At 42.9% G+C, this 71910-nt stretch overlaps 7 protein-coding genes across 7 annotated transcripts; all 7 read right to left on the bottom strand.

Annotated features, from left to right (window-relative positions):
- Positions 1-7346: 7346 nt before the first annotated feature.
- LOC132582971 (olfactory receptor 6X1-like) lies at positions 7347-8324 on the bottom strand. Its single transcript, XM_060254636.1, has one exon. The coding sequence runs from the start codon at positions 8322-8324 to the stop codon at positions 7347-7349; it is 978 nt and encodes a 325-aa protein (XP_060110619.1).
- Positions 8325-20211: 11887 nt separating this feature from the next.
- Positions 20212-21189, bottom strand: LOC132582970 (olfactory receptor 6X1-like). The gene has a single exon (XM_060254635.1). It carries the CDS (start codon positions 21187-21189, stop codon positions 20212-20214), a length of 978 nt encoding a protein of 325 aa, XP_060110618.1.
- Positions 21190-26921: 5732 nt separating this feature from the next.
- Positions 26922-27872, bottom strand: LOC132582969 (olfactory receptor 6M1). Its single transcript, XM_060254634.1, has one exon. It carries the CDS (start codon positions 27870-27872, stop codon positions 26922-26924), a length of 951 nt encoding a protein of 316 aa, XP_060110617.1.
- A 5915-nt stretch (positions 27873-33787) lies between these two features.
- On the bottom strand, positions 33788-34738 carry LOC132582967 (olfactory receptor 6M1-like). Its single transcript, XM_060254632.1, has one exon. The coding sequence runs from the start codon at positions 34736-34738 to the stop codon at positions 33788-33790; it is 951 nt and encodes a 316-aa protein (XP_060110615.1).
- Positions 34739-42468: 7730 nt separating this feature from the next.
- Positions 42469-43425, bottom strand: LOC132582966 (olfactory receptor 6X1-like). Its single transcript, XM_060254631.1, has one exon. It carries the CDS (start codon positions 43423-43425, stop codon positions 42469-42471), a length of 957 nt encoding a protein of 318 aa, XP_060110614.1.
- Positions 43426-55316: 11891 nt separating this feature from the next.
- Positions 55317-56399, bottom strand: LOC132582965 (olfactory receptor 6M1-like). The gene is made up of 2 exons (XM_060254630.1): positions 56390-56399; positions 55317-56278 (listed from the first exon to the last, which is right to left on the bottom strand). Exons 1-2 carry the CDS (start codon positions 56397-56399, stop codon positions 55317-55319), a joined length of 972 nt encoding a protein of 323 aa, XP_060110613.1.
- Positions 56400-62508: 6109 nt separating this feature from the next.
- On the bottom strand, positions 62509-63435 carry LOC132582964 (olfactory receptor 6X1-like). Its single transcript, XM_060254629.1, has one exon. It carries the CDS (start codon positions 63433-63435, stop codon positions 62509-62511), a length of 927 nt encoding a protein of 308 aa, XP_060110612.1.
- Between the last annotated feature and the right edge of the window lie 8475 nt (positions 63436-71910).

The following is a 71910-nucleotide window of genomic DNA, read 5'->3' as shown; positions in this document are numbered from 1 at the left end:
TACAGGGCTCTTCTTACAGGGCATACTGTAAGCTCCAGGAGGACTGGCTACATCAGGGGAGTGTGGCGTAATATGCAAAGGAGTTCCTGCTACAAAAAAAGCCCTTCTTGTCTGTGTTACTACTACTTTCTATTTCTCCCTCTCTTGCTACTTCTGAATAGGGCTGCCAAGCCGCTGGTCTGGGCAGGGGTTTTCCGACCCAGGAGATTCCCAACACACCAGCCCATATTGGGCTGGTAGGGGAAACCTCCCCCAATGTCACTGGCACAATGATGTCACCCGCAAGTGATGTCATCACAATGGCAACATCCCACACCAGCCACTCTAGGTGTTTCCGGGAAAACTCTATGGTTTTCCTTGATGCGCTATCATTTTAGAAAACACATACAGGAACATCCCAAAATATGCCTGGGAGCCCCCTGCTGGAAGTCAGGTAAGACTTGGAAATCCAATATGGCTATCAGTTTTAGCCTTGACGCATACTTCAAAATGGGAAATTTGTGATTTAATTTTCTGAACAGACAAAATTAACTTGGCAAAATGCCTTCTTTATTTGAGATAGAACACAGTTTCAAAAGGTGAATTAAAGTTTAAAGTTCCCCTATGCTACTTATAGCCCATAATGTTTTAATATTAGTTAAGAAATCTGTTGCTTATAGTTTAGATTCTGAGAAAGTTCATAAAATAATAGTTTTGAGCATTATGGATTTAAAAAAGTTATAATTCAATTAAAGGGTTTCTGAATAGGCAGACAACAGGTGAGGCTTTGTTAGTTAATATGATTTATTAGCACTCAAATGTGGAATAGCTTTCCTCTACTGTATGTTTATCACAAGGATTTTAAATGTTTAATACTGTGTTAAATTGAATTGTTCGCGGATTATTATATTTAGCTAAGGAAATGCATGAAGTTTAAGCAGTTTGATCATTTAATCTGCAAGACTCTATGCTGGTAGCAAGGAATTAAGTAGCACCTGTTGCAATCAGCATTATTATTTTTAGCAAGCAAAGGTAAACCTTGTTATTGGAAAATATTTTCAGCCAATTAGACTGGGATCAGAGCCAAGAGATAGCCATCTAAGACACTTCTAGCAGAACAGATGTTTTGATATTTTTGATTCCTGTCTAGAACCTTTATTTATTTATTATTATTTATTTATTACTTTAAATTTCTATCTCGCCCTCTCCGCAAGTGAACTCAGGGCAGCTGACAACATTCATATTCACAAGTTAAAACCAATAAAACCCAATAAAACATAATTACAATTTAAAATTTAAAAACCATTTTGTGGTACTGTATCACTACACTTTGAACTAGGTGAAAGTAAATCAAATTTTGAAGGCTAATTAAAATAGTAATTAGAACATCAGAAATGATTTCTATACAAAGAGCACCCTTAAGTGGTTAAGAAGAAAAGTGTTTTGTTTACAGTTTTTGCAGAAAATATAAATATCTTGAAAAATCAGATAAAAGCCTCCTGATCAATTAGAGAATAAACAAGAACATGTATTCAAGAGAGGTAAGTTAGTTCTTTCAGCATATGATATTTGAAGCTGAAAAGTCCATATAAAAGTTCAATTTTTCTAAGAAATGGCTGATGTGGTATTATTATCAATTGTTTTCATATATTTGTAGGAATGCTTAATGAACAAGTGTTTAAATATGTCTTTGTGTATGTAGAAGCAAGATTATACAATATAAAGTTAAGTTTTGCTTGTGATACGAATTTAAGGTTGTAAGTTCATGAAAGATGGAAAGTCTGAGAAAGTAGCCAACTGAAGGCAGCAGGAAGGTGAGTGTCTAGAAAGATGTTATATTTCATTTTTAATGAGGAAGTCTTGACAACACACCTGTGGATGAAAAGAACAGTAAAGTGGAAAATAAGCCAGGAACATCTTGTTTTTCAAATATAATATTTATGAATGTTAGAGACGAAGAAAATGCATGAGTGCATGCATGTTGATGACAGATTAATAATGAAAATGAAGAAGTGATGAAGAGTATAAAAGTTTGAACACAACTGGATCTCAGTGAACAACTGAACTGAACCTTGGGCTGTATGTTGTTCCTTATTTGAATAAAACTTTCGTTGCCTCTTTTTGCTGTCTGGATTTTGTCTCACTGTGTGACTTTAATTGGCTAGTCCCACAAGTGAAAGAACCCTGGTGCCCTGAGGGTGTTGCTTTCATACTGGCCTTGATAAAAGGTCTCAGAATATGAATCATTAATGAAAACACAACATTCTTGGTCAATTAAGGCACATGTCCCCCTTCTCCATCAAGGCTAGGATAATATCAAGTGCCCAGTGAATTTGAAGAGCCAATTTTTCTAATCTCATGTTGTTCCTGAGACAATGAACTTGGGAGGCCACTTTCCAAACAGAGGCCTTGCTGCAGCTATGGTGAGAGGCCAAGAAAGGGGGAAAGACTGTGATATATCACCATGAAAATTTTTAATACTGCAATATTAAAACAAAAAACTTTCATTATGTGGATCTAATAAACACTTTTCATTATTCTATTCTTTGTGTGTTTTCTAAGTATCAACAAATACTCACTTTGGAATGAAAGAGCTTGACTACCTATAAATGGTATGTGACAACATTTCCTCCTCCCACATTCTTAATTCATCATTACACTTCAATCATCAAAGGAGAATAATTACCTATTTATTCCAATAGCCAGAAATTATCCTCCATGATTCTGAAGAGTGGGTTAGGAAAAAGGTGCAGGTGGGGATACTTTAAAAAGCAGTCTTCATTAAGTCACTATGGATACAAATTTCCACAATGAGATTATGATGAAATAATTCCACCACAATGTTGGGATTGTACAGATTTTTTCATGATGCTGTGCTCTTCACCTTGTCTTCAGCCTGTTTTCAGCACAATCTGAAGAAGCATTGGCTAGAGACTATCTATACTGAATGCTAAGAACAGCCTTCATTTGTCCCTGTCCGTTTTTTGTAAACCAGATGGAGAAGAAAGCAAAATCCTTTTTAGAAATGAAGTCAATTGAGGGATTATTGTAAATTGAGCATTCGATTGCTCTGTAAAACTGTTAAGTGCTCACAAGCTTTTAACATTACCCATGCTATTAAAAGTGGGTTTGACTCAGTAAGTCTCCAGTCTCTTCACTTGCTAGCAGTTTCTCACGGGAATGTCTTTCCAAAAGTCAATTTCTTCCATGCTAATTCAGATTGATAAACCCGTGAGCCTGATTTATCAAGCACACCTGAGATTAGTTGTAGCAGGGAGAATTATTTTGCTTCAGAAGGTCTGCCTTGTGTATTTTAAATTTTTCATCCTAGAGATCAAATAAAAACTGAACAATTACAAAACCACGAAGTATGCTTCAAAACCGACTTCTAGCAGGGAGCTCCCAGGTCTATTCTGGGATGTTCTTGCACATGTGCTTTGTGCACCTGGCATGATGAGATCATCTGGAAGTGACATCATCATGCCAGGCATGTTGTGTGTGGACACTCTAGCATTTTGACCCAGAGCTCTATGGTAACCAAAAACTGTTGGCCAAAATGCTAGAGTGTTAGTGTACAATGTGCCTGGCATCACTTCCAGGTGACATAATTGCACCAATTATGTCAACATGGGAGGGGGCTGTTTGGAGGTGGGGCTTCCCCACCGGTCAGCTGCACACCAACATGAAATTACTGTGTTTAGTCACACTTGTGTGTGTTACTACTACTTTCTATATCTCCCTCTCTTGCTATCTCCAGATCATGCAGTCTTGCCTGTTTTTCAGGGGGTTCAACCAAATATCGTCTCCTGGAAGAGTGGTCCAAACTCACAAAAAATAAATAATTTATGTAAAGGAACTGCACATATAGAAAAAAAAATGGGGAATTGTTATCCAATTGGCCTATATGTATGTAGCCTTATTATAGGACTGTGCCCTTTCAACATGTCAAGAGCTGATACACATGTGCACCTGGAATTATCATTGGGCCCTTCTGCCCGGGGAATACTTGGTCCAAGATTTGGACCTCATATAAAGTGTGCATATTCATGGAAATGAATAGCCATAGGTTCAAAGCAGTGTCACTGTTGCCCTGATGGCCATCCACCTCTGCTTCAGAAGCTCTCTGGACTACTTTGCCCGAGTATTTCCTCCCTGCACCCCTCAAGAATGTATGGGAAGAACTGCTACATTCTTTGCTCTTTATTTTACTGCTACAAATTCTGTTAATTGCTTTTCTCAGGAAGCACCTCCTTGGTGCATCTCCCCAATATTTATTAGTTGAGCAACATATGAGGTGAAGGAGATGGGGCTCTGACACCTCTCAACACAGGTTTCCGTGTGGGTGATGACAAAGAAAATGAGTGATTCTTTTGGAGAAATTCAGATATAGGGTTATTGCCCAGAGTGTTTATACCCACTAGCACCTGTGTGTGAGCAGAAACCCACAGGGGAAAAAGGAAGACTTGGAATACTCCTTGATTCTTTATACCAGTCTTAAGTAAAACTGAGTTTAATGCATACATTTGGACTTTGTTCTGATTTTTGTACACAGTGTCTACTTCACTGAGAATACGTACGTATGCAGATGCCGTCAAGTTGCAATCATTTTATGGTGACCTCAACGAGGCCCTTTCAAGGCCTGTGAGAGACAGAAATGGTTTTTCATTGCCTTCATCTGCAGAGTTTTCCTTAGTGGTCTCCCAATCAATTACCAGCCCTCTTAGTTTCCATGATCTGATGAGATCAGGCTATACTATGCCACCTTCCTGCATTATTGAAGTAAGCATGAAAGCGAATAGTGATTGACATATTCCAGTGGAAAGTTAGCTTGGGCTCTCAGTCTTCATCTTGCCTATTTTGAATTCCTTTCCTATGCCTCAGAGTCTTCCAACTATCTACATCTTTTCAACAATCACCAAATCCCTTGAACGTTTTTAGGTATCTTTTCACATGCCCCACAAAACATTAAAAAATTACAAAGTAATTTATTGATCACTGAGGATTGTCAGGGAAATTATGACTCCCTAGCTGCAAATTAGGGTATTTCTTCTAAGTGAAAGGATACAAACACAAAACAGATTATATAGTGAGAATCATTTCACACACACACACACAGAGTTTAAAATACAGGACATCTACAAAATAGAATAATATGATTTGTCCGGTTTCCCCAGAAAGTGGAATAATTCAGAAGACTTAGTTCCTGCCCCCAGGAATGTATGTGAAAAATCACTAAGTTTATTTGTGCTTTTTAAATTATTATCTTATTTTACTGTTACAAGTTCAGTACATTGCTTCTCTTGGGAGGTACTATACAGATACGGTTGCATCCCAATTTAATCATACCATCACAGGAAGAAGGGCTTTTTTTGTAGAAAAAGCCCAGTAGGAACTCATTTGCATTTTAGGACACACCCCCTGACATCACCATTGTTTTGCACAGGGTTTTTTTTTGTATATGAAACACAGCAGGAACTCATTTGCATGTTAGGCTATACCCCCTGACATCACCATTGTTTTGCACAGTTTTTTTGTAGAAGAAATTCAGCAGGAACTCATTGGAATATTAGACCATACTTCCTAACCACCATTGTTTTTCACAGGGTTTTTTTGTAGAAGAAATCAAGTAGGAACTCATTTGAATATTAGGCCACTCCCTCTGACATCATCATTGTTTTGCACAGGTTTTTTTGTAGAATAAACCCAGCAGGAACTCATTTGAATATTAGGTCACACCCCTGACAACACCATTGTTTTGCACAGGGGTTTTTTGTAGAAGAAACCCAGCAGGAACTCATTTGCATATTAGGCCACACCCTCTGATGCCAAGCCAACTGGAACTAGGCTCTTGTATGTTCCTGCTAAAAAAAACCCCTGAAAGGAAGCAATGCCAACAGCAGGTGTTCAGAAAACAATGCATTAAAATGTACTGTTTAACATGTTTAGATTTTTCATTTTACCTGTCTACATTATCTTTACCAGCATATCATAAGAAACATAAAAAATCTGTTTTATATATATATATATATATATATATATATATATATATATATATATATACCCCAAAACAATAAAATCTGTCTCATTCACTCAGTTTCCAGGGGTGCTGTTTAGAGAAATCCCCATCATCAAATAGCACATAAATATTCTTTCCCAGCATTTCTGCTTCTGGCCTTTCACTAATAATGTATCTTGATTGTGTCAAGCAGAAAGGAATACATAATTTTAAGCACTAGATATTAGGGTGGGCACAACCCCCCAAAAAAGATGGTTTTATTTGCTTTAGGGTTCAGAACAGCCCCTGAACCAACCCCAAAAGACCCCACTTAAACTGTGCTCGTCTGGCAAATTGGTTTTCCCCTTACTCCTAGGCACAGCAAGTCACTGCTGGGAGACATGGGGAGGGACCACCTTGGAAGGGATTTCTCTTCCACATTTCTGCCAGTCGTGGCTTGCCAGGGCCAGAAGAAAGAGGGGGGGATGCTCAAGAAGGGTTAAATGGCTGGCAGCCATTTGACCAGCTGGCTTTACTTCCCGGCACTTCAAAGTGGGGGTTAATGCTCATAACCATTTAAATCCAACAGGTCCACCAGACAGTTGTTAGGTTTAAATGACTCTGAACCATTTAACCCATCAGCTTCACATATGTTCTGAGTATATGCCAGACTTAAGAATGCTGCAGACCAGAAATGAGTAGTCACAACCCAAAGTGAGCTGATATCAAACGATAAATGACCTGAAGAAATCAATTGCTTTTGAGCATATTTCAACAGCAGTGTCATATTTAGCCACCAACACTGAATATGCTGATACACAACTTAACAACATGCTACTAATTTCCAATTACAAACAACCCAGCAAGGAAGTAATGAACATATGAACATATGAAGCTGCCTTATACTGAATCAGACCCTTAGTCCATCAAAGTCAGTATTGTCTACTCAAACTGGCAGCGGCTCTCCAGGGTCTAAGGCTGAGGTTTTTCTCACCTATTTGCCTGGACCCTTTTAGTTGGAAATGCCGGGGATTGAACCTGGGACCTTCTGCTTACCAAGCAAATGCTCTACCACTGAGCCACCATCCCTCCCCTATGAGGTTCTTCACTTGACAACAATAGTTTACTCTATGCATGGTATAGTCCATGCTGATATTTATAACAATGAAACAGTGCTGAAGTTTCTAATTTAATATTCAAGTTGCAAAGAAGATACAGACATCAGGAGAATCTTATACCCTCCAGCAGAATATGAGAAGTTCCAACTGGTTCCACTTACTGTGCCACCTTCCTGCATTATTGGTTCCACATACTGTGCTGTTTATCAGGAATCGTTTATATCTCCATGTATGCCGATCTCAGAGTTCTCAGATCACTCGTATTTGCCCACTTTATTGGACACGTCCAAGAACTCTTCATTCGACAACTGTCTCTTCTTACAGATTGCATTTCTGACAGCGGCCTTCACTTCCGCATTCCTTATTGTGTAAATGAAAGGGTTCAGCACTGGGGTCACGGCTGTGTTCAGCACCGCTAGTACCCTGGTTAAGCGAGATGAGGAATGCAGTGTGGGCCTCACGTACATGACCATCAGTGCCCCATACAATATAGATATCACGATCAGGTGAGACGAACAGGTGGAAAAAGCCTTTTTGCGTCCCTTGGCTGAAGGAATGTGCACGATGGTAGAAATAATGTAGATGTATGTCACCAAGGTGAAGATCAAGGTCAAAATAACCAGTAAAATGGCACAGAGCAATCCCACAATCTCATTGAGGAAGGTATCAGTACATGCGATGCTAAACAGGGGAGCGGCGTCGCACAAGAAATGATCAACAACGTTGGAAGCACAGAAAGACATTCTCCATATAGGGAGACACTGGAAGAAAAAGAGTATGAATGACGAGCACCAAGTGGCCAAGGACAACTGCTTGCAAACATTCTTGGTCATGATCATTGGGTATTGGAGTGGTTTGCATATGGCCATATACCGGTCGAAGGACATCACTGTAAGGATTAAAAGCTCTGTACCTCCAAATGTGAAGTAGAATAAGTTCTGGGCCATGCAGCAATGGAAACAAATTGTGGTCCGTGTTTCTATCAGTGTTTGTAGCAGCTTGGGTACTACGGTCGTGGTGTAGCAGATCTCCAAAAAAGCCAGGTTGCTCAGGAAGAAGTACATGGGAGTCTGAAGTCTTGGCTCGATAGCCACAATGGCAAGGATGAATCCATTCCCTAGGATGGCTACAATGTACAGGAATAAACCTATGAAAAAGAAAATCCTGTGTAGGTCGTAGAAAAAAGGAATCCCTACTAGGATAAATTCAGTCACTGTTGATGTATTTAGCATCGTTTCAATTGATGCGGAATGACAGTTGTCCCTCTCGAATGGCTCAGAATGCAGACAAACAAAATGTTCTAGCTTCGTATGAAATGAACACTGCAGGACCAATATTCTTTAGGTCTCCAAGTTCAGTGTGGTACAGCAGTCAGAATGTTGGACGACAAGTTCAGAGATTCAGATTCAAAACCATGTTCATACATCTATCCCATAATTGGTAAGTCACATCAATTGCTGTCAGAGAAGAATATGAAATCCTTTAGGAAAGGTGCTGTTAGCAGCCAGCAAAATTCCATTGGTGCATCAATCTGCCCCGTGGCACAGAGCGGTCGGAGCCCTCTGCTCATGACCTGAATTCGATCCCAACAGAAGCTGGTTCAGGTAGCCGGCTCCAGGTCGACTCAGCCTTCCATCCTTCCGAGGTCGGTGAAATGAGTACCCAGCTTACTGGAGGGAAAGGGTAGATCGCTGGGAAAGGCAATGGCAAACCACCCCATAAAAAGCCTGCCGTGAAAACGTTGTGAAAGCAGCGTCACCCCAGAGTCGAAAATGACTGGTGCTTGCACAGGGGGGACTACCTTTACCTTTTTATCAATTATAACTTGTCTGTCAAAGGATTATTACTTAATTGGTCCAACAGTAGGAAAAGGTATTTGGTGTTTCTGTAAAAGGGGTTGTTACCAGGCCTCGGATTCCACAGGAGGTCACAGGAGCACAGCTCCTGAACCTTTCTGAGGGTTCCCCCTCCTCCTCTCCACCTTGTCCATTGAATAATAGGTGCAGCTGCACAACAATCCCAGGATGAGCTCCACCACCTATTTTTCTACAAAGCAATCCCTGGTTGTTACAAAGGACTGTATTTCCACACTGAGATTCTGTTCAGTTCACCTGAAGTAATAATGAATATTGACCAACGAGTTACATAAATGTAATTGTTATAAACATTCTGCCTTTGTTCTTCTACATTCTTAGCACAGAAATGGAGGAAGAGAAACACCTTTAGAAATGCTGGTGTTGGGAAAAAAATCAAGGCACTTTCCCCTTTTGATAGTTGAAGCACTCAGTTTGCCTGAAATGTTCCAGATGAGAATTGTGACGCTATCTACCCAACTCTCTGAACAGGAAGGACATTGGTATAATTTCAGTCGAGTGCAAGTCATAAAAAAGAAGCATCTTGACTGATGCAATTTTCTCAGATGGGAATAACTTTGAAGAAGGTAACATTTACCCAGGCTAATTAGCAAGATTAATTAAGAAGTTACCGACCTAACTTTGCAAACAAACTTGAGAATAGTAGAATAGATTGCTTTTCTATATAGAAATGCCTATTTATTTATTTTTTTTTTAAAAAAAAATTCAGACATTTTTAATAGCTGCATTTTATTACCCCGAGGTGCAGAGTGGTAAGCTGCAGTACTGCAGTCCAAATTTTGCTCACGACTTGAGTTCGATCCCGGTGGAAGCTGGGTTCAGGTAGCCAGCTCAAGGTTGACTCAGCCTTCCATCCTTCTGAGGTCAGTAAAAGGAGTACCCAGCTTCCTGGGGGTAAAATGTAGATGACTGGGTAAACCAATGGCAAACCACCCAGTAAAAAGTCTGCCATGAAAATGTCACCCCAGAGTCAGAAACCACTGGTGCTTGCACAGAGGACTAGCTTTACCTTTTTATTTTCCCCTTCCCCACTATTTCCTCTATTTTTGTCCTGGCATGCCCCATGTCTGTTAGCCGCCCTGAGCCCGCCTGGCGGGGAGGGCGGGATATAAAAATAAAATATTATTATTATTATTATTATAGATTCCTGTTTCCTTTTCTCTTCACCACCCACCAGCTAACCTATCTTTACCTGTCCCCATCTTCAGATTTTCCTTCAGCTGGCAGCTTCTTCCTGGGTGAGGGGGAAACCTCTGCATGGTGCCAGTCACCAGGCTGGGCCCAGCGGTACATCTGTTAGAAGAAGAGCTGGGTTTTATACTCTTCTTTTCTCTACCCAAAGGAGTCTCAAACTGGAGGCCAGTTTGGTGTAGTAGTTAAGTGTGCGGACTCTTATCTGGGAGAACCGGGTTTGATTCCCCACTCCTCCCCTTGCAGCTGCTGGAATGGCTTGGGTCAGCCATAACTCTGGCAGAGGTTGTCCTTGAAAGGGCAGCTGCTGTGAGAGCCCTCTTAGCCCCACCCACCTCACAGGGTGTCTGTTGTGGGGGCGGAAAGTAAAGGAGATTGTGAGCCTCTCTGAGACTCTTCGAAGTGGAGAACAGGATATAAATCCAATATCTTCTTCTTTAAAGCAGCTTGCAATCGCATTCCCATCCTCTCCCCGGAATAGACACCCTGCGAGTTACAGAATAAACCCATGCCAAGTAACAAACCTCATTAAAAAGTTACAGAATAAACATTGCCTATAAACATTAGAATAATACCATGAATTGCTTTTCTATGTGGAAATGCCTACAACTAGTATTTTTTTTAAAAAAATCTTTGTTTTGAAAGTAACGATTTCTTAGTAGCATTCATATGGAAAATAGAAAGAGCAATCAAAACACCTTTTAGGAATACTCCAGAACTAGAATTGACAGCAATCAAATTAATGGTAGACAACTCATTCATGGAGGGAAGATCAATAGCTATTAGCATGAGACCTCCTTTCCAGAGGGAATATACCTGTCAATACAAGTGGCTGCTGGGAACAGGACAGGAGGGAGGAGAAAGTTTGCCTCTGAACTCTATTTCCAGGGCTTTTAGTGGGCCAGTTTGAGGTTCCTGTAGTTTCTCTAAGGAACCTGGTGTGTCTCATGATTTCTCTTCTTCTGAAGCAAAATCTCAGTTAACATTCTGAGCAGCTGGCTCGTGGAATCTAGTGTTATCACATTTATTGGCCCTGCAGTGTCTTGATATACTTCTGAACACCAACATAAAATTCTTATGTTTAGGCAAACACTGTGTGTAAACACTTTGTAGCAGGAACTCCTTTGCATATTAGGCCACACACCCATGATGTAGCCAATCCTCCAAGAGCTTACAGGGCTCTTCTTACAGGGCATACTGTAAGCTCCAGGAGGACTGGCTACATCAGGGGAGTGTGGCGTAATATGCAAAGGAGTTCCTGCTACAAAAAAAGCCCTTCTTGTCTGTGTTACTACTACTTTCTATTTCTCCCTCTCTTGCTACTTCTGAATAGGGCTGCCAAGCCGCTGGTCTGGGCAGGGGTTTTCCGACCCAGGAGATTCCCAACACACCAGCCCATATTGGGCTGGTAGGGGAAACCTCCCCCAATGTCACTGGCACAATGATGTCACCCGCAAGTGATGTCATCACAATGGCAACATCCCACACCAGCCACTCTAGGTGTTTCCGGGAAAATTCTATGGTTTTCCTCAATGCGCTATCATTTTAGAAAACACATACAGGAACATCCCAAAATATGCCTGGGAGCCCCCTGCTGGAAGTCAGGGAAGACCTGGAAATCCAATATGGCTATCAGTTTTAGCCTTGACGCATACTTCAAAATGGGAAATTTGTGATTTAATTTTCTGAACAGACAAAATTAACTTGGCAAAATGCCTTCTTTATTTGAGATAGAACACAGTTTCAAAAGGTGAATTAAAGTTTAAAGTTCCCCTATGCTGCTTATAGCCCATAATGTTTTAATATTAGTTAAGAAATCTGTTGCTTATAGTTTAGATTCTGAGAAAGTTCATAAAATAATAGTTTTGAGCATTATGGATTTTAAAAAGTTATAATTCAATTAAAGGCTTTCTGAATAGGCAGACAACAGGTGAGGCTTTGTTAGTTAATATGATTTATTAGGACTCAAATGTGGAATAGCTTTCCTCTACTGTATGTTTATCACAAGGATTTTAAATGTTTAATACTGTGTTAAATTGAATTGTTCGCGGATTATTATATTTAGCTAAGGAAATGCATGACGTTTAAGCAGTTTGATCATTTAATCCACAAGACTCTATGCTGGTAGCAAGGAATTAAGTAGCACCTGTTGCAATCAGCATTATTATTTTTAGCAAGCAAAGGTAAACCTTGTTATTGGAAAATATTTTCAGCCAATTAGACTGGGATCAGAGCCAAGAGATAGCCATCTAAGACACTTCTAGCAGAACAGATGTTTTGTTATTTTTGATTCCTGTCTAGAACCTTTATTTATTTATTATTATTTATTTATTACTTTAAATTTCTATCTCGCCCTCTCCGCAAGTGAACTCAGGGCAGCTGACAACATTCATATTCACAAGTTAAAACCAATAAAACCCAATAAAACATAATTACAATTTAAAATTTAAAAACCATTTTGTGGTACTGCATCACTACACTTTGAACTAGGTGAAAGTAAATCAAATTTTGAAGGCTAATTAAAATAGTAATTAGAACATCAGAAATGATTTCTATACAAAGAGCACCCTTAAGTAGTTAAGAAGAAAAGTGTTTTGTTTACAGTTTTTGCAGAAAATATAAATATCTTGAAAAATCAGATAAAAGCCTCCTGATCAATTAGAGAATAAACAAGAACATGTATTCAAGAGAGGTAAGTTAGTTCTTTCAGCATATGATATTTGAAGCTGAAAAGTCCGTATAAAAGTTCAATTTTTCTAAGAAATGGCTGATGTGGTATTATTATCAATTGTTTTCATATATTTGTAGGAATGCTTAATGAACAAGTGTTTTAATATGTCTTTGTGTATGTAGAAGCAAGATTATACAATATAAAGTTAAGTTTTGCTTGTGATACGAATTTAAGGTTGTAAGTTCATGAAAGATGGAAAGTATGAGAAAGTAGCCAACTGAAGGCAGCAGGAAGGTCAGTGTCTAGAAAGATGTTATATTTCATTTTTAATGAGGAAGTCTTGACAACACACCTGTGGATGAAAAGAACAGTAAAGTGGAAAATAAGCCAGGAACGTCTTGTTTTGCAAATATAATATTTATGAATGTTAGAGACAAAGAAAATGCATGAGTGCATGCATGTTGATGACAGATTAATAATGAAAATGAAGAAGTGATGAAGAGTATAAAAGTTTGAACACAACTGGATCTCAGTGAACAACTGAACTGAACCTTGGGCTGTATGTTGTTCCTTATTTAAATAAAACTTTTGTTGCCTCTTTTTGCTGTCTGGATTTTGTCTCACTGTGTGACTTTAATTGGCTAGTCCCACAAGTGAAAGAACCCTGGTGCCCTGAGGGTGTTGCTTTCATACTGGCCTTGATAAAAGGTCTCAGAATATGAATCATTAATGAAAACACAACATTCTTGGTCAATAATAATAATAATAATAATAATAATAATAATAATAATAATAATAATAATAATAATAATAATAATAATAATAATAATAATAATTTATTTCTATCCCGCCCTCCCCGCCGGAGCAGGCTCAGGGCGGCTCACAACATAAAACACACATTACATCAATTATACTTATAAAACATGGTTAAAACAATTACAGAGTATTAAAATTAACATAACAGTATGGCGTTATAAACAGGTTTCAATAAATTTCAGAAGTAAAAACGTTTCAAGAATAAAAGCATTTCTAGCAGCATATCTAGTTTTGTCACAAGTTTTTTCGCTAGTTGAAGGCCATCTTGAAAAGGTGGGTCTTACAGGCCCTACGGAATCCCTCTAAACATCGTAGGGCCCTCACCTCCTCAGGGAGTTGGTTCCACAGTAGTGGAGCAGTAATAGAGAAGGCCCGGTCCCGGGTGGCTTTCAGTCTGGCCTCCCTTGGCCCAGGGATATTCAGCTGGTTTTTCCCAGATGACCTCAGTGCCCTCTGGGGCTCATATGGGGAGAGACGGTCCCTTAGGTAGGTAGGTCCTCGGCCATATAGGGCTTTAAAGGTAATAACCAGCACCTTGTAGCGAACTCGGTATGCCACTGGCAACCAGTGCAGTCCGCGCAGCCCCGGCTGTATGTGCTCCCACCTTGGGAGCCCCAGCAACAGCCTAGCCGCCGCGTTCTGCACCAGCTGCAGCCGCCGAATTTGGCACAAGGGCAGCCCCATGTAGAGGGCGTTGCAGTAGTCCAGTCTCGAGGTGACCGTAGCATGGATCACTGTTGCTAGGTCGCGGCGCTCTAGGAAGGGGGCCAACTGCTTCGCCCGACGAAGATGAAAGAACGCGGACTTGGCAGCGGCCGCTATCTGTGCCTCCATTGATAATGAAGGCTCCAGAAGAACCCCCAGGCTCTTGACCTTGTGTGCCGCTTTAAGCTGCACACCGTCAAGGACTGGCAAGGGGATTTCCCCTCCCAGGGCACCGCGACCCAAGCACAGGACCTCTGTCTTCATTGGATTCAACTTCAGCCCACTCAGTCTGAGCCAGCCTGCCACGGCTTGCAATGCTAGGTCCAGGCTTTCTGGGACGGAGCCAGGCCGGCCATCCATTAGCAGGTAGAGTTGGGTGTCATCAGCATATTGATGGCACCCAAGTCCAAACCTCCGGGCAATCTGGGCAAGGGGGCGCATATAGATGTTAAATAACATCGGGGAGAGAACTGCCCCTTGTGGGACCCCACATACTAGTGGATGCCTCCGGGACCGTTCCCCCCCAATGGCCACCCTTTGTCCCCGTCCTTCGAGGAAGGAGGAAAGCCACTGTAAGGCCAATCCCCCAATCCCCATGTCGGCGAGCCGGCGGGCCAGTAACTGATGATCGACCGTATCAAATGCGGCCGACAGATCCAGCAATATCAGCACCGCCACGCCACCTCGATCCAGATGCACATGTCCCCCTTCTCCATCAAGGCTAGGATAATATCAAGTGCCCAGTGAATTTGAAGAGCCAATTTTTCTAATCTCATGTTGTTCCTGAGACAATGAACTTGGGAGGCCACTTTCCAAACAGAGGCCTTGCTGCAGCTATGGTGAGAGGCCAAGAAAGGGGGAAAGACTGTGATATATCACCATGAAAATTTTTAATACTGCAATATTAAAACAAAAAACTTTCATTATGTGGATCTAATAAACACTTTTCATTATTCTATTCTTTGTGTGTTTTCTAAGTATCAACAAATACTCACTTTGGAATGAAAGAGCTTGACTACCTATAAATGGTATGTGACAACATTTCCTCCTCCCACATGCTTAATTCATCATTACACTTCAATCATCAAAGGAGAATAATTACCTATTTATTCCAATAGCAAGAAATTATCCTCCATGATTCTGAAGAGTGGGTTAGGAAAAAGGTGCAGGTGGGGATACTTTAAAAAGCAGTCTTCATTAAGTCACTATGGATACAAATTTCCACAATGAGATTATGATGAAATAATTCCACCACAATGTTGGGATTGTACAGATTTTTTCATGATGCTGTGCTCTTCACCTTGTCTTCAGCCTGTTTTCAGCACAATCTGAAGAAGCATTGGCTAGAGACTATCTATACTGAATGCTAAGAACAGCCTTCATTTGTCCCTGTCCGTTTTTTGTAAACCAGATGGAGAAGAAAACAAAATCCTTTTTAGAAATGAAGTCAATTGAGGGATTATTGTAAATTGAGCATTCGATTGCTCTGTAAAACTGTTAAGTGCTCACAAGCTTTTAACATTACCCATGCTATTAAAAGTGGGTTTGACTCAGTAAGTCTCCAGTCTCTTCACTTGCTAGCAGTTTCTCACGGGAATGTCTTTCCAAAAGTCAATTTCTTCCATGCTAATTCAGATTGATAAACCCGTGAGCCTGATTTATCAAGCACACCTGAGATTAGTTGTAGCAGGGAGAATTATTTTGCTTCAGAAGGTCTGCCTTGTGTATTTTAAATTTTTCATCCTAGAGATCAAATAAAAACTGAACAATTACAAAACCACGAAGAATGCTTCAAAACCGACATCTAACAGGGAGCTCCCAGGTCTATTCTGGGATGTTCTTGCACATGTGCTTTGTGCACCTGGCATGATGAGATCATCTGGAAGTGACATCATCATGCCAGGCATGTTGTGTGTGGACACTCTAGCATTTTGACCCAGAGCTCTATGGTAACCAAAAACTGTTGGCCAAAATGCTAGAGTGTTAGTGTACAATGTGCCTGACATCACTTCCAGGTGACATAATTGCACCAATTATGTCAACATGGGAGGGGGCTGTTTAGAGGCGGGTCTTCCCCACCAGTCAGCTGCACACCAACATGAAATTACTGTGTTTAGTCACACTTGTGTGTGTTACTACTACTTTCTATATCTCCCTCTCTTGCTATCTCCAGATCATGAAGTCTTGCCTGTTTGTCAGGGGGTTCAACCAAATATTGTCTCCTGGAAGACTGGTCCAAACTCACAAAAAGATAATATAATTTATGCAAAGGAACTGCACACATAGAAAAAAAATGGGGAATTATTACCCAATTGGCTTACATGTATTATAGGACTGTGCCCTTTCAACATGTCAAGAGCTGATACACATGTGCACCTGGAATTATCATTGGGCCCTTCTGCCCGGGGAATACTTGGTCCAAGATTTGGACCTCATATAAAGTGTGCATATTCATGGAAATGAATAGCCATAGGTTCAAAGCAGTGTCACTGTTGCCCTGATGGCCATCCACCTCTGCTTCAGAAGCTCTCTGGACTACTTTGCCCGAGTATTTCCTCCCTGCACCCCTCAAGAATGTATGGGAAGAACTGCTACATTCTTTGCTCTTTATTTTACTGCTACAAATTCTCAGGAAGCACCTCCTTGGTGCATCTCCCCAATATTTATTAGTTGAGCAACATATGAGGTGAAGGAGATGGGCCTCTGACACCTCTCAACACGGGTTTCTGTGTGGGTGATGACAAAGAAAACGAGTGATTCTTTTGGAGAAATTCAGATATAGGGTTATTGCCCAGAGTGTTTATACCCACTAGCACCTGTGTGTGAGCAGAAACCCACAGGGGAAAAAGGAAGACTTGGAATACTCCTTGATTCTTTATACCAGTCTTAAGTAAAACTGAGTTTAATGCATACATTTGGACTTTGTTCTGATTTGTGTACACAGTGTCTACTTCACTGAGAATACGTACGTATGCAGATGCCGTCAAGTTGCAATCATTTTATGGTGACCTCAACGAGGCCCTTTCAAGGCCTGTGAGAGACAGAAATGGTTTTTCATTGCCTTCATCTGCAGAGTTTTCCTTAGTGGTCTCCCAATCAATTACCAGCCCTCTTAGTTTCCATGATCTGATGAGATCAGGCTATACTATGCCACCTTCCTGCATTATTGAAGTAAGCATGAAAGCGAATAGTGATTGACATATTCCAGTGGAAAGTTAGCTTGGGCTCTCAGTCTTCATCTTGCCTATTTTGAATTCCTTTCCTATGCCTCAGAGTCTTCCAACAATCTACATCTTTTCAACAATCACCAAATCCCTTGAACGTTTTTAGGTATCTTTTCAAATGCCCCACAAAACATTAAAAAATTACAAAATAATTTATTGATCACTGAGGATTGTCAGAGAAATTATGACTCCCTAGCTGCAAATTAGGGTATTTCTTCTAAGTGAAAGGATACAGACACAAAACAGATTATATAGTGAGAATCATTTCACACACACACACACACACACAGAGTTTAAAATACAGGACATCTACAAAATAGAATAATATGATTTGTCTGGTTTCCCCAGAAAGTGGAATAATTCAGAAGACTTAGTTCCTGCCCCCAGGAATGTATGTGAAAAATCACTAAGTTTATTTGTGCTTTTTAAATTATTATCTTATTTTACTGTTACAAGTTCAGTACATTGCTTCTCTTGGGAGGTACTATACAGATACGGTTGCATCCCAATTTAATCATACCATCACAGGAAGAAGGGCTTTTTTTGTAGAAAAAGCCCAGCAGGAACTCATTTGCATTTTAGGACACACCCCCTGACATCACCATTGTTTTGCACAGGGTTTTTTTGTATATGAAACACAGCAGGAACTCATTTGCATGTTAGGCTATACCCCCTGACATCACCATTGTTTTGCACAGTTTTTTTGTAGAAGAAATTCAGCAGGAACTCATTGGAATATTAGACCATACTTCCTAACCACCATTGTTTTTCACAGGGTTTTTTTGTAGAAGAAATCAAGTAGGAACTCATTTGAATATTAGGCCACTCCCTCTGACATCATCATTGTTTTGCACAGTTTTTTTGTAGAATAAACCCAGCAGGAACTCATTTGAATATTAGGTCACACCCCTGACAGCGCCATTGTTTTGCACAGGGGTTTTTTGTAGAAGAAACCCAGCAGGAACTCATTTGCATATTAGGCCACACCCACTGATGCCAAGCCAACTGGAACTAGGCTCTTGTATGTTCCTGCTAAAAAAAACCCCTGAAAGGAAGCAATGCCAACAGCAGGTGTTCAGAAAACAATGCATTAAAATGTACTGTTTAACATGTTTAGATTTTTCATTTTACCTGTCTACATTATCTTTACCAGCATATCATAAGAAACATAACAAATCTGTTATATATATATATATATATATATATATATATATATATATATATATATATATATATATATATATATATATATATATATATATATATATATATATATACACACATACCCCAAAACAATAAAATCTGTCTCATTCACTCCGTTTCCAGGGGTGCTGTTTAGAGAAATCCCCATCATCAAATAGCACATAAATATTCTTTCCCAGCATTTCTGCTTCTGGCCTGTCACTAATAATGTATCTTGATTGTGTCAAGCAGAAAGGAATACATAATTTTAAGCACTAGATATTAGGGTGGGCACAACCCCCCAAAAAAGATGGTTTTATTTGCTTTAGGGTTCAGAACAGCCCCTGAACCAACCCAAAAGGACCCCACTTAAACTGTGCCCGTCTGGCAAATTGGTTTCCCCCTTACTCCCATCCGCAGCAAGTCACTGCTGGGAGACATGGGGAGGGACCACCTTGGAAGGGATTTCTCTTCCACATTTCTGCCAATCGTGGCTTGCAAGGGCCAGAAGAAAGAAGGGGGGATGCTCAAGAAGGTTTAAATGGCTGGCAGCCATTTGACCAGTTGGTTTTACTTCCCTGCACTTCAAAGTGGGGGATGAAACCAAGAAGTTTAATGCTCATAACCATTTAAATCCAACAGGTCCACCAGACAGTTGTTAGGTTTAAATGACTCTGAGCCATTTAACCCATCAGTTTCACATACACCCCCCCCCCTTTGAATGCCAGTCCAATATGTTCTGAGTATATGCCAGACTTAAGAATGCTGCAGACCAGAAATGAGTAGTCACAACCCAAAGTGAGCTGATATCAAACGATAAATGACCTGAAGAAATCAATTGCTTTTGAGCATATTTCAACAGCAGTGTCATATTTAGCCACCAACACTGAATATGCTGATACACAACTTAACAACATGCTACTAATTTCCAATTACAAACAACCCAGCAAGGAAGTAATGAACATATGAACATATGAAGCTGCCTTATACTGAATCAGACCCTTAGTCCATCAAAGTCAGTATTGTCTACTCAAACTGGCAGCGGCTCTCCAGTGTCTAAGGCTGAGGTTTTTCTCACCTATTTGCCTGGACCCTTTTAGTTGGAAATGCCGGGGATTGAACCTGGGACCTTCTGCTTACCAAGCAAATGCTCTACCACTGAGCCACCATCCCTCCCCTATGAGGTTCTTCACTTGACAACAATAGTTTACTCTATGCATGGTATAGTCCATGCTGATATTTATAACAATGAAACAGTGCTGAAGTTTCTAATTTAATATTCAAGTTGCAAAGAAGATACAGACATCAGGAGAATCTTATACCCTCCAGCAGAATATGAGAAGTTCCAACTGGTTCCACTTACTGTGCCACCTTCCTGCATTATTGGTTCCACATACTGTGCTGTTTATCAGGAATCGTTTATATCTCCATGTATGCCGATCTCAGAGTTCTCAGATCACTCGTATTTGCCCACTTTATTGGACACGTCCAAGAACTCTTCATTCGACAACTGTCTCTTCTTACAGATTGCATTTCTGACAGCGGCCTTCACTTCCGCATTCCTTATTGTGTAAATGAAAGGGTTCAGCACTGGGGTCACGGCTGTGTTCAGCACCGCTAGTACCCTGGTTAAGCGAGATGAGGAATGCAGTGTGGGCCTCACGTACATGACCATCAGTGCCCCATACAATATAGATATCACGATCAGGTGAGACGAACAGGTGGAAAAAGCCTTTTTGCGTCCCTTGGCTGAAGGAATGTGCACGATGGTAGAAATAATGTAGACGTATGTCACCAAGGTGAAGATCAAGGTCAAAATAACCAGTAAAATGGCACAGAGCAATCCCACAATCTCATTGAGGAAGGTATCAGTACATGCGATGCTAAACAGGGGAGCGGCGTCGCACAAGAAATGATCAACAACGTTGGAAGCACAGAAAGACATCCTCCATATAGGGAGACACTGGAAGAAAAAGAGTATGAATGACGAGCACCAAGTGGCCAAGGACAACTGCTTGCAAACATTCTTGGTCATGATCATTGGGTATTGGAGTGGTTTGCATATGGCCATATACCGGTCGAAGGACATCACTGTAAGGATTAAAAGCTCTGTACCTCCAAATGTGAAGTAGAATAAGTTCTGGGCCATGCAGCAATGGAAACAAATTGTGGTCCGTGTTTCTATCAGTGTTTGTAGCAGCTTGGGTACTACGGTCGTGGTGTAGCAGATCTCCAAAAAAGCCAGGTTGCTCAGGAAGAAGTACATGGGAGTCTGAAGTCTTGGCTCGATAGCCACAATGGCAAGGATAAATCCATTCCCTAGGATGGCTACAATGTACAGGAATAAACCTATGAAAAAGAAAATCCTGTGTAGATCGTAGAAAAAAGGAATCCCTACTAGGATAAATTCAGTCACTGTTGATGCATTTAGCATCGTTTCAATTGATGCAGAATGACAGTTGTCCCTCTCGAATGGCTCAGAATGCAGACAAACAAAATGTTCTAGCTTCGTATGAAATGAACACTGCAGGACCAATATTATTTAGGTGTCCAAGTTCAGTGTGTTACAGCAGTCAGAATGTTGGACTACAAGTTCAGAGATTCAGATTAAAAACCATGTTCATACATCTATCCCATAATTGGTAAGTCACATCAATTGCTGTCAGAGAAGAATATGAAATCCTTTAGGAAAGGTGCTGTTAGCAGCCAGCAAAATTCCATTGGTGCATCAATCTGCCCCGTGGCACAGAGCGCTCGGAGCCCTCTGCTCATGACCTGAATTCGATCCCAACAGAAGCTGGCTCAGGTAGCTGGCTCCAGGTCGACTCAGCCTTCCATCCTTCCGAGGTCGGTGAAATGAGTACCCAGCTTACTGGAGGGAAAGGGTAGATCGCTGGGAAAGGCAATGGCAAACCACCCCATAAAAAGCCTGCCGTGAAAACGTTGTGAAAGCAGCGTCACCCCAGAGTTGAAAATGACTGGTGCTTGCACAGGGGGGACTACCTTTACCTTTTTATCAATTATAACTTGTCTGTCAAAGGATTATTACTTAATTGGTCCAACAGTAGGAAAAGGTATTTGATGTTTCTGTAAAAGGGGTTGTTACCAGGCCTCGGATTCCACAGGAGCTCACAGGAGAGCAGCTCCTGAACCTTTCTGAGGGTTCCCCCTCCTCCTCTCCACCTTGTCCATTGAATAGTAGGTGCAGCTGCACAACAATCCCAGGATGAGCTCCACCACCTATTTTTCTACAAAGCAATCCCTGGTTGTTACAAAGGTTTGTATTTTCACACTGAGATTCCGTTCAGTTCACCTGAAGTAATAATGAATATTGACCAACGAGTTACATAAATGTAATTGTTATAAACATTCTGCCTTTGTTCTTCTACATTCTTAGCACAGAAACGGAGGAAGAGAAACACCTTTAGAAATGCTGGTGTTTGGGGAAAAAAGCGAGGCACTTTCCCCTTTTGATAGTTGAAGCACTCAATTTGCCTGAAATATTCCAGATGAGAATTGTGAAGCTATCTACCCAACTCTCTGGACATGAAGGACATTGGTATAATTTCAGTCGAGTGCAAGTCATAAAAAGAAGCATCTTGACTGATGCAATTTTCTCAGATGGGAATAACTTTGAAGAAGGTAACATTTACCCAGCCTAATTAGCAAGAGTAATTAAGAAGTTGCAGACCTAACTTTGCAAACAAACTTGAGAATAGTAGAATAGATTGCTTTTCTATATAGAAATGCCTATTTTTTTTAAAAAAAAAAATCAGACATTTTTAATAGCTGCATCTTATTTCCCCGTGGTGCAGAGTGGTAAGCTGCAGTACTGCAGTCCAAATTTTGTTCACGACTTGAGTTCGATCCCGGCGGAAGCTAGGTTCAGGTAGCCATCTCAAGGTTGACTCAGCCTTCCATCCTTCCGAGGTCAGTAAAATGAGTGCCCAGCTTCCTGGGGGTAAAATGTAGATGGCTGGGGAAACCAATGGCAAACCACCCAGTAAAAAGTCTGCCATGAAAACGTCACCCCGGAGTCAGAAACAACTGTTGCTTGCCTACCTTTTTATTTCCCCCTTCCCCACTATTTCCTCTATTTTTGCCTTTTTATTTCCCCCTTCCCCACTATTTCCTCTATTTTTGCCCTGGCATGCCCCATAGATTCCTGTTTCCTTCTCTCTTCGGCGGTACATCTGTTAGAAGAAGAGCTGGGTTTTATACTCTTCTTTTCTCTACCCAAAGGAGTCTCAAACTGGAGGCCAGTTTGGTGTAGTGGTTAAGTGTGCGGACTCTTATCTGGGAGAACCGGGTTTGATTCCCCACTCCTCCACTTGCAGCTGCTGGAGTGTCCTTAGGTCAGCCATAACTCTGGCAGAGGTTGTCCTTGAAAGGGCAGCTGCTGTGAGCGTCCTCTCCAGCCTCTCCCACCTCACAGGGTGTCTGTTGTGGGGGATGAAGGTAAAGGAGATTGTAGGCCGCTCTGAGACTCTGTCCTTGAAAGGGCAGCCGCTGTGAGAGCCCTCTTAGCCCCACCCACCTCACAGGGTGTCTGTTCTGGGGGAGGAAGGGGAAGGAGATTGTGAGCCTCTCTGAGACTCTTCAAAGTGGAGGGCAGGATATAAATCCAATATCTTCTTTTTCAAAGCAGCTTGCAATCACCTTCCCATCCTCTCCCCAGAATAGACATCCTGCGAGGTAGGTGGGGCTGAAGGATTCCTGAGAGAACTGTAACTGACCCAAGGTCACCAACTGGCTTCATGAGGAGGATCAAACTCGGTTCTCCAGAGTATAGTCCACCACTCTTAACAGCAACAGCAGACTGGCTCTCAAGGATATGTAGAGGGCACATCATTCTCCCCTGTATGCCCTTCCCCGCATTATTTTCTCTTTTTCCTCCAGCAGACAGCCTTCATACCCTCACCTTCCCTTTCTTCCTTTTCTCTTTCTCACACATAAACCAGTCTGCTCTTAACCCCTCCCCCAACACACGCTTTCAGCCATATTGATATTTCATGATTTCCACAATGGAAACCCCAAGCAGATTGCATCGCTCTCCTCCATTTTATTATCAAAATAACACTATTAAGTTGGTAAGACTGAGAGTGTGTGACAAGCTTAGGTGACCCAATGAGTTTTCATGACCGCATGGAGGGTTTCCCAGATCCTAAAACTCTAACCACTGAATCGTATTGACTTTCATGGGGTGGCTCCTGTTGAACATCAGAAAGCAGCTGAGGCTGGGTGAGTCACACAAGTTGTGTGCTATCAAGCCTATTCCACAGCACGATTGAGACACTGACAAAGTAGACGTCTGCTCTTTTAGACCTGATTGGATAGTCTTCTAATAATCCCTGGACTGATGATCATATGAAGTGTCATATACAGTTAACACTAGCTGGTTTACCTGCATTCCCAGCTAAAGATAGCCTGTTTGGTGTAGTGGTGAAGTGTGCAGTCTCTTATCTAGGAGAACCGGGTTTGATTCCCCACTCCTCCACTTGCATCTGCTGGAATGGCCTTGGGTCAGCCATAGTTCTTGCTAAGTGGTTAAGTGCACAGACTCTTATCTGGGAGAACCGGGTTTGATTCCCCACTCCTCCGCTTGCACCTGCTGGAATGGCCTTGGGTCAGCCAGAGCTCTGGTAGGAGTTGTCCTTGAAAGGGGCAGCGGCTGTAAGAGCTCTATCAGTCCCACCCACCTCACAGGGTGTCTGTTGTGGGAAAGAAGATAAAGGAGATTTAAGTGCTCTGAGATTCAGAGTATAGCATGGGATATAAATCCAATATCATCATCATCTTCTTCTTCTATATAACAGAGCACCCAGATTGCTGTTTGTGATAGAACCACACTATCCAGAGGCTCTGACACAGGAGCTCTGGCTCAGTGGTTGGTCATCTGCTTGGCATGCAATAGGTTTCATGTTCAATGTACAACATTTCCAGCTAAAAGGATCAGGTGTTGGGTGATGCAAAATACCTCCACTGGAGATTTTGGTGAGCTGCTGTCAGCCTGCGTAGACAATATTGACTTTGATGGACCAATGCTCTGATTCAGTATAAGGCAGATACATGAATTCGTGCAACAGTTTTATGAAGGGATCCTTAAGCTTCCTTTTTACTGACATTTTCCCAGGAGGAACTGATAGACTTTTTCCATACCCAGACTTAATAAAGCTTCAAAGTTTCATTTTTTTCCCAAGTCAAATGACATCAGGGGAAAGGGTAAACTGCATGCCCACCACCAGTGCTATGAACATGAAGTATGGCCCCAATGGCTACAAGATATCAGTAGCCCCAAGACAGATCTTCAATGTCCTATGGGCACAGAGTTTTACACCACTGAAGGTGAATGCTCCAATGTTGTGGGGCAGCCATTGCAGATATCTATCTATACCCTTGGTTACCCATATAATCAACAGAGCATCCCCAGGTGAGTTTGAATTCTGCTGATTTTTGCTGATAGCCTGATCTTGGCAGATCTCAGAAGCTAAGCAGGACTGATATTTGGATGGGAGACCACCAAGGAAGACTTTGCAGAGGAAGGCAATGGCAAACCATATCTGCTAAATCGCTTGCCTTGAAAACCCCACGGGGTTGCCGCAAATTGGCTGCAATTTGATGGTTTGATGAAGGGAACTTTGACTCTCAAAAACTCATATCCCAAAAAACCTTCTTTGTCTCTAAGGTCCTACTGGAATTGTGTGTAGTTGTTCTACTGCAGACCAACAGAGCTTCCCTCTGAAACTACCTGTCATGAATTTCTCGGTCTTTTATTTCAAAATAATTATTTTTATTCCAAACAGAAAGAAATTATTAAAAAAATATAACAAAATATAACAACAAATACAACTATGATAAATATCTGTGAAAGGTTTCCAGATATCTAAAAATAGTTCCATGTACTATTATCATCTTCTCAATCCAGTAATCCAATGGATTGAGAAGGCTGTAAGGCCCTCAATCCATTGGATTACTGGAGATGGAGATTTATCTTCATTATCTAACTAGAATGATTAAAGGTTTGGAACACTTTCCCTATGAAGAAAGGTTAAAACGCTTGGGGCTCTTTAGCTTGGAGAAATGTCGACTGCGGGGTGACACGACAGAGGTTTACAAGATTATGCATGGGATGGAGAAGGTTGAAAAAGAAGTCCTTTTCTCCCTTTCTCACAATACAAGAACTCGTGGGCATTCAGTGAAATTGCTGAGCAGTCAGGTTAGAATGGATAAAAGGAAGTACTTCTTCACCCAAAGGGTGATTAACATGTGGAATTCACTGCCACAGGAGGTGGTGGGGGCTACAAGCATAGCCAGCTTCAAGAGGGGATTGGATAAAAATATTGAGCAGAGGTCCATCAGTGGCTATTAGCCACAGTATGTGTGTGTGTGTGTATTTTGGCCACTGTGTGATACAGAGTGTTGGACTGTATCGGTCATTGGCCTGATCCAACATGGCTTCTCTTATGTTCGTATATAATTTTTTTAGCAACAGTAAGGACATGGAGGCTCCATTTTTGGAACATCAGTCAGGCAGGCAAATAATTTAAAAGTTCATAAGCATCCTCAACAATCAATACAAAGTTCTAATATAACACTGATATGAATAAATACTTCTCTCTGAAAAGACCGAATGAGGCCCAACACATATGTTTAGGAGACATTTTTTGTAAGTTAACAGTGCCATTAATTAGACACTTTATCCTTTTCTAGAAAGGCACTGTGGTGGCCTGCGTATACAAAACATAATGTTTTTGCTCAGCAAGTCACAGCTTGATGTCCGTAGAAACAGCAGGTACAAAATTTAGGACATATCTTCCCTTTGACAAAACAGGCCAATCGAGCTCTTCATTCCATCAATTTTTGAGACTTTTCATGTCATATTTATTGATCAACATTAAATATTTATAAACAAATATAAATTAATCTCTGGTGTCTTGTCTGCTTTGATTTTAATGGCACTCCAACAGAAAGGAGTAGCTATCATGACAAGTATGCCTATCCATGCGGTTAACAATGCAGTGTATTTGTTGATGAAACTGGATTGCAGAATTGACTATAAGGGAAGGAAATTGAAGAAGCTGACCTCCAAGGTGGTCAAAGTCCCCCCAAATGCAGAATGTCCACTTATTTAAATAAGTAAATAAATAGAACCTGGTGAAATTAAAATCATGACGACATATCCTTATACAGACCCCGTTTTATGGCTTCCTTCAACACTTCTTTCACTTTCTCATTCCTGAGACTATATATAAAGGGATTCAAAAGAGGGGTCACCACTGTTGTCAGGATAGCAGCAACCTTATCAAAGGCAAGGGAGTTGCTTTGATTTGGACGGACATACATAAAGATAGAACTTCCATAAGCAATGGTGACCACAGTGATGTGAGAGGCACAGGTAGAAAAGGCCTTCTGTCTCCCTTTTCCAGAAGGGATTTTGAGGATGGTAGAGATGATGTAAGTGTAAGATACCACAGTGAGCATCAAGGAGCTGAGGACCACTAAGGAAGACATCAAGAAATCTAGGAGTTCTATGAAATGGGTGTTCACACACGCCACCTCCAACAATGGCGCAATGTCACAGAAGAAGTGGTTGATGAAATGCTTACAGAAAGGAAGTCTGGAGACAACAACTGTAGGAGAAAGAACTGACAGAAAGGCTCCCACCCAACATCCCAAAACCATCAAAAAACAGACCCGTCCATTCATAATTACAGTGTATCTTAGTGGGTTGCATATGGCCACGTAACGATCAAAGGACATGACAGCTAGAAGGATGAACTCCACAGTCCCCAGGAAGAAATAGAAATAAGTCTGTATGATGCAGCCACTGAAAGAAATGATTTTCTGTTCCGCCAGAAGGTTGGAGAGCATCTTGGGAGCGATCACTGTGGTGAAGAGGATGTCCAGGAAAGACAAATTGCTGAGGAAGAAATACATTGGAGTGTGAAGGCTTTGATTAGTCCATATAAGGGAAAGGATGACAATGTTTCCCATGAGGGTGAGGAGATATGTGAGAAATAAGACCACAAATGAGAAGATCTGCATTTCACGGTGGACTGGGAAAGACTGGAAGACAAATACTTTAACTGATGATTGGTTGTTACAGTCTGACTCCATTCTTTGCTCCCTCTGAAAAGACAAATGAGATCTCACAAAGCCCCCGTTGAGTTGTTGCCCATCTTAGCCAAAAGTTCTTAGACTTCCTTCATACGATGAAAATCTTAATAAAATATACAGAAATTACCTTGAAAGCAAAAATGAAATGAATGTGATTGAAATAGAAATGTTTCTGTAAATCAGTTTAGGATATTTAGGGGAAACATGGGCTGCAAGCACACACAGCAAATAATGCACTTCCAATCCACTTTCAAGTGCACTTTCCAATTGGATTTCGCCTGTCCACACAGTAAAATCTAGTTGGAAAGTGCATTAAAAATGGATTGAAAGCACATCATTTAGTGTGTGTGATTGCAGCCACTGGGAATGTGCGTGCCTTAAGAGCCATATAGAAGAAACACAATATTGGATTGAATTGAATATCTTGACAATTCAATGTGGAAAAATAATGTAATCATGAAAGTATATTACTAAGAAAGAATGAGGAAGAAATTTACAAATCTTATGGAGGCACAACATTTCTTTATCAACAGAATGATATATTTATATTCCGTGGGATGAGGAGGTCAACAATCATGTTTGAACGCACATACCCAAGACTGGATGTGACATTTATTGTTACGAAAAACATAATGTGTGATCAAAATGCTCCAAGGAACACAGTGAAGTAGAAGAGAGGTCAAATACTGAAGTCCTCATAGATGCTTCATGAAGGTGGGCCTCACATTCTCTCTGAACTTTTCAAGATCACAGGATCTTATTCAAAAAGCAGGTATTAATAAAAATGGTGAGATAACAAATGTTGTCCTTTGTTCACTTCCGGGAGCTGATACTCAGATATGTACTGCCTCTGATTATGGTTTTTAGCCATCAGAACTAAATTCTATCAGAGAGTTCTATCTTTCATGAATGTATCTAGTCCTTTCTAAAGCTTTCTGATATCTATTACCATATCCTTTGATGACAAATTTAATATATTACTTTGTTTGGGCTGTCCTGTATGTACTACTGGTGAACTTCACTGAGTTATGCCAAGATTTGTATTATGACAGAAGAAGGAAAATTCACTCTATCCACTCCATAACATGAATAATTTGATAAACTTGCATTATCTCCCCCCCCCCCTCCCCAGAAACCTTTTCTCATTAACAAGCAAGCTGCAAAAAATCTTCCCTTTGGGACTGTGCTCCAAGAAGACTTTGATCTGTTGGTCATCCTTTTCTACATCAGGACCACAAAAGATTTGCCTTGCTGTAGCAAACCAATGAGGCTTTCCATTCACCTGCTTCCTTCTACCCATCCTTGGTTTGGGTCCAGCACTCTCTCATTCTATGCCATAATTGTTTAGAAACCAACTCACCTTACTTGTGCAGTTGTAGGCTGCCATCCATGTCCTCTGCTGTTGGAATTTCTTTCTTGTTTTATCTGGTGGAAAAGAGTATCATTTGTTCATCCCCAGTATCTATGTCTAATGACTCATTGAGTGATCTTGGCAACAAAATAGTAGAAACTTCCTTGAAGGTCCCACAGTGACTGATTGGAGGAGGCTTTTTCTCAGTCAGGGCACAAAGGAAGAAAGAAGTACTGGGAGTCTCAAAACAGTAAAGGAGAAGGGGACGCAATGGTATACTGTCAAAACAACAACCTGAAGTGGACAAATTCAGATGCTGAGTGTCCCTTCATGCTTTTGGAAGCCTAGATAGTGAATTTTACAGATCCATCAAACAAGATTTTTACTGGAAATTAGCTAGTGATCCCTTTGTATCATCAATTGAACAGTTCATGAGCATGCATAGAGTACAACACCGAGTAGCAACACTTACTTTAGTTAAAAAGAGAACGCTGAGTACTAAAAGGGATAGAAGAGGATGGAGACTGGGTTCAATACATTGAACAGGGAGGTCCTATTTCCCACAAAGGCAATGCAGAAAATAAAGTTAAGCACATTACTCTTTAGACTATCCCCACTCATCCAACATGACTGGCAGCCACCAGGTATCAATCTAGTGAGAATTGGCAAACACAACCCAGGAATTAACTGGTTCGATTTGACTGGACAGGAGGAATGAAGACAGGTGAGGGAGAGGGTGAGTGATTTGGAGCTTCCATTTATAGTTAGTTGGAATCTTAGTGCATTATTATCCCAATGATTTAATTTCAGAATTTGGGAGATCATTTTCTAACTTCATTTGGTGGGATTTCAGAAATATTCCAAAAGAGGTAGATAGAAAGAACTCCAGCTGAAGGCTTCCTGCCATTTTCTTGAGCATTTGTGGAATCACTAACTTGAATGATTAATGATTAATTAATCATTCTGGCAAAACTCTGGCTTGAATAGTTTACAGGGTTTGTTTGTTTGTTTTACTACTGGCAGGATTCATTGTCCATTACTTTGAGAGGATGATTTTTTTTTAAAGTTAGCTGTTTAGGCCTGTTGCTTGTAGCTCTGATTTACAACAGCTTTAGTACGCCAGCCTCTGCATTCCTCAGTGTCTTTAATGCCTGGCATTTCCTCCCCTCAAAGGAGTTAAGGTAAGGTTTCAAAACCTATTTAGTGGCAGCTTCTTGCAAACAGAGATAGAGCAATAATTACTTAAGAAACCAACAATAAAATTGAATAAAAAGTAAATTAAACTTACTGAGAATGCCAACAGGAACTTATCTCTGTGCGATCTTCCCTTGACTGAATAACTAAGTTTGCACACAGAGAAAGTGATATTGATGGAGTTTGGGGATGATGGACATAAAGCACTACAAGCATATGTGGAGACCCAGGCAGATTAACACCTACCATGTTGTGGCCAAGAAAGATGGTGGTTTTAAACAGATAACTTACTACTTACAGGAACAGAATTGACACTTGAAGTCGCACTGAATTTCTATTACATCCACTACTTCCATTGCTTAGAAATCATGAGAGGGGGGGAAGCATCAGTTTTCTAATGGATTCCAATCAAAAAGAAAATAAAGAATGAAAGTCTTGGTATACAGATGACAATCTCTTTGAGACAGGAAGAACTCACTCCTCAAGTCTAATGCTTTCTTCCACCTGTTTATCTCTAACTCCTTTCTCTCACCTTACCTACTCCTCTTTCCCTCCTATGCAGACATACATAAATTTCATTCCCAATGGTCTGGGAACAGTTTAGCGCACCTAACTCAGTGGTTGCTTTCATTTGTCCTCATCTTCAAGGGATTTAAATTCTTAAGAACTTTTCTAGCCAGTTTGGTGTAGTGGTTAAGTGTGCGGACTCTTACCTGGGAGAACCGGGTTTGATTCCCCACTCCTCCACTTGCACCTGCTGGAATGGCCTTGGGTCAGCCACAGCTCTGGCAGAGGTTGTCCTTGAAAGGGCAGCTGCTGTGAGAGCCCTCTCCAGCCCCACCCACCTCACAGGGTGTCTGTTGTGGGGGGAGAAGATATAGGAGATTGTGAGCCGCTCTGAGACTCTTTGGAGTGGAGGGTGGGATATAAATCCAATATCATCTTCTCTTGGGGCCAATTGGCCAAGTATTTCTTTGCCCCAGGCTTTTTTCCTTGGCAAAGTTTTCAGATGATGGCAATCTAAAGAAATTGTAACATTTGACAGAAGAAAGAACATCTGGTTGTTTCTTTTCCTGTCCCAAAGTAGAATGAGCACAATTATACAAATCAGCTGAAATTATGCTGATAAAGTGAATTTCACCATGTGTTGATGTTCACATTTGTGTGCAAACTTTTTGATTCCAAAGGGAACTCCAAAGGGATCTGTTGAGGCTGGGTGAGTGGGCATCAACGTGGCAGATGAGCTTCAGTGTGACCAAGCACAAAGTAATGCACATTGGGGCCAAGAATCCCAGCTACGAATACAAGTTGATGGGGTGTGAACTGGCAGAGACTGACCAAGAGAGAGATCTTGGGGTCATGGTAGATAACTCACTGAAAATGTCAAGACAGTGTGCATTTGCAATAAAAAAGGCCAACGCCATGCTGGGAATTATTAGGAAGGGAATTGAAAACGAATCAGCCAGTATCATAATGCCCCTGTATAAATCAATGGTGAGATCTCATTTGGAATACTGTGTGCAATTCTGGTCACCGCACCTCAAAAAGGATATTATAGCATTGGAAAATGTGCAGAAAAGGGCAAATAGAATGATTACAGGTTTGGAACTCTTTCCCTATGAAGACAGGTTAAAACACTTGGGACTCTTTAGCTTGGAGAAACGTTGACTGCGGGGTGACATGATAGAGGTTTACAAGATTATGCATGGGATGGAGAAGGTAGAGAAAGAAGTACTTTTCTCCCTTTCTCACAATACAAGAACTCATGGGCATTTGATGAATTGCTGAGCAGTCGGGTTAGAATGGATAAAAGGAGGTACTTTTTCACCCAAAGGGTGATTAACATGTGGAATTCACTACCACAGGAGGTGGTGGCGGCTACAAGCATAGCCAGCTTCAAGAGAGGGTTAGATAAAAATATGGAGGAGAGGTCCATCAGTGGCTATTACCCACAGTTTGTGTGTGTGTATATATATATATATAAATTTCTGGCCACTGTGTGATACAGAGTGTTGGACTGAATGGGCCATTGGCCTGATCCAACATGGCTTCTCTTATGTTCTTATGTGACACAGAGTGCTGGACTGGAGGGGCCATTGGCCTGATCCAGCATGGCTTCTCTTATGTTCTTATGATTATATTTTTTGGGGTCTAAAATAACGTATGCATTGATTTTATTTATTGACTTTTTTCTCTCAAGGATCCACTCCAGACATACCAGTGTTGAACCAAATATTTGTCCATTTCAATACACAGGCTGAATGAAAGGCTTTCAAAATGAACAAAATGGTTTCCACTTCCATTGTGTAAATATTCTTCTTTCTTAACATTCCTGTATGCTGTCACCATTTATCTGCAGGGTTACCTTACACAGAATGGCAACCAATGTGAGGCCAGGTGGGGGTAAGGATGTAGTGGGGATGGCTGTCAGTGACAATGTGTTATCACTTCTGGAAAAACTGTAAGTGACATCACAGCTTTTTAAAGAAACTGCTGAAAACTCTATGGTAACCATAGAGAGGACACAATTGGACTGATGGCCTTAAAACATAGTGCAAGGTGCAAGGAATCCCCTACCCCCAGAGGGAACCTGGCAGCCATATTTCCCCAACTGTTGCTGCTGCTGTGGTCCTTTCAGTGGCTAGAATGGTCCCGGGGATAGCTGACTTGACATAATGCTTCTACATAACTAATCAAATCTGGCCTCTTCTTAATATTCCTGTGGCAAAGAAAGCCAATTGCAGGTGATGTAAATTATTCTTGGATAGACATAGCCCACAATCTACCTCAATGAAAAGTGTTGCTCGTTTTAGGAACATCTTCTGGGAAGGGGGAGGTCCCCAAGCAAAGCCCTCACCACATCCAGCGTGTTAAAAGTTATATTTACCAATATCAGTTTCATCCTTCCATTCACCTATACAGAATTCAACAAGAGATTTAAAGATCAGTCCTTTTTATTCTAGCAGCAGTTTTGAAGCAAAACAGAGATATCAGTGGCTGACATTGTGGGGAGGTGAAATGATGCTGGGAGATCCAGTCATTATTTTCCATATCTTAAGGTTTTAGGTTGTCATGGAACTCAAATGGAAGGGAGATCCTATAATCAAGGATATTCCAATCCACGTTCTTGACAATACCCTGTCTTTACTGATGTCATTGAGTTTCATAACTGAATGTACGGGAAGGGAATAGGAGAAGTTGCTGGGGTCCAAAGGAGTCAAGGTAATAATAATAATAATAATAATAATAATAATAATAATAATAATAATAATAATAATAATAATAATAATAATAATAATAATAATAATAATAATAATAATAATAATAATAATAATAATAATAATAATAATAATAATAATAATAACTGGAATCAAGAAATGTCATGCTTACGGAGAAATTCCCTTTCTACTGCCTCCTTCAAAACCTGTTTCACTTTCTCGTTCCTGAGACTGTATATGAAGGGATTCAAAAGAGGCGTCACCACTGTAGTCAAGACAGCAGTAACTTTATCAAAGGCTAGAGACTCGCTTTGATTTGGACGGACATACATAAAGATACAACTTCCATAAGCAATGGTGACCACAGTGATGTGAGAGGCACAGGTGGAAAAGGCCTTCTGCCTCCCTTTTCCAGAAGGGATTTTGAGGATGGTGGAGATGATATAGGTGTAAGATACCACGGTGAGTATCAAGGAACTAAGGACCACTAAGGAAGAAATGACGGAATCAAGGAGTTCTAGGAAGCGGGTGTCAACACACGCCACCTCCAACAATGGTGCAATGTCACAAAAGAAGTGGTTGATAGTTTGCCGACAATAGGGAAGTCTGAAGACAATAACTGTAGGACAGACTGATAGAAAAGCTCCCACCCAACATCCCAAAACCATCAAAAAGCAGACTCGCCCATTCATAATTACAGTGTACCTTAGTGGGTGGCATATGGCTACATAACGATCAATAGACATAACAGCTAGAAGGATGAACTCCACAGTCCCCAGGAAGAAATAGAAATAAAATTGAGCAAAGCATCCATGCAATGAAATTATTTTCTTTTCAGCCAGAAGATCTGAGAGCATTTTGGGAGCAATCGCTGTGGTGAAGAGGATGTCCAGGAAAGACAAATTGCTGAGGAAGAAATACATCGGAGTGTGAAGGCTTTGGCTGATCCATATAAGAGAAAGAATGACCATATTTCCTGTGAGGGTGAGGAGATACGTGAGAAGCAGGACCAGAAAGAAGAGGATCTGCATGTCGTGGCGTACAGGGAAATACAGGAAGATAAACTCTTTCACTAGTGATTGGTTGGTGGCAGCTAACTCCATTTGTGGTTCTGAGGAGAAAGAAATGTTGTCATTGAGGGTTATCTCTGATGAAGAGACTTCAGTATTCCAGAACAAACAGAGATGATTTGCAATTCCTGATACCTGCCTGCATTGCTTAAAAAATCTGTTTCATTTTTGAGCCTCCTGTATTTCAGTTTTTACTGTTTTCTTTTTCCTGCACTAAATTGCCCCTGAAAAAGGAATGCAGTTCCCCCATTATTTCTCAGAGTGTTAAAGCTGCAGTACTGCAGTCCTAAGCTCTGCTCATGACCTGAGTTTGATCCCCGGTGGAAGCTGGGTTTTTAGGTAGCCAGCTCGAGGTTGACTCAGCCTTGCATCCTTCTGAGGTCGATAAAATGAGTACCCAACTTGCTGGGGGAAAAGCGTAGATGACTGGGCAAGGTAATGACAAACCACCCCGTAAAAAATCTGCTGTGAAAATGTTGTGAAAGCAACATCACCCCAGAGTCGGAAACGACTGGTGCTTGCACAGAGGACCTTTCCCTTTTCCTTTCCAGCACAACACTTTGTGCGTAAATAACTATAGTGTACTTATAAACACATAAGAATATAAGAAATCATGTTGGAACACGCAAATAGCCCATCCAGTACAACACTCTGTCACAGAGTAGCAAAAAAAACCTAAGTGCCATCAGGAGTCCCACTAGAAGTCCTCCCACTCTCCCCACCCCCCACCCAAGCACCAAGAATACAGAATATCACTTGCCCCAGACAGAGAGTTCCATCTATAACTGGTGGTTAATAGCCACTGTAGGACCTCTGCTCCATATGTTTATCCAATCCCCTCTTGAAGTCATCTCTGCTTGTAGCTGCTACCACCTCCTGAGGTAGTGAATTCCATGTGTTAATCACTCATTGGGTGAAGAAGTACTTCCTTTTATCTGTTCTAACCCAACAGCTCAGCAATTTCATTCAGTGCCCACAAGTTCTTGTATTGTGAGAAAAGCAGATAAGTTCTTCTTTCTCTGCCTTGTCTATCTCATTCATAATCTTGTAAACCTCTATCATGCCACCCCTCAGTCATCATTTCTCCTTGTCTATCCCATTCATAATCTTGTAAACCTCTATCATGCCACCCCTCAGTCATCATTTCTCCTTGTCTATCCCATTCATAATCTTGTAAACCTCTATCATGTCACCCCTCAGTCATCATTTCTCCTTGTCTATCCCATTCATAATCTTGTAAACCTCTATCATGCCACCCCTCAGTCATCATTTCTCCTTGTCTATCCCATTCATAATCTTGTAAACCTCTATCATGTCACCCCTCAGTCATCATTTCTCCTTGTCTATCCCATTCATAATCTTGTAAACCTCTATCATGCCACCCCTCAGCCATCATTTCTCCTTGTCTATCCCATTCATAATCTTGTAAACCTCTATCATGTCACCCCTCAGTCATCATTTCTACAAACCAAAGAGCCCCAAGCACACACGTATGTAGAAACAAAAATGATACAGTTTGCACAAGTATTACAAATCATGGATAAATCCAATGGCAATAAGTGGAAACCCAAAACAACTGACAATAAAACGTCAGGGACTATAAAATATATGAAAGAGGGAATATATATTCATTCCTGACATTAAATGAAAAATCTAAAATTCTGACCAAAATAATCCAAACTTTGTAACAGGGAACAAATCAGTCCTATTTGCATCAACTGACACAACTTACGTTTTTGTGAGTTTGCACAGTTGGTTTGGATACTTTAAAAATGAGGAATTGGACTCAGTTGTGAGGCACATAGACAAACGTCCATTTGAAGTGCTTTGATTAACTTGTTCCAGTGGACTCTGGTCAGGTCTAACTTAGATTCAGCTGTGGCCTTAAGAAGCCCTAGGTATCCTGTGTCTGAATGAGACCATACCAGAGCATCCCGAACAAGGTGGTGGGCCAGCCAGGAGTTAAAGAATCTGATAGAGGAAAGCAAACAAGATGCCTAGGGCTTCTTAAGGGTGCACCTATACCTGAATCAAGTATGGCCAGAGTCATAAAGAAATAATATATCTCCTTATTTCATATTTATCTTGCCCTTCCTCTGAAGAGTTTACTGTGGCATACAGCATTCGCCTTTCCTAGAAAAGTAGGTTAGCTTGAGACCAAGTAGCGACGTAATTCCATGAAGAATTGCATCATTCACCGAAATCAGTCTGCTTAGAAGGCTGGAGCCCCATTGAAAATTGCTTTGTATGTGGCCCTGGGTCACGCATTGAACTTTGTGGTGACATGTCCTCGAGCAAGACTCTAACTGCTAAATATTTTATACTTTGTACCTGGTATTTATGGTTGTTTGGTTGTCTTTTATAGTATTGGACTGTATGGTGGAACCAATGGTGGAACCAGCTACCGGAGGAGGTGCGGGCCCTACGGGATCTCAATCAGTTCCGTAGGGCTTGCAAAACCGACCTCTTCCAACTAGCTTTTTAAAACAGAACCTGGTAGTAACATCAAGCCATCTTTGTACATACTGAGATTGTGGCACTATCAAGTTATACTGGTTTTAGACTATTTATTTAATATAGTTAACCTATGAATTGTATTTTAACTGTATCATCTTGTTTTTATTGTTATAACATGGTTTATACCATGTCCTGTAAGCCGCCCTGAGCCTGCTTCGGCGGGGAGGGCGGGGTATTAATAATAATAATAATAATTATTATTATTATTATTATTATTATTATTATTATTATTATTATTATTATTATTATTATTATTATTATTATTATTATTATTATTATTATTATTATTATTATTATTTACTATTGGATTTGTTTGCTTATGGCCCATTGGTCTGTGAGCACAAAGTGTAGAATAAAAGAAATACAGGAATATATTTGGGGGTTTTTTTTGGGGGGGGGAGGGTTTTGCAGCCCCAGTCCTATGAGAAAAAGCTGAAGCGGCTGCGAGTGTTCAGTTTTGAAAAGAGATGACTAAATGGGGACATGATAGAGGTTTATAAAATTGCGCATGGCGTGAAAAGAGTTCGCAAAGAGGCGATTCTCTCCTTCTCCCAAAATATTAGAACTCGAGAGCATCCAGTGAAGCCAATGGGCAGTGGATTTGGAAAAGACAAAAGGAAATACTACTTTACACAACAAGGGATTAAAATGTGGAATTCAATGCCAGAGGATGTAGTAATGGCCGCAGGCATAGATAGTTCTAAAAAGGGATTAGGGAGATTCATGGAGGATAGGTCTATAGGTGGCTACTAGCTATGGTGATTAAAGGGAACTTCTGCATGCAGAGGTATTCATCCTCTGAATCCAAGGGTGATGAGGGAACACCAGGGCAGACCACAGCCTCTAGGACCTCTCCCTCTTATCATCCAATATGTGTATATAATAAAACAATCTTTTATCTCATACTATAGTCAGCTTCTTTTCCTTTGGGCTATCACTGGAAGTTCTCTCTCCCATTTAACACAATACATTTTTAGGAACAGCTAGCTCACCTTACTGATGGGATCATAGGCAGATCCCTACTGAAGTCAACGTTGGACTGTCATTTGTGAGATCTGGTGGATCAGCTTCTTGTCCTTGGAAGAGATGCTTCTAACTAGATGACAGTTGTCCTAGCTGCAAATCAGTAGAAACCTCCCAGAAACCATGGAGGAGAACATCAACCAGATGCTAAATTAAGCTTTTATCTGTAGTAAATTCTACTACAACAGCAATGGAAGGTGTGGAAGTAATGCTGAATTTTCTTTAACAACCATTCTGCCATTGCTTGTAAATCAGGAGGAAATTATCTATGTCGAGTAAGTCAAAAGAAATATAATTTCAAACAATCTGTAAACAAGAAGTCTAAGGATGCAGGAGTTTCTTGCCATGCAGAGGAGTTATCTCCTCCACTTAACAATCACATCTTGAGCCTAATGGTTTCGCTCTACTATTTTCTCCTTTCTCTTTCTTGCTACTCCCCTTTGTCTCATTTGCACACAGACATCCATTCTCAGTGGACCGAGAAGAGATTGGAATACCCAGCGGAGCAGTTGCTTCATTTTCTTCTCATCTCCCCTTTTCTCCATGAGATTTAACTGTCAAGAACTTTCATGATTCTCATGAGGCCAATTTGCCAAGTATTTTAAATCCCATAACTTTTTAAATAGCATAATACTCTTACAAATGGACCTTCATAGTATTTGATACAGGAAAGAACTTCTAGATCATAAGAACATAAGGAGAGCCTGCTGGATCAGTTCTGCGATTCATCTATTCCAGGGTCCTGTCTCAAACAGTGGCTAATAACCACTGATAGTCTAATCCTTTTCTGCCCAAAATGAAATAAACACAGCAATGTAAAGCAAAAATAAATAAAAATAGCCATATTCTTCAATGTCAAACTTATACCTCTTCTCCATACTCAAACTTGCTTCCAATCTCCACGTATGTTTGCCTGTAAGATTTCTTAAGGACTAAAAACTTGCACAGGAATCCCCACAATTTGACTAGTGGTCAGAAGAATGGGTTACCATGCCAGATGCTACGTATACATATACAGATGCTACATATATGTTAAAGACCTTTGAAAGCAACTATTAATGACGAAATCAGTGAATCCATACCTTGGGTGCGTTAGAGGTTTCTGCTTGGAAAATCATTTCCTTTAATATCCCAAACAGTTCAATGGATCGTTGGGTCGAAATGAGATTTGAGAGCCTTTTTAGTATAAAAACAAAATCGTAACTCTATTCTACAGGGATGGGGAACGGGATGGAAAATAAGAAACTCTATAGCCTACATCTTATCTCTAAGAAAGTCACATTGCTACGATGGAGATTCCACCTTCTTCTTGACCTCTTGCTCCCTAGACAAAGGAAGTCACCTGACTAGCAGACCAATAGCTTATACAAACGAACAGTCCTTTCTCTGGGCTATCTCTTCATTGGCAGGGGGCAAAGTTCCTCTTTCTAGGTCAGGCAGACAATAGGGAACAGGGAAACACTTTTAACTCTATAATAACTGGAACTTAGAACATTGCAAATTCCAACAGGGTGGGATTTCCCCCCCCCAAAAAAAATGCATGAATAAAAGAAAAGATTTATTTATTTATTTATTTATTTACTACTTTACATTTATATCCCGCCCTCTCCGCAAGCGGACTCAGGGCGGCTCACAACATCATAAAAACAATCGATTCAATAAAACATATAAAACCATAATTTACTTATCAATTTAAAACTATTAGCGCTGTCTCAGTCCAATCTAGGCGGTATTGACTTCTGCCTATGCTCGCCAGCATTCTGTGGGATGTCCGGTGGCAGCTCATTTTCAATCAACCACAAAAGCCCGTTTAAACAGTTCGGTCTTACAGGCCCTGCGGAACGCTGACAAATCCCGCAGGGCCCTTATAGCTTCTGGGAGGGTGTTCCAGAGTTCTGGTGCTGCCACCGAGAAAGCCCTAGATCTTGGGCTTTGCCTAGATTGGCAAAATCAAATCATTCCATTTCTCCCTTAATATATAGGTAGGAGAATATGCTTCAGAATGTCTCTGCCAAAGTTACTGTGATTTTATTAATAGGCTAAGATTGCTGTGATCAGGTGTGTGTTTCTCTCCTATTGAGGTGATCAAATGTGTAATCAGTGTTTGAACACACAGCTCTGGAAATCACAGAAGGCCTGGTTGTCACTTGCTGACTGATTAAGCCATGATCAGAAAAGGCATACATTTCTTACTTTTCTGTTGCTTCCCAGATTAGAAAGAACATGGAAGCAACTGCAGAGACATACAAACCACTATCTCTAAATGGACCCCCTACTGGGCCAGTGATAGGTAGATGGAAGAACTACACAGTTGAGGCAACCACATTCATTTATTTTAAAATGTTTACACCCATCTTTAGATGGCTTACAATAATATGAGTTCTGCAAATAGTAAATCAGAGAGGTACAGTGGATTGGAAAAGTGGCAAAGAAAGAAAATGAGGAACAAAATGATTTGAAGCACTATTGAACATAAGCTTAGGAGGTTTGTCAAAATCCTAAAATAGCTAATATAAAGCTAGAACAAGCCTCTAGAATAGAACAATGGGGTAAGGATGGGACAATCTGATAGAAACACAAACTCCACAGGGAAACGCATGGTGGGTTCACCATAATTTCACCACTTAAAAAAAAAAAACCCTTTCGTATAATGGCAATTATGTGAACTTAATTGTTGAAGAGGGCACTAATGCAAATCCACAGGAAGGGGGGATTTGAAAAATTGGAGTGATAGACACAACTGCTTCTCTGTTTTCAATGGCTAAGATGGATGGAAATAGAGGAGAGTGAAACTCTCCCCTCAAATATGTTAACACAGTAAACTAATGAGAAGTAATGTGTGTGACTGATTGCAAAGTCTAATTATTCATGTTAAGAGTCAGTTTGGTGTTGTGGTTAAGTGTACAGACTCTTATCTGCGAGAACTGGGTTTGAATCCCCACTTCTCCACATGTACCTGCTGATGTGACCTTCAGTCTGTCACAAGTTCTTGTAGAGCTGTTCCCATCAAGAGCAGTTTCTGTTAGAGCTCTCTCAGCTCCACCTACCTCACAGGATGACTATTGTGGGGAGGGCAAGGGAAAGGAGATTGTAAAACGCTAAAAGACTCCTCCAGGTAGTGAAGGACAGGATATAAATCCAATCTCTTCTTATTATTCTCACTAAGTCCTCTTGGATGCCAGTATCAGATCACAGAGTTAGGAAAATGAGCACTGGTTTTATTCAACATAATTATTTTTAATTATATTCAGTTCTCTTTATTATATGGTCATCTGACATATCTCAGTAGTACTGTTTAGTATAAGCATTACTCATTTACTGACATCGTGCCAGTATTTATGCTGAACAATGCCACCTTGATAGGTCTATTTTACTTCAGGTTAGGTTCCAATATTTATCTCTCTTCATCTACCAACCTTATGTTTTATGCGGTTGTTCATCAAGGTAATCCAAGAGGGCAAATGAGACTTGATGACATGAACGCAGTGATTTCATGATGAATCTTAACTTAAGTGTCTGAGAAGGAAGAGAAAGTGGCATGGTATAACCTGGTCTTATTAGATGGTGGAAACTAGGCAGCGTCAGTACTTCAGTGGAACACCACCAAGGAAGAATCTGCAGAAGAAGACAGTGACCTTTGCTTGAAAGCCAAAGTTACTGTGATTTTATTAGCCATTTTAGTAGCCATAAATCTGGTGTAACTTGATGGCACATATATAACAATTTGAAGTGAATTTTACCCACTGGATAACAAAATGGATATGGGCTTCAAAATATGATTGAACAATATGTACAAGTCAACCATACGTATAACATGATGACCACCACCAAGTGAGCAATGCAATTCTCCCCAAGTACATGATATAGTCATGCTGCTGACCATCTGTCATCCCCTGATAGTTGGGCTGACACTTTATACACCCTTATCCAATTTATATATATCCATATGTTCCCATGTTACCAAGGGGAGAAACTGAGATTAAGGCTTATGACTGACTTGTGACTTGTTCAAGGCTACCTCAATGAGTCTATGGCCAAAATGGTTCTGGGAATAAAGAGGCTTAAACCCAGCATCCTGCAGATAATATCACAGTGGTCAGCCATCCATCTTAAATGCACACGACAAAGGCAGCACACGAATTGGATTGGCCAAATCCCAATTCTGAGTTTTGTATATTTCAAGGCAAAAAAAAAAGACCCAACCAAATCCACATTGCTGCTCATCATAAATTTATTTCCCATTTGTTGTTCTCAAAGATTTTATTCTTAATTAATCCTTTTTTCAGGGCATCTTTCACTTCCTTGTTTCTGAGGGTGTATATAAAAGGGTTCAATAGAGGGGTGACCAAAGTATTTAGGAGGGATACCACTTTGTTCATATTCAACGAGGAATGACCTGTTGGCCTGACATATATAAAGATGATTGCCCCGTATAACATGATGACCACCACCAAGTGAGCAATGCAAGTAGAGAAGGCTTTCTGTCTCCCAGATGCAGATGGGATTCTCATCACAGTCGTGATGATGAATATGTAGGAAACCACTGTCAAAAGAGAATTGCTGAATACCACAACAGTCGCAATGATGAAGACCATCCATTCAATGAGGCGAGTGTTGGTGCAAGCCAGCTTTAACAATGGCCCAACATCGCAGTAGAAGTGATTGATGATGTTGGGTCCACAGAACGGCAGCCGGAACACCAGAATTGTCTGCACTAAGACAGTCATGAGGCCACCAAACCACGAGCCACATGCCAGCTGAATGCAAACCCTAGTGCTCATGATGGTGTGGTAATGAAGAGGGTGACATATAGCCATGTACCGATCATAAGCCATGGCGGTGAGGAGGAAAAATTCTGTGGCTCCCAAGAAAAAATGGGAGAAGGCTTGAGCTTTACAACCAGCTAGGCTGATAGATTTCTTGACTGTTAGCAAATTAATCAAAAGCTTGGGGATTGTGGAAGATACATAGATGATTCCCAAGAAAGAGAGGTTGCCAAGAAAGAAGTACATCGGCTTGTGGAGAGTGGAATCATAAGCCACGGTGGTCACAATGATGATGTTTCCGCTGACAGTTAAGATGTACATCACCAGAACACCCACAAAGACTAGAACTCGCACCTTTTGGATGCTGGGGAAGCCCAGTAGAATAAATTCCGCCACAACTGTATGGTTTTCCATCCCGACCTGAGGAAAATATAAAAACGATCATGTTGAGTGAATGAAATTTTCTGTCAAGTTTAGGGCATCCTCACACTTTTTGATCCTGTGGGCACTTTTGAAATGCTGATGCAGGTTGATAGGCACAATCACAAAATGACCAGCTTGGGAGGCATAGTCATACATGCACACACACAAACACACCCACACCCACACCAAGAAGAAAAAGAAGTCTGCAGATTTAAACCCTGCCCTTCGCTCTGAATCAGAGACTCAGAGCGGCTTGCAATCTCCTATATCTTTTTCCCCCACAACAGACACCCTGTGAGGTGAGTGGGGCTGAGAGGGCTCTCACAGCAGCTGCCCTTTTAAGGACAACTCCTGCAAGAGCTATGGCTGACCCAAGGCCATTGCCCCCCCAGTCGGAATGAAGAAGCAGACACAAGTGTTGGGTTTAAAACCGGGCCGCTTTATTAAAACATTAAATAACTGTAACTGGCAGGAGGGGTGAAAACCTGACCAGACAAGCCCTGGGGTCAACCCCGGACCCCGCCTTGTCCAAAGGGCGAGCCACCCTGCCCCCAGCACAAGCCCGCCAAATTCGGGTTGTAGCTGAGCGGCCAGGCCTCGAGCCACCACCATCCGAGCCGGCATCAATCCCCGTGGAAAGATCCGCCCAGGTGAGGCTCCCTGTGATCTGCAATCCCCGCACTGAGCCGTCTAGCCCATCTACGGTTCATGCAGACCACCGCACCAACGGTGCTAGGCCATAGGTGCTCCCCTGGGAAACCCTGTGGCCAACCTCCTCTAGCCTGCGACCAAAACAACTACCGCTAACAAATCCTAACCTACAAGGCAGTACAAGGTAGGCGAAAAACACTCCCACTGAAGCCAATTGTGTGGAAGCGAAAAAATTCCTACCTGGCCCCAAAAAGGCGACCAGCAAACGCCTGTACTGCCAAAGGGAGGGCGGGTGGGCAGAGAGCCCAAACCGAACTGCGTGAGTTGGAGGGCGGGAAACCGAGGCTTATAAAGCCCCGATTCCCCGCCCCAGCAAAACACCCGTATATCGGGTGATCCTGCTCCCTCCTCCTTCCGGGCGGGGCAAAGGCGGCCCCCAGCCTCAATTACTGCAGGCAGATTCGGCTGGGTAAGGGCCGGACCTTGCCCCCCCAGTCGGAATGAAGAAGCAGACACAAGTGTTGGGTTTAAAACCGGGCCGCTTTATTAAAACATTAAATAACTGTAACTGGCAGGAGGGGTGAAAACCTGACCAGACAAGCCCTGGGGTCAACCCCGGACCCCGCCTTGTCCAAAGGGCGAGCCACCCTGCCCCCAGCACAAGCCCGCCAAATTCGGGTTGTAGCTGAGCGGCCAGGCCTCGAGCCACCACCATCCGAGCCGGCATCAATCCCCGTGGAAAGATCCGCCCAGGTGAGGCTCCCTGTGATCTGCAATCCCCGCACTGAGCCGTCTAGCCCATCTACGGTTCATGCAGACCACCGCACCAACGGTGCTAGGCCATAGGTGCTCCCCTGGGAAACCCTGTGGCCAACCTCCTCTAGCCACCGCCAATGTCAAGCCTCTGCTTTGGCATTAGCGCCCCAACGGTTGGCCCAGAGCCAACCGCACCCCCTGCCGAATTTCGTCCAAAAAGGCCCGGTTACCCAAATCAGAAAGGTGAACACCATCCGGCCGATACAGGTCAACTTGCTCGACCCGTATGGCCGGATGTGGGAGAAAAATTCCTAGTCCCCCTTCCATGGCTTTCTGAATAGCCCGATTAGCTTTTCGCCTGGCTCGTTCCACCCCGCCCGGTGAAATGGCATGCCTCCACACTCTACGCGGCAAAATTGCCGACCAAACCAGGATAACACCAGGCCACCTCCGCCGAATTTCCCGGAGGTCAGCCAAGGCCTGCTGGGATAGAGCCTTCCCACGCAGCAGCCCCAAGTCGTTCCCACCTAAGTGGACGACCAGAATGTGTGGAGGTGCTGCCTTCCATTCCTTAAAAAGCAGGGGCATGATCCCGGGCCAGCGCAGCCCCCGACGACCCAGCCAATCCACAGTGGCCCACGCACTGAGGCCAAGCTGGGTGCCCACTGAAGATCGTCTGGCGAAATGGGCAGCCCAGAAAACCATGCTGTGCCCGCAGATGAGAACGCGACGTCTCTCACCACGCGCACCAGCACCTGAAAAGACAAAGAACTGTCAACAAACAGTAACCACAATACAACACCAGCAGGCCCCCCACCTCCGTCTAGGTGACCAAAGGGCGAACATAAGTTTTGTAAGCCGACGACCGCCATCGGCCTATATGCTGAATGGCCGAGGGCGTATAACCCATAGAAGCGGCTGTGGAGGCCGCCCCAATCCTAAAGGAATGTGTTCCGAATTTAAAGCCCTGTAAACCCAACCTGGCCAGAGCCTTACTTGTGATCTTCCAAAATTGATATTTGGTGAGAGGGGAGCCGTCGGCATGCCTTAAAAAGGGGCCTTCAACGTTCCCTCTAACCCTAATGTACCGCCGGACAGCCCTGACCGGACATAAGTCCTGAATAGAGCACATACCGATTGTAATGACAGAGCCCCTCTGCCTTTGGTCCGTCTTAGACCGGCGGATTGTCAGGACAAGCTGACTGTCCGAAATTTTGATATCCTTGGATTGGAGCGCCCTCCCAGAGGTATCAGCCTTGGACTGAACCACCAGCTCACTTACCCGCAAGGCCCCAAAAAAGGCCAGCAGAGAGGCAGCATGAAACAATGCTGCTTCAAAGGGGGAGGAACAAACACAGGGCCAACCCCCAAACAACCCTCGAAGAACAGACGGGGATATAGGTTGCCTATCATCCACCCGCCGGGTCCGCTCCCGGGCCCAACCCTCGAGCATTTTTCTAACCCTGAAATCGCCAGTATACTCAGGGAAACCGCGGGCCTTGCTAGCAAAAGCCAATGCTGCAAGTTGGCCCCGAATTGATTTCAGTCCCAGGCCCCTTTCCTTCTGGTGCACACAGAAATGCATAATGTGCTCCACAGGAAACGGCCAAATGTCAGGCAGTGCCGCCGCACTCCTGAATTCCCGAAATTGATTGGACGCTCTGTCGTACGCCTTCCTGGTGCTGGGAGCTAGTGCCAACTGAATGGCCCTACCGGCTTCCTTCTCCCAAGACGCCACAGTTCCTCTGGCATTTTCGCTGGCCATTGATCTGCTTCTGGGGCCAGTTCTCGAAAACGCTCCATCTGTTGGCGAGACAGAGCATCCGCCACCCCGTTACATACCCCGGGTACGTGCCTGGCCAGGAATAAAATATTCAACTGGAGGCAACGCAGTGTGAAGGACCTAACCAAATTCATAACTAACACCGATTTAGAAGATAAAGAATTGATAACATGGACGACCGCCAAGTTATCACACCAAAAGAGGACCGAATGGTTGGCCAGCTGCTCCCCCCAGAGCCAAACGGCCACCAGGATGGGAAAAAATTCCAGAAACGTCAAGTCCCTGCAGAGCCCGCTGTCCAACCATTCCGCGGGCCACTGCTCCGCGCACCAATGTCCTCTAAAAAATACCCCAAAACCGTTGGCACCGGAGGCATCCGAAGAAATCTGAAGCTCGGCCTCTACCTTCAAATCCTCCCTCCAAAAAGAAACACCATTGAAAGATTCCAAAAACTCCTCCCAGACCTCCAGGTCTGCTCGCATTCCAGAAGTAACGCGGGCCCTGTGATGGGGGAGGCGCAGCCGGCCCATAGCGTCACAAAGGCGCCTACAAAAGGCCCTACCTGGGGCCACCACCTTGCAGGCAAAGTTAAGGTGGCCCACAACCTGTTGTAGCTCCAGCAGCGAAACCTTCCGCTGCCCTTTCAAAGTAGCCAGCCTGACCTTAAGGTCAGCGACCTTGGCCTCCGGCAAACGTGACGTTTGCTGCAGAGTGTCAAGCTCAATGCCCAAAAAGGTGAGGACTGTGCTTGGCCCCTCAGTCTTCTCGTGTGCCAAGGGCACCCCGAGTTCGAGGGCTAATTCCTGAAATGCGTTCAGCAAATCAGCGCATTGCTCGGACCCCGCTGGACCTACAAAAAGGTAGTCATCCAGGTAGTGCGCTGTAGCGTTAACCCCGGCCTTGTGCCTGAGCGCCCATTCCAAAAAGGAACTGAAGCGCTCAAACGCTGCGCACGAAATCGAGCAACCCATCGGCAAAGCCCTATCCATATAAAATTTTCCATCAAAACAAAACCCCAGTAGCTCGAAGTCCCTGGGGTGAACAGGCAAGAGGCGAAAAGCGGACTTAATGTCGCACTTCGCCATCTCTGCACCGATCCCACAGGAGCGCACCACTTTGACCGCCTGGTCAAAGGAGGTATAACGCACCGAGCATAATTCCTCGGGGATAGCATCGTTTACCGATGCTCCCCTGGGGTACGAAAGGTGGTGAATAATACGGTATTCCCCAGCCACCTTCTTGGGAACCACCCCCAAGGGCGATACCCTCAACGTGGGAACAGGTGGTGCATCAAAAGGTCCTAGGACCCTTCCTTCCCTACATTCTTTGGCTATTTTTTCCCGTACCACTTGCTCAAGTCCAACAACAGAACGCAGGTTGGTAGCCAAAAAAGGGGCCCTAGGCCCCTGATAGGGAATCCGAAAACCAAAGCTAAACCCGTCGCGCAAATACTGAGCATCGGCCGCGCACGGGTATAAGCTCAGCCACTCATTGAGAGCCGTCAGGCGGATGGGGCTGGGCCCCTTTTCCAGGAGGGTTCTGCCCGCCCCCACCACCCCCAGGGCGCTTGCTGCCCGGCTTAAACTTAGATCTGCTACAGGCCGACATTGCGTGGGGTCCGCCGCAGAGGGGGCACTCATGCCGGAACTTACAGGGCTTCCTGGGACACGCACCTTTGGATGCGAACTCCCAGCAAAGCAACCGGGTTTGAACCGACTGGCCCGCGGTGACGCGGGCCCCTGTAGAAGACTGTTGCTGCTGCTGCCCCCTAAGCACTAAATGGCCGCTATCGGACCTGTCCCCGGCATTTGGTTTCGCCGGGGACATCAGCTGCAACCACAGCTGCTGGTTTATTTGGTCCCACGGCATACCAGGATTAACTGCGGCCCGCATCCGGAAAGCTTCGTCATACTGCAGCCAAGCTGCACCAGCGAAGTCCGTATACGCCCGATACACAATGTCAATATATTGAAAGAGGGCGGCCGCCCTGGCCGGCTGCGCCCTTGCAATGACTCCCGCATAGATCAGAAATCCCGGCAACCAGTTCGCCCAAGATCTATCTACTTTCCTCCTCTTCAGTTTCTCCTTCTCCTTATCATCGAGCTCGTCCTTACTCTTCTTTTCGAGCTCTCTGAATAGGAGGCTGAAGACATCCACAAATTCGCCGCGGAGAATTTTCTCCCGCGTAGCGACAGTCAAATGGTCACCCAGGGGTAAGGAGGTATCCCCATATGGAAGAACATGAAAGGGAATGCTGGCATAAGGGTTAGGCGGGTAAAACCACCCGCTACCCTGAGCCCCTGGCCAAGCCCCTTGCATCTGAGCCAACTGCTGACCACCCCACGGCAGAATGCCAGGTGTGGACGGGGGGGTAGAAACCGCAGGTGGCGCGATGGCGCCTACCTGCTGGCCAACTGGAAGAATGACGGAGTTGGGCAGCGGGCTGGGTGTGTGAAACCCCCAAGCCCACGGCTGGACAGGACCCAACTGCTCACTGACTCCTAGCTGCCCCACACCCCAAAATGCCCCACCCTGCGCTGGCTGTGGGGGGGGGGTTGAATGGGGCCCCACGGCCACCCATAACTTGGCTGACAAAAGGGCTTACCACCATCACCCGTGAAGACCCCAGCGTCACCCGGGGTGCGAAGCTCACTGCTGCCCTGCGCACCGCCGCTCGGCGCCACACCCGATGGGCCCTCCTCCGGATCCTCCTCCTGGTCCGGTTCCAGTGGTGCTTCAGTCTCCGCTGGCCCACCCTGTAAAGCAGAAAGACGCGCGAGCAATTCCGTCTCAAATGTCAATCTGGCCGACCGACCGGAGGCCCGGCGGCGTCCCTCCCAAATGGGGGCGCCCCTAGCGACTCTCTCCTGCTCTAGGGCGTCCAACTGACCCATAATGGCCATCCGCACCTGCTCACTTTCGGCCCGTTCTTCCACCGGAGGCTGCTGCTGGCCCCGCCCACGAGGTGGGCGGGCGGGCTGTTTACCTTTTGATTTACCCTGACCTTTTTTGGGAGCCATCTTGAATGCTACTATGGCACAGGCCAAAGACAGTATTGACTACTCGGACAGGCAGCGGCACTCCAAGGTCTAAAGCCGAGGCTCTTTCACTCCTACTAGCCTGGACCCCACCCCCTTTTTTTTTTTTTTTTTATGATATAGATGGAAATGTCGGGGGTTGAACCTGGGACCTTCCGCTTACCAAGCAGATGCTCTACCACTGAGCCACTGTCCCTCTCCTAGGAACGACTGCAACCCACCTCCAGGGTTCACCCACAGCACTCCCTTACAAAGAATGTGTAGAAAGAAGGGCTAGACTGGAGGAAAAGCCCACTGCACACCGGAGGAGGTCCACCCCAACCACTAGCCCAGCAGGCTCAACTCACGTGGCCAGGGACTAAAGAAAATTGGGGGGGGGGGGGTTATGGTTCTACCTACTTAAAGGGCTTAACAACTGGGAGGCCGGGTGCTTCACCCACTCAACTCTGAGTGAGAAAGGCCCCCCAATAAGCAGCAGGCACCCTTTTCTACAGGCCCCCACCACAAGGCAGCTGCGTATTACTGGCCCAGCGCTTGCGACCACCAATGGAAAGAACGCTGCGCTCCTTACCGGGCAGCGTGGCCGGCCCGAAGCCCAGCCCTGCAAAGCCCCAGCGCCCCGCCGGCCACTACTCGGGCCTCTACCTGGCCCCCAAGACTTTCACCCACACAGCCCCGCTCCGGCTATCGCCCGCGCACCCACAGCCCACAGCCCGAAGGGCTCACAACGCAAGCTTCCCCCTGGCCCAGACCTCCCAGGCCCCCGAAGACGCTGCGCAAAACTCAGCCTCGCAGCGCAAATCAGCTGGCCGCACGCGCCGCCGGAGCGTGGAAGAAGCCGCCGAAGCCGCCGAGGCTCAACACGCTCCAACGCCGGTCCCTCGCTCCCAGAAATAATCAGCTCTGCCGCGCCGATCAGCTGTTCACGCGCAGACCGACCCGGGAAGGACCGCAGGGACCAGCCGACCAACCGCTCAGGCGACGCTCCGGACGCACGAGGCTCTCATCCAGAGAGCCCAAACCGAACTGCGTGAGTTGGAGGGCGGGAAACCGAGGCTTATAAAGCCCCGATTCCCCGCCCCAGCAAAACACCCGTATATCGGGTGATCCTGCTCCCTCCTCCTTCCGGGCGGGGCAAAGGCGGCCCCCAGCCTCAATTACTGCAGGCAGATTCGGCTGGGTAAGGGCCGGACCTTCCAGCAGCTGCAAGTGGAGGAGTGGGGAATCAAAGCTGGTTCTCCCAGATAAGAGTCCACACATTTAATCACTACACCAAACAGGTACAAGAGTCAAGAGGGTGAAAAAAGAATGAGAGAGAACAAAACCAACAGTGTAGTGGCAGCTGACGCCGAAACAAAATTATTTTCATGGAGGCAGCCACACAATGCAAAATCAGAAACTTTGCTAGAAAAAAAGCCACATCCAGGCCCTTGTTGGGCACCAGGAAAGGTGTCAGTGGGTGTCATGGAGCCAACAAGCCTCACCTGGGGACCCTCAGTCTTGTTGATCATTCTATCTGCTGACATCTGGCTTCATGGAAGCTTTTGGTTAGCAGCAGAAAGTATCAAGAAGAAGACATTGGATTTATATTCCGCCCTCCACTCAGAGAGGTTCATAATCTCCTTTATCTTCCTCCTCCACAACAGACACCCTGTGAGGTGGGTGGGGCTGAGAGGGCTCTTACAGCAGCTGCCCTTTTAAGGACAACTCCTACAAGGTCTATGGCTGACCCAAGGCCATTTCAGCAGCTGGAGGAGTGGGGAATCAAATCCAGTTCTCCCAGATAGGAGTCCACGCAGTTAACCACTACGGCAAACTGTCTCAATAGAACATATTATCCACTCCTTTCTATTAGTTTCCACAAGTATGCTTGAAAGATAACAGTATAGCTCCCTAAGTGATTATATGATCAAAACCATTCCTTTACACACTATTTTACCCTAGCCTTAAAAAAAATGATATTATTGACTTCATATATTTTTCAACTGATAAATGAGAATCGCGATTGCATTTTTGTAAAGGGGGGGGGAGGTTCCTTAAATTGATGTTCGAAACCTTTAAAACAAAATTCTAGTTTGCAGCTTTCAATGTAAAAGCAAAAAAAAAAATAGCCCAATATGCCCCATTTCTTTAAATTGTGAAAAATGGTGCATCACCTATAATTTTAAACTACAAAGCCCTGGCAATTTGGGAGAAAGTTAATGCAAGATCAGTACTCACATGCTTAAGTTTCTGGATTGTTTCCTGGAGTAGGCGTCTTCTTCATTTTCTCAAAATTAATTTTCATATGCTATCTAAGATATTTACTAAAAGAATGAGGAAAATCCTTTCTAGAATGTATCACTTAGCAGAAGACAATGATAGACAGGGAGATCAGCCAAAGCCAATAAAAAGCACCCATCTCTCCTTCTGCGTAAGCACAGAAATTTTACAAAGATATTTGAATTTATTTGTGTCACTTTATCTGCTTCTGGATTTGTCTGTTTGTAGCACCTAATGAAAGAGCCCCATGGTGCAGCTGCAGTACTGCAGTCCAAGCTCTCTGCTCATGATCTAAGTTTGATCCTGGTGGAAGCTGGGTTCAGGTTGCCGGCTCAAGGTTGATTCAGCCTTTCATCCTTCCAAAGTCAGTAAAATGAGTCCCCAGCTTGCTGGGGGGAAAGTGTAGATGATTGGGGAAGGCAATGGCAAACCACCCCGTAAAAAGTCTGCCATGAAAACATTGTGATGCGACATCACCCCAGAATCGGAAATGACTGGTGCTTGCACAGGGGACTACCTTTACCTTTACCACATAATAAAGCTACAGGTGCTTTCACAGGCTCTGAAGGATACCTTTTTATCCTTTTAAATGACAAGCATTAATATGTTCAGTCTTTTTTTAAAAAAATCATTCCACCAGGGAGATGAAATCTCAGGTGCAGATGGCAAATGCTTCTGGAAAAGATGTGTTCTACTACAAAATCAATAGAGCAAAAGTCCTTATTTCTGTTTCATGAGGGGGAAATATCATGGCTCAAAAAAAGGGCCAAGTGACACAGAATCCTCCCAAACTCATGTTGTACTATTGAATTTAATTATAATTTAATTTGCGATTTAGATCCCGCCCTACCCCGCAAGGTGGGCTCAGGGTGGCTTACGGCACTGAGAGCATTACAATAGCAATAAATAAAGCGCATCAACAAAATTAAACTATCTTGTAAATATAAAACAGAGAGATTAAAACAAAGGGCCATAGTTCAGACAATTGGCTCAGCCTGAGACCACAATTCAAACAGTACAATGATGTAACCAAGAGATGAGGAGGTTATTTTGGGCTCCTGTTTTGGAACTGGGGGCAGCATTGATGAAAGTCACCATAGCCCAATGCCCCTAATATTCCTTATTCTGAGCATGTATAGAATGAAATCCTGAAATGTAGTAGAGTGTCTTCTTTTGCTTAGAATTCTTTTATGCAATGTGAAATCTCTTTTGTGCCTAGTATTGGCTAATCCAATTAAGACCTGTTATGCACTGAGGTTTCCCCTCACTTTCATTGTGCATGTTCGTCAGGTTTTCTTTTGCATTCTGTGTTGATTTTCCTCCCTTCAGTGCTCATGAACATGAACATATGAAGCTGCCTTCTACTGAAGCAGACCCTCGGTATATCAAAGTCAGTCTTGTCTACTCAGACTGGCAGCGGCTCTCCAGGGCCTCAAGCTGAGGTTTTTCACACCTATTTGCCTGGACCCTTTTTAGTTGGAGATGCTGGGGATTGAACCTGGGACCTTCTGCTTCCCAAGCAGATGCTCTACCACTGAGCCACCGTCCCTCACCTGACTGGAGCGGCTCTCCAGGGCCTCAAGCTGAGGTTTTTCACGCCTACTTGCCTGGACCCTTTTTAGTTGGAGATGCCGGGGATTGAACCTGGGACCTTCTGCTTACCAAGCAGATACTCTAGCTCAGTTCGCTTTCTGGTCACTGTTTCTATGGGTTTACTGAGAGTGCTTTTGTGTCAATCTTTCCCTTGTTTCACTTCTAAGTCAAAGATAATCCAGGTTCCCATGGATATCCCCCACCCACCCTTTTTGCCACCCCTCAAAGGTCACAACCCTACCCACATTAAAATCGTTCCACCCACTCTGCACCTTTTGCCATCCTCTCCCCTTCATCAGTTTACAGGCCGCAGCAGCTCAAGGCGGAACAGCATCCTAGGCAGGGTGCCACGCCCCCTTCGAAAGCAGTGGGGACCAGCCGTGCACCTTCACTGCGGAGCGTGCTGTGAAGCTGCCCTAGCTCCCCTGCGTCTGACGTGTGTGTGATGCGCAGAGTGGTGTACATCTGATGCAGCCGGCAGAATGAGCGCACTGCTCCCCCACAGCCACTTTTGCCAGTATTTCCCTTGCCACGGAGGTGAGGGCAGGTGAGAGGGCCATTCTAGTGCCCTCCGAGGGCTTGTAGCTGTACCCTGGGCTGCCTAGTGAAAGGGCCAGCCCTGTGTACAGGCTAATGATAGGACATTTACAGGTTAATGATAGGACACTTTGGAGGTCATGGATTCACAGGGTCATCCTAAGTCAGAAGCAACTTGATGAACTTTAATGCACGCATACGATGTCTGCCCTTAGAAATGAATGTTAGCAAGTTCGTGTGAGGCGTTAAACTAAACGTAGTGATGCTGCAGTGATGACAAAATGAAAAGAGAAGAAATGTGAATTGCATTTTGCACTGCAAATGGTTTCCAGATGTGGACAAAGATTTTCAATTAGATATATTATTAAGCGATCCTTAGATTTTCTATTATGTCAAGCAGGGCTAAGAAATTTGTCACCGAGCCTAGTGATTTAGAGAAATAATATATAATCATCACTGCCAATCCTTGCATTGAAGTCCCTCACTAATACCAAAGGGGTGTCTAGAAAACGGGCTTGCAAGTCATCAACAATTTTGGCCAGACAATCTCATCTCTGGACTAGAAGTGGATTGGGGGTGGGGGGTGGGAATGTAAACAGAAAAAAAGTTGACCATCATCCGACTTTAAAAGGGAAGGCACTAATCAAATTGTTCACTACCAAAAGAGAACAGTCGAATTGAGATTAAGCATGCTAAGCCGCCCCCCCCCCCCCCCGCCGCATGGTCTTCCCCCCTTGGGCCTATGGTAGCTCTCTGAAAGAAAATAGAATAAACAGGAAAGACAGGTTCATCCATTTGGCAAGGGTCCTGAATGAGTAGATACAAACTGAACCATCACAATAAATACTTACTCATAGTCTTGCTAGTCTTGTAATTAGGCAGAACTCCAGCAGGGCCACAATTCCAAAAGCCCTCCCACTGTTGCCCCATATATATATAATTAAATGCAAAGCTTCCATGGGCAGAATTCATTGACAGAGAATAGCCTTAGGAGAGATTTTTTTTTAATGCAACATTAATCTCCCATATCTTATCTACTTAAAGTTTTAGATTGGAACTCGGATGGAAGGGAGATCCTCTAACCAAGGATATTCTTATCCATGCTCTTGACAATACAATGTGTTTTTACTGATGATATTGAGTTTCATAATTGAATGTATGGGAAGGGAATAGGAGAAGCTGCTGGGCTCCAAAGGAGTCAGGACTCAAGAAGATGTCCAATTGTTATTCTTTTTAAAACAGATATTGGTGCCCCATTGGAATCAAGCAATATCATGCTTATGAAGAAATTTCCTTTCTAGTGCCTCCTTGAAAACTTCTTTCACTTTCTCATTCCGGAGACTATATATAAAGGGATTCAGAAGAGGGGTCACCACTGTTGTCAGGATAGCAGCGACCTTATCAAAGGCTAGAGAGCTGCTTTGATTTGGACGGACATACATGAAGATAGAACTTCCATAAGCAATGGTGACCACAGTGATGTGAGAGGCACAAGTAGAAAAGGCCTTCTGCCTCCCTTTTCCAGAAGGGATTTTGAGGATGGTAGAGATGATGTAAGTGTAAGATACCACCGTGAGCATCAAGGAACTGAGGACCACTAAGGAAGACATGAAGAAACTAAGGAGTTCTATGAAGTGGGTGTCAAAACAAGCCACATCCAACAATGGTGCAATGTCACAAAAGAAGTGGTTGATAGTTTGCCGACAATAGGGAAGTCTGAAGAGAAGAACTGCAGGACAAAAGACTGACAGAAAGGCTCCCACCCAACATCCCAAAACCATCAAAAAGCAGACTCGCCCATTCATTATTACAGTGTACCTCAGTGGGTTGCATATGGCCACATAACGATCAAAAGACATGACAGATAGAAGGATGAACTCCACAGTCCCCAGGAAGAAATATAAATAAATTTGGGCAAAGCAACCGTGCAAGGAAATTGTTTTCTTTTCAGCCAGAAGATTGGAGAGCATTTTGGGAGCAATCACTGTGGTGAAGAGGATGTCCAGGAAAGACAAGTTGCTGAGGAAGAAATACATCGGAGTGTGAAGACTTTGATTGGTCCATATAAGGGAAAGGATGACCACATTTCCCGTGAGGGTGAGGAGATATGTGAGAATCAGGACCAGAAAGGAGATTATCTGCATGTCGCGGCGTATGGGGAAAGATAGGAAGATAAACTCTTTCACCAGTGATTGGTTAGTGGCAGCTAGCTCTATTTGTGGTTCTGAGGAGAAAGAAAAAGACAATGAACCTTTATAATGCCATTGAAGGTTATCTCTGATGAAGAGGCTTCAGTTTTCCAGAACAAATAGAGATAATTTGCAATTCCTGATACCTGCCTGCATTGCTTGAAAAATCTCAGTTTCTCTTTTGCGCCTCCTGTATTTCCTTTTTCACTATTTTCTTTTTTGCGGCACTTTTTCTTTTTCCTGCACTAAATTGTTCCTGCAAAAGTAATGCAGTTTTTCCCAGTTATTTGTGAATTAGTCAGCATAATTCAGTTTCAGGAGGAGTGGGATATCAATGTTCAGAAATAAATAAATAACATGTTGTGTGTAAATAACTGCAATGTACTTCTAAACACATACATATGTAGAAATACATATGATACAGCCAGGGGTCGTTTTGTCAAAAAATAGGTGGTGGAGCTCATCCAGGGATTGTTATGCAGCTGCACATACTATTCAATGGACAAGGAGATGGAACTCTCAGAAGGAGGAGGTGGAACTCTCAGAAAGGTTCAGGAGCTGTGCTCCTGTGAGCTCCCCCTGAATTGGAGGCCTGGATACAGCTAGCATATGTATTACAAACCTTGGATAAACCCAATGGCAAAATGTGGAAAACCAAAATGACGGACAAAAAAAATAATGTAAGAGGCTATAAAATAAATGAAAGAGGAAACATATATTCACTCCTGACATTAAATGAAAACTCCCGAGTTCTGACCAAAATAATTCCAGTTTTGCAACAGGGAAGAAATCAGCTCTATTTGCATAAATTAACACAATTTATAATTGTGTGAGGTTGCAGTTAGTTTAGATGCTTTTTAAATGAGGGATTGAACATATATATATGAACATATAAAGCTGCCTTCTACTGAATCAGACCCTCGGTCCATCCAAGTCAGTCTTGTCTACTCAGACTGGCATCGGCTCTCCAGGGGCTCAAGCTGAGGTTTTTCATGCCTACCTGCCTGGACCCTTTTTAGTTGGAGATGCCGGGGATTGAACCTGGGACCTTCTGCTGACCATGCAGATGCTCTACCACTGAGCCACCGTCCCTCACCTGACTGGCAGTGGCTCTCCAGGGTCTCAAGCTGAGGTTTTTCACACCTATTTGCCTGGACTCTTTTTAGTTGGGGGATGCTGGGGATGGAACCTGGGACCTTCTGCTTACCAAGCAGATGTTCTACCACTGAGCCACCATCCCTCACCTGACTAGCAGCGGCTCTCCAGGATCTCAAGCTGAGGTTTTTCACACCTATTTGCCTGGACCCTTTTTAGTTGGAGATGCCGGGGATAGAACCTGGGACCTTCTGCTTACCATGCAGATGTTCTACCACTGAGCCACCGTCCCTCCCCTTGAACTGATTGAACTCAGTTGTGATGCACATACACTTTTGCAGATGTCATCCGTTTGAAGCGCTTTGATCAACTTGTTGCAGGTGACGCCAGTCAGGTCTGATTTAATTATAGCTAGGCTCTTAAGAAGCCAGAGGTGTCTAGTTTCCTTGTGTCTGAATGAGACCTGACCAGAGCATCCTGAACAAGCTGGTGAATCTGCAGGAGTTAAAGAATCTGGTATAGGAAAATTGACAAGATGCTTGGGCCTTCTTAAGTGCACATAGGGCTTTTTTTGTAGGAAAAGCCCAGCAGGAACTCATTTGAATATTAGGCCACACCCTCTGACACCAAGTCAGCCGGAACTGCATTCCTGTGTGTTCCTGCTCAAAAAAAAAAAAAAACCTGAGTGCATACCTATAACTGAATGAGGTCTGAATTGAATAATAAAGAAATACTATATCTACTTATTTCATATTTATCTTGCCCTTCTTCTGAAGAGTTTTTCACGGCACACAACATTCACCTTTCCTCTATTTTATCCTCACAAAAACATGGCAAAGTAGCTTAGCTTGAGATCAAGTACCAATGCAATTCTATAATGGTTCAATGCACCATTCACTAAAATCAGTCCTCTTAGAACACTGGAGCCCCATTGAAGATTGCTTTGTATCTGGCCCTCCATCCCCCCATGAACTTTGCGGTGACATGTCTTTGAGCAAGATGCTAACTGCTGAATATTTTATACTTTTTACCTAGTATTTCTGGATGTTTGGTTATCTTTTATATTATTGGGTTGTATTATTCTGCACTATTGATTTAGTGAAGTTGTTTGTTTACACAGGTCTGGGAGCAAAAAGTATAAAATAATAGAAATAAAGGAATATTTTTTCTTTTTCTTTCCTGCTTGGGGAGATGGAGCACCAGTCCTATGAGGAAAGGGTGAAGTGGCTGAGAGTTTTCAGTCTTGAAAAGAGACAACAGAATAAAAGGGGACATAATTGAGGTTGATAAAACTATGCACGGTGTGAAGAGAGTTGACAAACATAAAATTCTCTCCCAAAATATTAGAACTTGAGGGCATCCAGTGAAGCTGATGGGCAGTGGATACAGGAAAGAGAAAGGGAAACACTGCTTTACACAGCAAGCAATTAAGAAGAAGAAGAAGAATTGCAGATTTATACCCTGCCCTTCTCTCTGAATCAGAGACTCAGAGCAGCTTACAATCTCCTTTATCTTCTCCCCCCACAACAGACACCCTGTGAGGTGGATGGGGCTGAGAGGACTCTCACAGCAGCTGCCCTTTCAAGGACAACCTCTGCCAGAGCTATGGCTAACCCAAAGCCATTCCAGCAGGTGCAGGTGAAGGAGTGGGGAATCAAACCCGGTTCTCCAATACAAGAGTCCATGCACTTAACCATTACACCAAACCAGCTCTCTTTGCGATGGAATTCACTGCCAGAGGATATAGCAAGGGCCAAAGGCATAGATAGTTCTAAAAAAAAATGCCTCTAAACGCAGAAGCTTTCTTTAGTCTCCATTGCTAGTAGCCACTGATAGAGCTATCCTCCCTGGATTAGATAGATTCAAGGAGAATAGCTCTATCAGTGCCTACTAGCAATGGAGACTAAAGAGAACTTCTGCATGCAGAGGCATTCATCCTCTGAATCCAAGAGTGGGGAGGGAGCATCAAGCAAGGTCTCAGCCTCTAGACCCTGACTCTCTCCCTCCTGCCATCCAATTTGGATATCTGATAAAGCAACATTGTATCTCATGACACAGTCAAGTTCTTTGCCTTTCGGGCTATCACTGGAAGCCGCCTCTCCCATTGAACACAATAAATGTTTAGGAAGAACTAGCTCACCTTACGGATGTGCTCATAGGCAGATCCCTACTGAAGCCAAAGCTGGAGTGTCATTTGTGAGATCTGGTGGATCAGCTTCTTGCCCTTGGAAGAGATGCTTCTAACTGGACAACAGTTGTCCCAACTGCAAATCAGTAGAAAACTTCTTGGAGGTCCACAGTCACAGGGTGAAGCAAAAAGGAACTTGCTAAAACCTTCCACATTTCTACCACATTTGTGATGCTAAACAATGCTTTTAGCAGGAGTAAGTTCTACTACATCGGCAATGGAAGGAGCAGAAGTAATACTGAATTTGCTTAACAACTAGCTCATCTTACTGATGTGATCATAGGGAGATCTCTACTGAAGCCAACATTGGACTGTCATTTGTGAGATCTGGTGGATCAGCTTCTTGTCCTTGGAAGTGATGCTTCTAACTTGATGACAGTTGTCCTAACTACAAATTAATAGAAACTTCCTTGAAGTCCACATCTATATGGTGAGGCAAAAAAGAACTTGCTAAAAGCTTCCAGAAACCATGGAGGAGAACATCAACCAGATGCTAAATTATGCATTTATCTGTAGTGAGTTCTACTACAACAGCAATGGAAGGTGTGAAAGTAATACTGAATTTCCTTAACAACCATTCTGCCATTGCTTGTAAATCAGGAGGAAATTATCTATGTTGAATAAGTCAAAAGAAATATAATTTCAAACAATCTGTGAACAAGAAGTCTTAGGATGCAGGAACTTCTTGGTATACAGAGGAATTATCTCATCAGCTGAAACAATCACATCTTGAGCCTAATGGTTTTGTTCTGTTATTTTCTCCTGTTCTTCTTTCTCTTTCTATCTTTATCTCTCTTGAACACAGATATCCATTCTCGGTGGTCTGAGAATAACTTCACCCAGCTGAGTTGTTGCTTCATTTTCTTTTCATCTCTTCTCCGTGGGATTTGAGAACTTTCTCGGTTCTCATGAGGCCAATTTGCCTCATGAGAACCTTTTAAGATACCAGAGCTTGTTTAATAGCATGATATTCTTACAATGGACATTCATAGTATTTGATATGGGGAAGGACTTTGAGATCATAAGGAGAGCCTGCTGAATCAAACCTGTGATCCATCTTTTCCAGGATCCTGTCTCAAACAATGGCTGATAACCATTGAGAGTCTAATCCTTTTCGGCCACAAAATGAAATAAACACAGTAATGTAAAGCAAAAATAAACAAACAAATAAATAACTAAATAAATGACACCCACATTCTTCAATGTCATATCTCTTCTCCATGCTTTTACCTGCTTCCAGTCTCCACCTATGTTTGCCTGTAGGATTTCTTAAGGACTAGAAACTTGCACAGGAAATCCCACAATCTGACTAGTGGTCCGAAGAATGGGTTAGCTTGTGCCAGATGCTACATATATGTTAAAGACCTTTGGAAGCAGCTATTAATGACTAAATAAATGCATCCATACTATGGGTGGCCATTAAAAAGTAAAACTTAAATCCAAAAGCATGCAAAATCCAAAAGCATGCATAAAAGAAAAGATTGGCATAATGCAAATATTCAGTTTCTCCCTTTAACATACAAATAGGAAAATATGCTTCAGGATGCCTCTGTAAAAATTGCTATGCTTTTATTAAGAGACTAAGATAGCAGTGGTCAGGTGTGTGTTTTTCTCCTATTGAAATGTTCAAATGTATATTCAGTGTTTGAACGCACAGCTCTGGGAATGGCACAAGTTCTGGACATCAATGTTGCTTGCTAACTGTTTTAGCCATGAGCAGAAAGACACACATTTCTTAATTTTCTGTTGCTTCCCAGATTAGAAAGGACATGGAAGCAACTGCAGAGACATATGAGTTGCCATCTCTAAATAGACCCCCTACTGGGCCAGTGATTAGATGGAAGAACTACACACTGTTGAGGCAACCTCATTTATTTATTTATGTATTTGGAAATATTTATACCCCACCTTTAGATGGCTTACAATAATGTGAGTTCTGCAAACAATAAACCAGAGAGATACAGAGGATTGAAAAAAGCAGCAAAGAAAGAAAATGAGGAATAAAACAATTCGAAACAACATTTAATATAAGCTTAGGAGATTTGCCAGAATCCTAAAATAACTAATATAATGCTAGGAAAAGCCTATTGAAAAGAACCCTGGGGTAAAGATGTGACAATCTGATAGACACAAACTAACAAAACTCCACAGGGAAACTTGTGGCGCCTTCACCATAATGCTACCATTTATGTTTTGAATATGTCATACAATGGAAATTATGTGAGCATAATTGTTGAAGAGGGCACTAATGAAACTTTTATCTCATCTCCCTCTCCCTCCCCTCCCCTCCCCTTTCCCTCTCCCTCCCACTCTCCTCTCCTCTCCTCTCCTCTCCTCACCCTCACCCTCTCCCTCTCCCTCTCCTCTCCTCTCCTCTCCCTCTCCCTCTCCTCCCCTCTCCCTCTCCCGTCCTCTCCCTCTCCTCCCCTCTCCATCTCCATCTCCATCTCCCTCTCCCTCTCCTCTCCTCTCCTCTGACCATTTCCTTGGGAGTCCATAGCTATAAATTACAGTGGGAAGGGATGTTCTCATAACAGTTGTGCCAAATGGCCTCGCAAATTGATTGACTTCAGTTTGAGCCTTTGCAGTTGTGTTTTCAAACTCCACTGACTCTCGGGAACAGAAGATACCTAAGATAATACTGTTCTGAGAGCTGCCACACTTGGTAACATAGATCATGAGAACCAGTCAACATAAGAGATCACAATGTTGTCTTTGAGTCTCCCACAATGTATCAAGAGGCTTTATTCTTTTCTGGTGTGGAAGATAGATCCTTTGCTTAAACCTTGAATAAAAATTAGTCTAAAACTTAGTTTTTGTTGGTCTTAAAGGTGCCAACCTTTAAGACCGAAAAAGACTAAGTTTTATTCTAATTTTTATTCCATTTATAAGCTTTTGTGTTCAAGCACACTCCTTCAGATACACAGAGACACAACGTTTTCCTGTTGCTTCACACCTATAAAGTGCCTCTAAGTGAAATATTTATTTTATATTTGCAGTTTTCTTCAAAGCTTCTTTGACATCTTTGTTCCTCAAAGTGTAGATAAAGGGATTGAGGAGAGGAGTTATGACCGTATTCAACACAGCAACCACTTTGTTCACCTCAAGGGAGGCATTGGCCTTCGGTTTCACATACATAAACATCACAGTTCCATATTGTATTGATACAACTGTAAGGTGGGCAGCACAGGTCGAGAAAGCCTTCTGTCGTCCTGAAGAGGAAGGGATGCGCAGTATCGTCAATATGATGAAGAAGTACGATATTGCGGTGAATAAGAAGGAAGTGAAGAGAAGCAGGGCAGATCCCACCAAAACAATCTGTTCCAGGAGGTGTGTGTCAGCACACGCCAAGCTCAGGATTGGGGTCACATCACAGTAGAAATGGTTAATCAGATTGGGACCGCAGAATGGGAGTTGGCAGAGCATGATGGTCTGAACAATGACTGTGAGAAACCCTCCCAGCCACGATCCCGTTGCTAGCTGGAAGCAAAGCCTACGGCTCATGATAACGCTGTAATGCAAAGGCTTGCAGATGGCCGTGTAGCGATCCAAGGACATAGCAGCTAGCAGAAAGAATTCAGTGGCTCCCAGTAAGAAGTGGAAAAAGGCTTGGGTGATGCAACAGTAGAAACAGATGGCCCTCCTCTTGGCCAGAAAGTTAACTAATATCTTGGGTAACAAGGTGGTCACATACCAGATCTCCAGGAAAGAGAAGTTTCCCAGGAAGAAGTACATGGGATTATGCAAACGTTGATCATGGACAATAATGAAAATGATCAGCATGTTGCCAACTACGGTGAGGATGTACATAAACAGAACAGGGGCAAACAGATACTTCTGTGACTGTGGAGAGCCTGGAAACCCTTGAAGGATAAACTCCGTGATTGCAGATTGATTTGCCTTAAGCATTTCACAGAGAGGACCTATGCACCTGTCCCTCTTCACCTCCCTGGAAGAAGAAGTGGGAAAAGAACATAATTAACTGCCTTACATCAAGATGGATTACCGACCAATCAAGTTCATTATCATCTGCTGCAACTTGCTACTTGAAATTGTTTAACTTAGAGATTTCAGAGATTGAACCTGAGACCTTCTTAGTGCAAAACACTGAATGTACCACTGAATCAGGACTCCTAAGCAGGGAGTTTATTGGCTGTTTCATCATGAGAGACATATTTCCTTCTTCTTTTTTCTCATTAATTTTCAAACAAAGGTGCACAGCTTACATCGACGCTCCATTTTGCAAAATCGGCAATGTAAAGTCCTATCAAGTATCAGCTGATTTCTGGGGACTTCACAGGGTTTTCAAGGCAAGAGAGGGCCAGAGGTGGTTTGCCATTGTCTGCCTATACGTAATAACGCTGGACTTCTTTGATCGTCTCCAATCAAAGTGCATACCTGCGTGGATCCTGCTTTGTTTCTGAGATCTGATGAGACTGAGGTAGCGAGGACCATCCATGCCAGGGCAAAATATGGAACACAAATCTACAAATTGCATTTAGTGCTATTGGCCGGTATTAATCTGAATTTGTCCTCACAGGCTGTTCAGTGTATTGTTTTTCCCAACCACATTCTCCTCTTCACCTCTGTTCTCCTTAAACCTTGTTCATGCACTCACACAACCACTCCAACAATGAGCATTATTGATTCAAGTTAAACTACTGGAATACAACCATATTTAGGTACCTTACCAACTAAGTGTTTAATACTACCTAGGTGTACATCATTCATATGAAGTGTCAGTGGATTGAATTCTGTGTATGCCTTCACAGGACTGGTCTGCGTAGCTATTGTGTGTAGCATTTCAAGTATCACATGCTGAACATTACTGTTTTTACAAAGTCCTTTCAAGTAAACCAATGAACCCCTTCCACTTACCTTCCTCAGAGGCTAGATTTTCCCTCCATTTTTATTTTCCCTTCACAGCCATGGAGTGGCAGTCCCACTCATTGTCACTACTATATATCGCCCTTTAAGTGAAAATCACTGGAAATGGCACTTGGGATGCTTTTAAAGAGCAACCCCCCCCCCAAAAAAATTAACATAATAGTGAAAGGTTGGATGAAATCAGGGGCTGAAAATACTGAGGTAAAACAAGCACAGGTTTGTTCTTATATATCAGGCTAATGAGAGGTTCTTAAATTATTCATGGTTACTTTCGTTCTTCACATTGAGTAGCTTTTGCTCCTGTGTTTTCACAAACACTCCAACACACATTTTGGTGCCTCTTTCTATTACCCAAATCCCTTCTCTTGGAATACCAGTACTCTCCCTGAGAATTTAGTGTATCCTTGGACCATTGGAGGGTAGGGGTTAAAATGTCAGACTGGGATCTGCTATACTCATGTGCAGATCTCTCCAATGAGGCTGATGGACAGTAGGTTCAGGATGGACAAAAGAAAGGTTCAGAATGGACAAAAGATAGACCTATCCTCCATGAATCTAACAAATTTCCCTTTAGAGCTGTTTATTCCCATGACTATCACTACATCCTCTGGCAGCAAATTTCACATTTTGAGCACTGTTTGTGTAAATAAGACAACACACACGCAAAGTGTTCACAATTCATCTATTAAAAAAATCCTTCTTCTTGACTCCAAATTAGAGCTTAGATGAATGTCAGTTGTTCATATTGGTATCTGACATAGGGAGTTTTGATTCTCAAAAGCTTATATCCCCAAAATCTCAGAACTATCTGTTTTTACTAGTTATCTTCTGAAACTTCTTCATAAGAATTGCTGGATGACCAAAACAGATAAATAGTCCATCAGGAACAGCATGCTGTTTCACAGAGTGGCCAAGTGAATTAGATAGAAAAGAATCAGAAGTCAGTGTGGAAACATTTTCCCCAAATACCGATGAAGGTACATACCGAATAAAATTAGGAACAGAGATTGAACCTTGATATCCCACATATTATTTTCTTCAGTAAACATTAGCCAATGGTGAAAGAGGGAAAATAATAAAAGAAAATAAGAAAGAAAGAAACCGAAAAATATCTTCAATATATATAAAAAGATCTTCCTTCTCCTAAAAATCCTAAAATACTCGTAAAAGTAAAGTCTATTACCTTATGCATTTTATTTAATGTGTTGTTCATGGTACCATTAGAGATCATTGTTGTTAAAGACAGTCTTTCTTCTGTGACTTGTTTTTTACCACTCCAAGGATTTGATTGTGAGGACCATCCACAAACTCCCGGATTTTCCCCATGGCATTTTTTTTAAATCACAACTTAAGGATACAAAAAGATTTTAAATATCTTTCAAGACTCTTCATGGATTTGTCTCATGACAATTAAGGAAACTAATTAAGGTCGCGAGCAAGTAATTATGTGTCTTACTTTTTAACACCAAATGTATTGACTAATTATATAGCAACGTTGTTTTCTTTCTTTCTTTTTTAGATATAAAATCCATTTTAGTGCTCTAATTGACTCTGAAACGTCATCGCGATAACCTCTGTCATTGCAAACGAGGCACAAGATGCTACTGACTGGTTGGGCAGAAGCTTTAACCAGAGCCAGCCCTAGACTGTTTGGTACCCCAGGCAAAGCTAACTTCTGGACTGCACTGATGCTGTCACTGAGTCACATGGGGGCGTCAATTCAGAGCCCTCAGAAGAACGGAGTCCTAGGCAATTGCCTATTTTGCCTAGTAGCAGGGCCAGCCCTGGCCTTAGCCCATGGGCCAACAAAAATGTTCTTCTTATAAGCTGGCTGTACATGCTCATCTCAAGTGTTTAATATGTGCTTATGCCCCACCTACTTGGCTGTCAACCTCGAGGTGCTGATGGGCATCCTTTTGCTGCCACACTGCTGCTGTGTTCCTCTAGGCTGCAGGAATAAAATGGGGGAGGAGGATCAGAGTCACATATGTCATGATGTCACTTTTAGCAAAAGCCGCTATGTCATGGGTAGCGAACGGTAGCCCTCCAGATGTTTTTGTCTACAACTCCCATCAGCCCCAGCCAGCATGGCTGATGGCTGGGGCTGATGGGAGTTGTAGGCAAAAAACATCTGGAGAGCTACCATTGGCCACCCCTGCATTATGTGATGCTCTATGGTTTTTAACTGCAGAAATTTAGGGAAGTCCTAGAGTGTCATAGGTGGCTGAAACGTCACTTCTGGGTTTTCAGCAGAAGTAAAGTTGTGAGCATGCCTTACCAGTTTTTCAAGGGTACCTCTTTCTGAAAGCTCCCATTACCTGCAGCAGACGAGCTGTAAACTTACCAGCTACCCTTTAGGACAGGGGTGTCAAACTCATTTATTGTGAGGGCCAGATTTGATATAAATGAGACCTTGTTGGGCCGGACCATGTCAGGTTGGGCTGGACCGTGTTAGGCCAGGCCATGTGTATACCTATTTAAGATTAGAGAGCAGAGATATAAACTTTATAAAGGGCACAGACAAACACATTTTTTTTTAAAAAAAATAACTTAAAATATGCTTAAAATGTTAGCACTCATTGGTCTTAAAGTTGCTTTCTTTGTATTTCTCCCATGGGATCCAGGGAACTGGGCAAAGGAAGCTCTGACTCTTTCCGCAGTCAATAGAAGGAAAAGAGGCTTGGCTCAGTAGCTCTGCTGTGTGATTGGGAGAGCCTGGAAAAACAAGCTCTGGCTCCCCCTCTTCCTCCCCAAGGGAGGAGGCTCAGCCAATGGAGAAAACAGAGGTTTTGATTTGTAGCTCCTGTGTGATCGAGCAAGCCTTGCAAAACAAACTGTTATACAGAAGGAAGCATTTCTTTCTATTAACTTTTAAAGTTTTGACCTTCTTATAAAGGCAGCTGGTACTTCTCTATGATTTTAAGTCCTAGAGAGGACTGGAGAACTTGTTATTCTTCCCTTCTCCTAATGGCGCCTTCCTTTACCTTCCTTCCTTTCTTGACACGAAGTCTCGTTTTCAGTGGTTGTGAAGTCTCACGCTATTTCAATGATGATATTTCCTGTATTATAGTCCCCAGCTCAGCAAATCTTCTTGGAATCATTCAAGAGCTTACAGTAGGCCCTGTACTAAAAGCCCTGGAAGCTCTTGGAGGATTGGCTACATCAGGGGTGCGTGGCCTAATATGCAAAGAAGCTCCTGCTAGAATTCCACCCCTGCTTCAGACCAACATGGCAGCATACCTGAATTGATATTTAAAGGTTTTAGGTTGAGATTAATACACATGAAGAAGCCAACCAAGACACCAAGACAACCAAGACAATGAAGAACAAGGCATAAGAACATCAGAAGAGCCCTGCTGGATCAAACCAGTGGTCCATCTTGTCCAGCATCCTGTCTCAGACAGTGGCCAGCCAGTTCTCCCAGAGGTCCAGCGACAGGACAGAGAGGCCAAAGCCTCCCCTTGATGTTGCCTCTTGGCACTGAAATTGAGAGGTTGACTCCTCTGAATGTGCAGGTTCTCTTTAGTCATCATGTCTAGTATCTACTGATGGACTTATCCTCCGTGAATCTAACAAGTCTCCTTTTAAAGCTGTTTATTCCTATGCCTATCGCTATATCCTCTGGCCGCGAATTTCACACTTTGATCACTGTCTGTGTAAAGAAGGCAACACCTTCTCTTCCCTTAGGAATTGTATGCAGCTGATTTATGGTGACCCCAGCAAGGGCCTTTCAAGGCAAATGAGAAGTAGAGATGGTTTGTCAACGACTTCTTCTGCAGAATCTTTCTTTGTAGTCTCGCATCCAAATGTTGACCCTGTCTATCTTCTGAGATGTGACCCTGTCTAGCTTCTGAGGGTATAACATGCTGCCTTCCCGTCTTCTTTAGGAAAAGCAAGTGCCCAAATGATCAAGGACGCACTACCTCTATTATATTTCCAGTGACCACTAGAGGGAGGGAGAGCCCAAGGAACATGAGAAAGCCATGCTGAAGGCATTGTGTTGTGTTGCTTTGACTGGTCTACACAGGTGTGGGTGTGAAATAGCTTGGGGGTTCATGTACAGAACAAAAATGAGCCAGTGTGCCTAAAGAAGACAAAAAGGCTCATCTTCTCTCAACAATCTTAGCTGTCTTTGATTGGTGAGTCATCTGCATTCTGTAGATTCTCATAGTGGAAGCCATCGTGCAACTCAAGAGCTAGACATAAGCCTAGGAATGTTAGATACCACTTCTGTAACTTTTAGGGTTGGGACAGTGCAGAACTATCCTTTCAGAATGACAAGGGCATTATACACTTGGCATTGTCCCAACCAGTGGGACAAAAATACCTTCTCTGTGTCCTGTTGATACAGTTTATTTGTTTTATTTATTGATTTATAATTTGGATTTAAGAATTGCCCAATCCTTGAGTGCACAGGCCTCTGGGCAATAAACAACAATGAAATAGACTATGTCATAGACATTAATAAACCTTTATAAATGCATTATTGCATTCTTAAAAACAACCCCCACATGTCTTTAATGAATCAGTCTTTAACCAGTTCCAGACTGTGATGCCACCTCATGAACTTGATAAGAAGGAAGCAGAGAGAGAAGGACAGAGAGGGGAGGGGGCCAGGTATGATATTACCCATCACTGTCCTCAACTAAAAGCCAGGCAGAACTTCTCTGACTTGCAGGTCCAGTGGAATTGTTTAATGTCCTCCTGGGCCCTGAGGTTACATGGCAGAGAGTTCCATCAAGTTGGAGCCAGGGATGAGAAAGCCCTGGTTCTAGTTGAGGACAGCTGGATGTCTTTAGGGCCAGGGATCACAAGCAGATTGTTCTCAGCAGAGTATAATGCTCTTCAGGGAACATACCAGAGGAAGCAGTCCTGAAGATACACGGGTACAAAGTTCTCAAAATGATGAGAACAAGCTTTATTGAGGTTCTTTAGTACAGAAAGTTGGCAAAATGTCTTCAGACAGGATAGGTGGTTGGTCCATTTGTCGAACAACTGTTGATGGGACTGGTTCTAAAAGAGAGGGACTCATCCCATTCCTGTTACATCAGAGTCTCGAACTCTCTGCCAGCAACATGACTAGGAGGTAACTGATTCTTGTTATAGCTACCCCAATGCAAATGACACTTCCCTTAAAAGCTCATATAAGAAATACTACCCAGTAGATCTCTCTTGAAGACTCCCTGTGTGATTTTCCTTTCTTCCAATAAGGAATTGTCATTGTGGGTTTATGCACACATGTACATCATGCAGGCTTTCACAGTACTATGTATATTGATGGGCATCTTCTTTGGTGAGTATACTAAGTGAGGAATGGTGAAAACAGTGTGATGTGTTTCTCTTTGGAGAGAAAAAAAAGAGATGGGAAACTTTTTAGCCATTCATTGAAGATGCTCTCAACTGACTTTCTGTATTCCTAAACTGGATGAATGGTGTGGATCACAGAGGATTTGACAATGTTTTGATACATTTCCCAATGGGTGTCTCTAGTCCAAGCAGCTGTAAACAGAGATGTGATCCACTGGACCAAAGGATGCCAGGACAGTTGCCCATGGTGGTGATCACTTTAAATGCTTCCTAGATGGCAATTCCCCTTGGCCAGATGAGCTGAATCTGAGATTTAGAATGGACAATGCAACTCAGATTAAACAATCTATTTTTCCATAGCTACCTCATCTCCCATTACCAAGCCATCCTGCAGCTTGCTTCCCTTCCTCATTAGCTTCCTTCCTTCCTCCCTCCTAACCATTCCTTGCATTTATTTTGGAATCTGTATGACCCAGTTATATGATAGCTGCCAGAATATGAAAAGTCCAGTGGCAAAAAGTGTTCAGACCAAACCTGTGATATCTGTATTACGACTATAGAAGAGACTAATGCAGAGTGACAGATTGGACACTGTGATCTCCTAGCTTTTTCCAACCCTTACAAAGTGGTGAGAATTCTGAACTACTTTACACGATAGCTGTACAGATGGAATGAAGGGTTAACCATTTTGCATGGATACAAGGATTGAATGTGGTGGAAAAATGGTTAAAATTAAGAACTTTTTTTTTCTGTTATCTTTCCAGCTGCTAAATCCGAGATGACTGTCATCCAACCTTCTTCAGAAGTTAGACAACCAGGGGAGACAGTGATTCTTTCTTGCAAATCTTCCTCCTCGTCTTTTGCTCAGTACTGGATAGAATGGGTTCAAAAAATCAGTGACCAGGGACTTCAGTGGGTTGGAGAGGTGAACCCAGATGGTACAGTAAAAACCATACGTCCAATTTGGCATGGAAGATTTGCTATTTCCAGGAATAACTCGATTAACACAGCTTACTTAGAGATGAAGAGCCTGGGAGCTGCCGACAGTGGCGTGTATTACTGTGCCATCCACAATGAGATAAAGCTAGACACAAACATCTATGCATCTGTGTCTGTACATTTGTTGCTGGGAAGGGGGTGGGGGGTGGGCAGAGGCATGGTCAAAAACATTCCTCACAAAGGACTGCTAGGTCCACATTTTCCCAAAAAAGGATATCGTCAAAAACTATTCCGACATAATAAGAACATTGAGCAGTCAACTGAGTCCACCTCTTCCAGTCTGCTGAGTGTGCTCTCTAACTCAGGGAAACCCTGTGGTTAGTTGCAAGAGCTACTGGCAGGAGACTCACAGGGAAGGCCTGAAGTTCAGCAGACAAGAATGAATGGTTTGTAGACCAGGAAGAGGGCCACCTTCCTAGGATTTATGCCATGTACTGGCAATCCAGACGTTCCCAACTTCCTGACAAGTACAGCGGCATTATGTTCCACAGTCCTCATTTATACCTGAAAAAGGACAAGAGAGTTGCATAGAAGTTGTTTTGACCATTTATTTATTTATTTATTTTATTGCACTTGTATCCCACCCTCCCCAAATGGGCTCAGGGCAACTAACAACAGTCACAATTTGATGACAGATTCACATTATAACAATAAAACATTATTAAAACATTAAAATATCATCTGCCCGATATGAAACTTGTGATGTGATATGAGTGCTCTCTACTCCTACTACCATCTGTCCAGTTTATGGGAGGGATCTTAAATTTCTTCAATCCGTTCCAAATTTATTTTACCCTTGCTGCCATTTTTAATTGCTTAACTGTTTTCCCCCTGTTTAAACGATTATATATTAACTGGTTTTTAATGTTTATGTAACCTGATGTTACCTGCCCTAAGCTCATCTTGGGAAGGGGAAAATAAAAAAAAATACAAACGGCAACAACAACAAAAATACCTCCCTGGGTATTTTATGCATGTATCTACCTCCAACTACTTCCTAATATTGTGATTGCCATGGTTCCATTGATAGTGTTGGACGCAGATTCAGATTTGCATTAGAGCATGGGCAGAGTGCCAAATAGAATTGCACTAATCTTGATCATTTGCACTAACCTGCCTTAACAAAGTATTATATATTTGTTCAAAGTATCATGTTTGTAGTGTTATATTTGCTGAGCTCACCTTAAAAGT

The sequence above is a fragment of the Heteronotia binoei genome, chromosome 15 (genome assembly GCF_032191835.1).
Source record: "Heteronotia binoei isolate CCM8104 ecotype False Entrance Well chromosome 15, APGP_CSIRO_Hbin_v1, whole genome shotgun sequence".
Lineage (NCBI taxonomy): Eukaryota > Metazoa > Chordata > Lepidosauria > Squamata > Gekkonidae > Heteronotia > Heteronotia binoei.
Note: the sequence above shows the minus strand (reverse complement) of the source record. Positions and strands in the feature narration are given on the sequence as shown.

Bases quoted from the DNA above. Each gene is read 5' to 3' on its own strand.
- LOC132582966 (XM_060254631.1), bottom strand. From the start codon at position 43,425: ATGGAAAACCATACAGTTGTGGCGGAATTTATTCTACTGGGCTTCCCC.
- LOC132582971 (XM_060254636.1), bottom strand. From the start codon at position 8,324: ATGCTAAATACATCAACAGTGACTGAATTTATCCTAGTAGGGATTCCT.
- LOC132582967 (XM_060254632.1), bottom strand. From the start codon at position 34,738: ATGGAGTTAGCTGCCACCAACCAATCACTAGTGAAAGAGTTTATCTTC.
- LOC132582969 (XM_060254634.1), bottom strand. From the start codon at position 27,872: ATGGAGTCAGACTGTAACAACCAATCATCAGTTAAAGTATTTGTCTTC.
- LOC132582964 (XM_060254629.1), bottom strand. From the start codon at position 63,435: ATGCTTAAGGCAAATCAATCTGCAATCACGGAGTTTATCCTTCAAGGG.
- LOC132582970 (XM_060254635.1), bottom strand. From the start codon at position 21,189: ATGCTAAATGCATCAACAGTGACTGAATTTATCCTAGTAGGGATTCCT.